Here is a 72089-nt window from a genome sequence, read left to right as displayed (position 1 = left end):
CTCTGTCCCCTCCAGGAGAATTATTAGCCACAGGCTCATTGCACCATAATGTGCTTAGAAGCGCCTCTGGGGGTCTTTTTTGCCTACTGTTATCAGGCAATTCTTCCTCCTGATGTACTCTTCAAGTTTATTTTAAAATATATTTGTATTTTTGTCCTGTGAGTCTGTATCCATGATTTTTATGTTTCTGCTGTTGTATGCATCTGAATTTCCCTGTGGAGTTAATAAAATTTATCTAATCTAATAAGCTATGTCTCACTATTATTTTTTAAGCCTGTTATGTACATGTGTACAAAGCTTAATAAATGATACAGACCACAGTGACATATTGAATACTGAACAACCTGCATGACTGCCTACATAAAGTTAACTGGAAATCCCCATATTTGTCATTATTCATGCATCTCTCCATCTAATGTAACACTTCCCTCCATTTGATTTTCAAAGCATTTCAGATCTCACACAACCAGGTGCTTTTTATAATTTATCTGAGTCAATTGTAGCTACTAATCAGTTTTCTACAATTCTAGTTTATTACTTTGTCTTTATTTACATACTGTATGTTTGACGATTAACAGTCACCCTCTGTATCACTGAGAGTGCCACATCACTCTTAAACTCTCTATGTTCACGGTGGATTTAGAAAGTATTAAGACCCCTTCACTATGTACACTTTATTGTGTTGTAGATCTAATTTTAAATGGATAAATTTGCAATTTAATCCAATCAATCTATACTCATATCTACAAAGTTAAAACATGCTTTCATAAAGGTTTGCAAATTTATTAAAAATCAAAAATTGAAGTCTCTCAATTATGTAAGTATTCAGACCCTTTGCCATAGCATTTGCTTTAATTATCCTGAAGATGTGTCTAGAACTTGATTGGAGTTCACCAGTGGCAAATCGAATTGATTGGACATCACTTAAAAAGGCACACACCTGTGTATTAAAGACCCCACAATTCACACTACATGTCAGGCCAAAAACCAAGCCATAAATTCCAAGAAGCTTTCTGCAGTCCTCCATAATAAAAGTGTGTTGAGGCATAGATCTGTGCAGGGGTATAAAGCTATTTCTAAAACTTTCTGTGTTCCCAGGAGCACAGTGGTCTCTATGGAAGAAATTTGGAATCACCAGAACTCTGCATAGAGTTGACAGTCTGGCCAAACTGATCAACCAGGCAGGAAGAACCTTGGTTATGGAGGTCACCAGGAACCCAACAGTCACTCTACCAAAGCTTCAGAAGTCATCGGCTGAGATGCGAGAAGGATGATCACCTCAGCAGCACTCTGTTAATCAGATGTTTATGGCAGATTGGCTAGAAGGGAACCTCTTTTGAGTAAAAGGCACATGACAGCCTGCTTGATGTTTGCTAAATTGCATTTTAAGCACTCTGAGAGCGGCCTGCTCTCTGATGAGACAAAAATGGAACTCTTTGGGCAGAATTCCAAGTACTAAGTCTAGAGAAGACCAGGCAGTATTCATCACCTGCTTAATGCCATTCCTAAATTGAATCATGGTTGTAGCAGCATCATGCTATGGCGGTGCTTCTCAGCAGTAAAGACAGGAGTACTGGTCAGAACTGAGAGAAGGATGAATGCAGCCAAATGCAGAGAGGCTTTCAATAAAACCTGCTCTAGAGGACACATACCCTAACACTCTGGTAACAGTTCACCTTCCAGCATAACAATCACCCAAAACATACAGCCAATACAACACTGGAACTGCTTTAGGACAAGTTTCTGAATGTCCTTGAGTGGCCTGAGGAAAGTCTAGACTTAAAACCCATAGAACATCTGTGGAGAGACCTGAAGATGGCAGTTTACAGACCTTCCCATCCAGACTAATAGAGCTTGAGTAGAATGGGATAAACTGCACAAATCCCAGAGCTTAAAGCTAGAAGAGATTTATCAAAGAAGACTTGAAGCAGTACAGTAATTTCTGCTACAGGGGCTTCTACAAAGTACTGAATTAAAGGTCTGAATACTTGTGTGAATGAAATATTTAATTTTTTATCTGTCTATGTATAAAATCCAACATCTGTCTGTCTGTCTGTATGCCTGTCCGCCTTAAACGAGAGAACTACTTAACGGAGTTAGATCAGGTTTTTTCTTTAATTTGCTTGAACATTCCGGTTGATTTTGTGACTTCTCTCATTGTGCTAAGTATTATAGTTCGGTTGCAGCACTGATTTATTTGCACAAATCCGAGAGACTGCAGGCAGAGGAGAGAGGGGGGCAGGACCTCAGCAGTAGGAAGTCAGGTTGGGCCATCCTTACTCATGCGCCAGCCTCCATTCGAGTTGCTCTACCTCTCGCCACGTGTTGGAGCGTACCTTGCCTCCGCTTAGTTAGCGATACCTGTTTGTTCAGCAGACATTATCATTTACAGATTGTTAAGGAGTAACGGTTGACATTTTTGAGAGAGAGAGTTCAGAGCTACGTGTGTTTTAGAAGGTACCTGCTTATTGGCAGAGATATCACAGCCACATGCTCTTCTCCCCACGTGGGGGAGACTTTTCCATCAGAGCTGAACATAATCATATATGGTGGCAATGTTTGACGATGAAGTGTACCTACCTTCTGCTTGGCCAGAGATACCTTGCCAACTTTTGACATTTTTGGCAAAGAGATTACAGCTGCATTCTCACCCCTGATAGCAAAACCACAAATATTGTATATGAAGAGGCCCTTGGATATGAAAGCTATCAATATAAATTCGTCTCAATTCAAATTATTACTTTTTTATTTTTTTAATTGATATTTAAAGTTTGTCCTGTTTCACTACTACCTGGGCAGAGTCCCAGGGGACAGCTAGTTTTTAATAAATTTGCAAACCTTTCTGAAAAGATGCCTTATGTTATTGGGTCTAAATTGACAGGCAAAAATGGCAAATGTATCAGTCATGAACTGGCTGAGTTCAAAAAGCACAGTGGCAAAAACACTTCTAGTGTTGCCCACTACAGGGGAAAAAGACTATCAACATACCCCGACTAGAATCCCAAAGGGCCAAGACAAATCTTGATAAAAATAAAAAATGTATATGTCCAAAAGCCTGTGCAGGCACAAAACTCTGAAGAGCACAAAGAGTTGCCTGAAAGGCAAGAGTAAGCACACAATACAATACAGTATACAAAAATCAAAGTCAAGAAACAACAGAGGTTCAAAAAATCAGTTACATAATTCCAATACACAAATCCAAAGATGAAGTCGAGAAACACAGCACAAGTTCAACATCCAGGAAATCAAAAGGAAATAGCAAAGACACAAATACTCACAAGAACTCTCCAACTCTTCAATGAACCACCAGGAACCATGGGATGCCCTCCCTTAAATAGGGTGGAGGGCTGTTCCTAGTGGTGATGAGCAGGTTACCCTGCCCCTTGTGGGACCACCGAAAAAGCACAACTAACTAAATGCAACATAACTAAAGCCCTTCCCCTTTTCTAACATACAATTAGAAAAATGTGCATAATACATGAAATAAATATTAATACAAATAAATTGTATAAAATAAGAAAAAGGAGTCTGAATACTGTCTGAATCCACTGTAATTATGGATGCTGGAATTATGGACCGGAGGCTAAGGTTTTGAACCTTAAACTAAAACACTGCTCACTTTGTTAGCCTATGTTTTGTAAAATATAACATTAATAAATGACAGGTTGTCCCACCCTGAAACTTTAAAATAGGATGAAGAGGTTTTATAAAGTGGATGGCTATACTGTAGAACTGTACATATGTTCTATAACTGTAAAGAACATTGGGATGGCATCCATTACAGAGAAATGCTCCGTAAAATAAAGATGGTTATTATAATTATTACATCCTGAACCAGATTAAGTTGGCTTGATAAATACATGATTGACTCTGGCCAGGTAGGCGTGTGCAATGTCTTGTCTCTCCGGCATGATGACCATCTCCCTCTGCTGTTGGAGGAGCTTTGTAAACTCCATGTTTCAGTAACCCCACTCTCTGAGGTGTGCAGACCTGGGACTGGCCAGATTGCTGTAGGTGGGTACAGCTTTTATTGGTTTGTTCACTCTGATGGCTGTCATACTCAGGGTGTAGCTGTTGCCGTGGCAGATCTGCTCTTCCCGATGGTGTCCAATGTCCCTCTTTTCAACGAGTGTATTATGGAACTCAGAATAAAGCACTCTCTGCGTGCATTGTCTGTTGTCTCAGTGTATGCTATGACTGCAGTGAATGATGACTTGGTGAGGGAGACATTTTATTCGCAGCTTCACTCAGTGGTTGATGGGTGTCAATGAGGTGACACTCATCCGGTCATGAGTCATTTCAATGCGACCACTGGCACTGACAGGGCTGACTATGAGGATTGTGTCAATCCCCATGGGTCTGGTCATATCCTCGTGGGCAGATGCTGGAGTGTCCTACAGAACTGCAGAGTGTACAGAAGTGCCCCATTTGTGAATTCTGACCAGAACTTGTTATTGCTACTCTGAAGATCCAACTTAAGTTCAGTAAGCTGCTCCCTACTAGGAGAATGAGGCCTGACCTGGCCAGACTCCAAGATAAGGCTGTTTCTAATGAGCATCCACACAGTTTATATGAGGAACCTGCAGATTTGGGTGCAACTGGTGATCCTAATATGATGTGGGAGAGCTTACATGACAAGACCCTGAAGGTTGCTGAGGGTTGTGTTTGTGTTGCCTGTGTTCCTAGAAGGAGGTGTTTCATCTAACAGGGCACCCTGAATATCATTGAGAGGAGTCACAGCGCATGGCTTGATAGCAAATCCCATCTGTACCAGGAACTGAGAAGGATGGCTGCGAAGGCTCTGAGGGCAGATAAGGAGGCATTTGTTAGAGGAATCTGTGAGAAAGTGATACACCATCTGTGGTCTAGAGGCCAATGTCCTGCTTACAGAGGAATTGAAGCATTACGCATGTCCGAATCTGTTCCTCAGAGAGTTGCAGTCAGGGCAGGTGATGGAATGGACCTTACGAATGATGCTGCAGTTGTGACTGGCTGGGCAGGCTGCTTTGAGCAGCTGTTTAAAGCTGATCCTCCAGCTAGGACATTGGACATCTCTGGGTCTATAGTTCTTGAGGCTGATCCTCCAATTAGCTGTGAACAACCCAGTCTCACTAAAATTACACAGGTGGTGAACCAGTTGAGAACTTCTCCAGGCTGGTGGTAAGACTGTCCTCCTTACATTGCAAGCAATCTTTGCTTCCATTTGGGAGATGGACATCATCCTCACTGACTGTAAAACAGGACTTGTCGTCCCTATCTGGAAAAGGAAGGATGATCACCTAGATTGTGGCAACAACAGAGGAACATTACTCTCAGTGCCAGGTAAGGTCCTTGATAGGGTCATCCTCAATAGGATCCGTGATCATTTGCTCACCTACCAGCGACCAGAACAGTCTGGTTTTACACCTTTGAAGTCTACCATCGACTGCATTCTGGCACTTAGGGTTCTCATGGTGCGCAAACATGAATATTGTCAGAGTTTCTTTGCAGCCTTTGGGGATTTTCGTAAAACATTTGGCTAAGTTGATTGAGCTGCTCTGTGGGACATCCTGAGACTTTGTGGGATCCCCCCAAAGTTGCTGGATATCATGGCCGGCCTGTACACTGGTATTGTGAGTGCTGTGCAGAGTGGAGGCAGAACCTCTGCATTTTTTCCCAGTTGATTCTGGGGTTCATCAGGGTTGTTTTCTTGCTCATACTCTGTTCAATGCTTGTATGGATGGGGTGTTAGGCAGGGTCATGGGGTCCAGTGGCTGTGGGGCATGTGTTGGTGGAGAAAGATTCACTGATCTTTACCTTACTGATGATGCTGTGATCTTCACTGAGTCAATGGAGGCTCTGATCGGAGCTCTCAAAAGACTTAGCAAGGAATTTGAGTATCTGGGCTTGCAAGTGTCCTGGATAAAAAAACAAGATCCAGGCCTTTAAAGACCTCTTGGGCACAGCCTTCGGCAGTATGTCTGTCTACAGAGAGAATGTCATCCTTATGGAGAGGTTTACTTACCTCGGCAGAAAAATTCATGTCTCTGGTGACTCTTCCTATTTAGACAGTAAAGTGATTGGGAGAGCACAGGTGGTCATGAAGTTGCTGGAAAGGGGCGTGTTGAACTCTCGATATCTTTGCAAAAGGACGAAGGTCCAAGTCTTTATAGTCCTGGTGCTTTCTGTTTTGCTATATGGTTGCGAGACATGGACGCTATCCAGTGACCTGAGATAAAGACTTAACTCCTTCAGTACTGTGTCTCTTCAAATGCTTTTCCAGTCATTTTCTGTACAATGTCTATGTTCTTTCTCCAGTTTTAACCCATTCTTTTTATTTACTAGTTTCAGATATATTTTTTCTTTGAATTGCTTCCTTTAAGGCCAATGTCCTGGAGTCATCTTTTCATTGATGCAGCTGACGCTGGTATTTGGCATATATTTAGTGAAGAAGCCAACTGAGGACCTGTAAGACTTATGCTTCTCAAACTTCAGACTCTGATGTCATTATCCTCTTATGCAGTTGTCCATCTGGACCTTCCCCTTTTTCCATTCTGATCAGATCCAATTTGCTATCTTCTCTCAGACAGTAATAGAAACCTTTGTATGAAACTTCAGTTTCTTTGCAATCTGTCACATTGAATAACCTTCATTCTGCAAAAAAATAGACTAACATGATTGTCAAGAAAGACGTTTTATTTTGGCAAATTTTGAACCCAGAACTGAACTTTAGAAATGCCACTGCCTGGCAACACAAGTGAACAGAATAACCTGTACCAGTGGTGCAAATGCAGTTACAAAGGTTTCTCTAATAACCAACTAGCATTAATACACAACTGATTAAGGATACGCTAAGGGAGTTTACCATTATGACACTGAAGGAGTATCAACTGAAAAAGGAGCCACATGAAATAAATGAAAAATCAGTCAATTCAAGCAATAATAGCCAGCACACTAGTAATGTCTTGGCTGTACTTTTAAATCAATGGAATCTTAAAAAATGTATTAATTTATATCAAAAACATGGACATTTCTAAGTGGGTAGTGTGGTCTATTTATAAAGTACCTCTCTATAAAAGGTACTATGTAAAAAATGGTTTAGATTTCATAGTGAGCCAGTGGTGGGATTTAAACATGGGACTTACTTCTTCAGTCTCCTGGCCCCTTGCCTTATCTTACAAGATGAACCAAGATCCACACACACACAAGTGCCCAGCTTTAAAGCAACAGAATGAGAAACAACAAGCATTTGATTTCCACAAAAGCAGTTCATCTTGGGTTCTCAAGATAACTTCCAGCAGGACCTCCGTCACCGCTCAAGAGTTTATTCAAATGATTGTCTGCCTTTAATACAATTTCTGTGGGATAAATGACTGGAAAAAGGGAAATAAACATCAAAGCTCTGTGCAAACAGTAGCTCGGTATTCAGTAACACATGTCCATTTTCTTTCCATTTAGATAGCTCTGTTCAAAGAGCAGTGTTATCATGCACCATTTCATCCTAGATGGTTCTGTTTGTCTCCTCTGCAGGGGATGCCTGATTCAGGGCCCAAAAGGAATTATCTTGCAGCAAATTACTCCCAACGCCACTTACTGAATACTAAGCATCCCTAGACACTGGAAACCTGGCAATCAGCAAAGATAAAATTGCAATTTATTTATTTGTTTTAGGAAAAATTAAAATGAAAAAAAAAAGTTCTTAGTGTTCAGTGCTGTCAAAGCAGAGGTGTGGGGAGGTGGGGGGGGATGGGGGGGCACAGATGATGTCGTCTGCCCGAGTGAAGTTTATTTTGATAACACACCGAGTGTCAAGATGAAACGGAGGGGTCATTTCTTTTCACCCGGAAAGTATTTAATGGCTCATCTCGTTTTCATGGCTAGTTGAACACTAATTTTCCTAATAGGTGTGTTATTGCTGGGGAGTGAGGCGGCAGGCGGATCAGTATGAACGATTTCTTTTATGGAGCTCGGAAGAAAAGTGTTTATTAATTTTTTGCAAAAAAAGAATCCAAAAGCTGAATTTTTATTTTTGATAAATGTGTCAAAATAGCCAACTACCTTGGGAAGGGGCAGTGGGGCTCATGTGGTAAACCTACACATGAGGTCCTCAGCACACTGTATACCATCCCCTTCCAGCCTCCTCAAATTGCTTTGTTCCGCATCGTTTCGTGTCCCTGTGTACTCATCAGTTGTTGCCTACTTATCTGGTCACTCTGCTCTGTAAATTGATTTTCTGCCGAACATTCTTATTTTCTTTGATAATTGCAGTGAATGTGACTTTTTTGTTCTGCTATAAACTTTAATGCTCATAATCCATAAGTCACATTGGATGAAGATATCTCATAAATAATAAGGTATTTAATGGTGCCAGCAATTGACACTGGCTTATCGGGAAAAAAAATCCATTAATGGCCCAAAAATAAGGATGGAAAACAAGAAAAAAAAGCAAACTGTAAATCATTTTATTATTGAATAAAGACGGCAAGATGCACACCTCAGTAAAGTCACTACATATATTTATAAAAGACATATGTGCTCATCTGTTAAGTTAGTGGTAGTAGTAATGGTAGTAGTAGTAGAAGTCTTGTCACATTTACAGAGAATGGTAAAATTCTTAATTGCATGTTGGTTGAACTCTATAATTCATTTATAAAATTTCAGGGTTGTCGGAGTCTATCAGGGCAGTAATGGATGAAAGGCAGGAACAAACCATGGATGAAGATCATGCTTAATTATAGAGGTCCAATGTACAGTTCACAAACAACCTAACATGAATGTGTCTGGGATTCAAGAGCAGGAAAGCTGAAAGAAAGCATACAACTCCTCAGAGACAATACCTGGACCAGCATACTAGAGCTACAAGGTAGGGGGAGCACTAACCACTGTGCCATCATCTTACCTATGTATTGTACCAGTCTTATCTATCTATCTATCTATCTATCTATCTATCTATCTATCTATCTATCTATCTATCTATCTATCTATCTATCTATCTATCTATCTATCTATCTATCTATCTATCTATCTATCTATCTATCTATTTTTATATTTTTGAGAAATCAAAGGGACAGTAGCTTCATTGAGATAGATAGATAGATAGATAGATAGATAGATAGATAGATAGATAGATAGATAGATAGATAGATAGATAGATAGATAGATAGATAGATAGATAGATAGATAGATATATGAATTCAACAAAAAGGCATCATGGTCAATGGGTTTGTGATTTCAACCACATTTGCTTCAAGCTGATAATGTCTTTCTTTCCCATTTTCTTGCTAGCATCATCTTAGCCACTGTTTCTTTTTAATCACCACCACGTCGGCATCCAACATAATGAGACAATCGATCTGCTAAGTATTTTTATACATGACCTCAAGCATTGCAGGATATTAATTGCTAAATGATCTCACCTAACTCTCGAACCTGGTTTCAATATCATTTTCATCCCTCATTCACTCAAGTGTTTCCATTATTTTGGCAGTTACCTGTAAATTCAGCTTTGTGCTGCTGCCCATAAAAGATGAACTCTGGCTTCCTTCAGTTCACACCAGGCCAACTAACTAACTAGCTAACACAGAATAAAATGAAACATCAGTTACAATTTAATATCTCTCTTGATTGTTTTTTTCTACATTTTTAATATTTAAATTTGTAAGAATGGCTAAAAAGTCACCTTTTCACCGTTGATGCTCTTCCTGTGCATCAAAGGACTTTGTCTAAAAAATTATAACTGCAATGCCAGCAATTTCAAAGAAAACAAGTGCAAAGCTTTATATTTATATATAATGTGCACACAAACTATGTATAATATAAAGCAAAATTTCTTTTTTCAATTTGGCTCCTCTCCGTGCACACCTACTTGAAAATGTCTAGATGCTGAATTTAGATGACTCCATTACAGGCAGGGCATGCTGGAAATGAGCTAATCTTCTTTAGCACCATTCTCATATAGGGTTTATTTTACTGTTTTTCTTTCAAAGCTTTTTATCATTCTTATGCTTCTTTTTACGCATTAAATTAGTGGACAGAAATTGAAAACTACAATTCTATAATTTTGTCCTTACATTTTCTGCCTGTAGGTTTATAATATGTGTATAGCGATTGTTGTGGTAAAGTCCAACACTGATTCATTGGTCACATGTTTTGAATCCAGCACTTGTAAACCAAAGAGACACGTATTCATCAATGACTAATTTTCCATTGCATGTTAAACACTGAGGTTGAGGTAGTTCCAACCACATATAATTTAAAGAAATTATATTATTTTGGGACAGTATAGCTATTAGCTGAACAAGTAAGCCTGATAGATAAAGGTCTTATATTTTTATTTAGAACATTAGAACATTCTAGAAGAGAACAAGTCATTCAACCCAACAAAACTCGCCAGTCCTATCCACTTATTTCTTCCAAAAAAACATCAAGTCGAGTTTTGAAAGTCCCTAAAGTCTTACTGTCTACCACACTACTTGGTAGCTTATTCCAAGTGTCTATCGTTCTTTGTGTAAAGAAAAACTTCCTAATGTTTGTGTGAAATTTACCTTTAACAAGTTTACACGTGTTCTTGATGAACTCATTTTAAAATAACAGTCTTGATCCACTGTACTGATTCCCTTCATAATTTTAAACACTTCAATCATGTCACCTCTTAATCTTCTTTTACTTAAACTGTATAGGTTCAGCTGTATAATATCTCCCTGTAAACTTGCATTTTTTATATTATTTTATTATTTGATAAGATTTTATTAAAGAACAGTGGCTCAATAGTTTGCGTGGCTGCCTCATAGCTCCGAAGCCTAAATTTCCTGATATATTCCAAAGATGTGCAGCTTAAAGTGATCAGTTGCTCTAAGCTGATCAAAACCTGTTGCGGTTTTCGGTGTGCCCTGCGATGGACTAGTTGCCTGCCCAGGTTTGGTTCTCAGGTTGGGCTTCATAGTTCTGTGACAGGCTCTTCCCTGCTGTTAAGCAGCTTCTTGACATGAATAAAGTAAATTTCGTGGAAGATGAACATCTAACCTAGGGTAGTCTACATGTATTTCTCAATGCTTTTATCACATTGTTAGGATGCATGTTCTACATGAGTCCATCACAAGATTCATTCACAGATACACCTACACTCACTTGCTCGCCAGTTTAAAGACTTCAGTTAACCTAACTGTCTTTCCAGTAGAAACAATGTGAAGATGGAGAATACACAAGCTGCAAACAATCACTGAGTTTGAATTTAAACCAAGGTTGTTAAAACACACTGCTGCACACATACTCTTTGTCTTAGAGGGAAGACAATATTATAGAGATGTGGTGGCAGCTGCTACTTTTTATTCAGGACACTATGAAGCAGCTCTCCTCCAGTCAGTCCTTTGGTTTCCATACTCCCCTTAAACACCATTGTGATGGACAGTGCAATGCGTTACAGACGGCTCCACTACCTAAATAATGGACACACCTACAAATCTTAAAGAAATGTCAGGATACCATCTTTGTTCCTAACTTTTTGTCCTCACTCTTCTTTCCTACCTCACCGTCCTAGGTTTCTTACCTTAATGCCATGATTAGGGTTCTCCTTTTTCTGTTTTTCTTTCTTTAGTTTTTTTGCACATGACTTCCCTTTAACACTACTTGACAGTAAGAGACAAACTGCTCTCCGAGTCTTCCCCTTTACAGACCACTTTAAATCACTCATCTACCTAAGTGTGCTTGCTCTTCATAAAACACAGCTAAAGCACACCCTTCACAGCTCTGCAAAGTTCAAGGAGAGGCAATCATCTTGTCACTATTGGGTTCAAATTGGCAAATGATGTTTCCAATCAGACAAAAACTTTAAAGAGGTTTTTGTGGGAAAAACAGAATATTTGTCAAGGTTGTTAGCAGGGGGCCAAAGCAAAGAAGCTTTATTTTGTTTTTCTTACGCACAGTTACAGACGCAAAACTGCATTTTAAAGCCACTCTTACTTTTCAAAACCTAGTTTTGTTAAACTTGACTTGCTTGTATGAATTGTTGTTTGAGTTTAATAAAATTAATAAAATGTTAAAAAAAAACAGCAAAACTGTTTAGCTGTTTTATTTCTCAGTCTCTTTTGAGGCCATTTTCTTTAATTAAATCAAAATTCACAAATAGGTTGACATCTGATGACCGGGATGATCGTGGTATATGGTTTACATTACAAGCATGCTCTTCGATGTATTCATTGATCATCCATGTCCTGTGGAATAAGTGCATTATCATTTTGTAAGGCTGAAAGGACACACATGACCACTAAGAATTATTTTATTTTTTACTGGTGTTTAACAATTCCTGTAAGGGAATCATTGAATGTGATGCCAGGAAAGCACATGTCACACCATATCAGAACCACCAGAACCCTTCACTATGAAGCCAGGAGTGTGATGAGATGAGTAGTCTTTAAATATTGTGAGAACTTAAACAAGGAGAGGCCCAGTGCGCCAGAAGTGAGGTCAAGAAAGCAGGCAGTGGTTGTAAACAAGCACAAATAATTATTGAAATGTCAAAACTTAAAGTCAACAGTGTGATTGAAAACATCTCATGATGCTACACGGATCATTGAGTAAACAACAGGTCTAACAGGACTGCCTAAGAAAGACATCAGTCGGTTGTAATTAGTGCAGAATGCTGCATCCAGAATCTTACCTAGGAAAAGAAGATTTGAGCACATCTCACCAGTTTTAGCGTTGTTACATTGGTTACCCGTGATATTTAGAATTGACTTTAACATACTACTAATGGTTTATAAAGCCTTAAATAATCTTGCTCCGAACTATATTTTGGAATGCATGTTCCCCTACACTCCAATTTGTTACCTTAAATCTTCTAATGGTGGTCTGCTTATAATTCCAAGAGCCAAGCTTAATAGAAGTGGTGAGGTGGCCTTTTGCTGTTGTGCATCTTAAATCTGGAATTCTTTACCAATAGAAATTCGCCAGGCTAATACTGTGGAACATTTTAGAAAACTGCCAAAAACCCATTTTTGATAGCTACATTTTAGTTGTACTTGAGTTTGACTATACATGGGCATAGAATGATCATATTATTCAGGGATTTGCAATCTTTACTAATCACTTCTTTTATCTTTTATCTCTTCGGTGGTGGTGTTTTGTGCCAACATCATATGATCAAGGCACCATGCGGCCACCTGTGATGATGGAATGAAGGCAAGTGCTCCAACTGTCCATGAGACCAATATCATTGAATTCTCTCAAATGAAGCCTGGAAACAAAGAGGACTGAATTAAGAACATTTATGTTAGGTAGAAAGCCCAGTGGGGGCTGGGTGGTCTTTTAGCCTTGGAACCCTTGCACATTTTGTTTTTTTTTCTCCATCTTAACTAGAGTTATTTTTGTTGTTGTTTTTGTTTTTTCTGTCCTCCCGACTATCTGACCTTATCACCAGAATCTTCTTTAGAGACTTACTTCATAACATTGCATAGAAGGAATTTACTCTTCTACTTGATATTTATCTGTTTTTTAAGATTGTTTAGATTTGTATTTTTTTCCTTTGTTACTTATTATTGCCTTATCTTATTTGTTTTTCTTGTCTTGTAACTTTCTCTTTGGCATCTTGTGAGAAATCAAGCAAAATGACACCTTTTATTGGCTAACTAAAAAGAGTACAATATGCAAACTTTTGAGGACCCTTCTTCAGGGAAGATGTAAACTGTAAAGCACTTTGAGCTATATTTTTTATATGAAAATGTGATATATAAGTAAATGTTGTTGTTGTTGTTTAGACCCTTTGAAAGCCTAAAGATGAAAATTCTGTCGTTTTACAGAAGATAAATTATAAAACCATGTTCTGGTGTTATGAGTCACCCAGTACCCATTACTGACTTCCAAGGAAATATCCCTCTTTACAGTATGGCTGGGTGTTTGAATGACAGTAGCTGATCTGGCATGGAAGGGAAAGATACTTTTTGAAAAGTTTTGAGAGGATTCAAGTAACAAAGAAAAGACTTTCAGAGAAAATCCGAAACAGGAGCTCCATGTAGCCATGAAAGCTTGCTTTGGTTTCATTGATGCTGAAGAGTGTGATGATAGGTAAAAGAAGGTGATTGAGATTGCTAACATCATAATTGCAAGTGTTCTTTTTGGAGAGAATATCACTTTAACCATGAAAAAACATTTTTTTCCTTCCCTGCACTTAACTAACTAGAGCTGCGGAGTAGCAAATAGGTTCATGGTATGTAATTCCCCTAATCTGTGTTAAGAAACAACCATTAAAGCATTGCATACACACTTAAAGCTTAAAACGGATGTGTTCAGGAAGACTTTTAATGTAAACTGACATTCTGCCCCTTTACGGGGGTCTGCTGGAGCCAATCCCAACCAACACAGGGTGCAAGGCAGGAAACAAACCCCAGGCAGGGCGCCAGCCCACGCACACATGGGACAATTTAGAATTGCCAATGCACCTAACTTGCATGTCTTTGGACTGTGGGAGGAAATCAGAGTAAACCCACCCAGGCACAGGGAGAACATGCAAACTCCACATAGGGAGGACCCGGGAAGCGAACCCGGGTCTCCTAACTGCGAGGCAGCAGTGCTACCCACTTTGTCACCATGCCATTTAATTAAACACCCCTTCTTAAATTGTTTACTTGAAGAAAAAAAAAAGAAGATGATAAAAAAGATAAAGGAGCTTGGACAGTACCGACCAGCAGAAAAGTGATTGAGGACAAATTTGCGCACAGAAATTTTCCCTGTTCTTGTTATGACAGAGTTGGCTAACTGGATGCAGTGTAAGCAATGCCCTTTTGGCTTTCTCTGTTTGCAGTTTCAAAGTGTCTAAACTGAAGCATTGTGAACAACGACGGGGCTACGAGACCTAAAACATCTTTCTAAAAATTGTAAGCAGCATGAAAGTAGCTGCAGTCATCTATACCAGTGTATTTTAACCAGTGTGCGGAGGCACAGTCATGCACCATGAGAGCTACCCAGGTATGCCGTGGAAATAAAAGTGTAACGCACTTGGGTCTGAACCTGAGAGGTGGTTGAGACTTGTCTGTGGAGGACATGTCTACCTGGCATAAAAAAAGTTCCGCAATCGCTATGTTACAGCACTTCAGACAAGCCTCCTAGCTGCTAGAGTCCATCTGCCCTGGGTGTTGCCTCACAGGGCTGGTAGATAGTGAACATACAAGTTGCCCCTGATGCAAAGAGGTAAAACAGCTTGGAGATGCCACCAAAGTGCTCACTAAGTGTCATGTCTGTGAACACTGATCTCAGAGCTGCTTTTTTACTGGTTTCTTCTTTAGTCCCGCCCCTTCGGAAAGTGGAGCAGGTGTATGAAATATAATATAGAGTTTGTAGTTAGTAAGATAGTGGTGTGGCTTGGGATGGTTTTGGTTACAAAAAGTTTGTCACTACGGAAAAAATGGTTGGGAAACATTGACCTCAACAATAGCATGAAGCAAATTTTTTTGCCAGGCTTACTGAAATGATTCAATTTAATCAGAAAGAAATTGAGATATTTTCTGGCCTGAAGGAATAGAGGACAACATTTATGCTCAAGGAAATACAGGAATCCTGATCGTAAAGGCAGAATGAGATTTAGGTTGGACTTGTCTTGTGGGTGTAGTACAAGACAGGTTATGGGGGTGAGTTATGTTTTACGATGTAGGGATCTGTGGATCTTGCAATGTGAATTTGTGTCTATGTTAGGTAAGCCTGACAGACTTGCACAGGACTGGGAAGACTGGCAGCAAGTCTAGAATAAAATTAGGGTAGATATGACTCTGTGGTTGTACTAAGTGATAAACTGGGATCCAAGACCTGAGAAAAATCAGAGGACTAGTGATTGTATGATGTGGATTTATGGAAAACAATGGAAATGGCTAAGGACTGGGCACTCTATTAGCAGAGGCAGAGTAACAGCTGGATTGGAATTAGGCTATGAATATGTTATAGGGCAGACAGAAGTTCACATTATTGGAAGATTACAGAGGTTGGGGATGTTATGGTATGGGCTTTGGCAGAATGGGGAGCTATGCAAGTTGACAGAGGATTTGGCAATTTAGAGACAGGTTTAGTGTAAAATTTGGGTGTCAGGTGCACCTGTTGCTTTCCACATCTATAGGGCAAGTTATAGGAAGAATAAGGGGACTGTGGATGTCACAACTGAAGTTTTGGAGCACAGTAGAAATAGGAAAACTGGCATCAGATTGGGCAGCATGGTGGAAAGGGTATAATATAATTTAGCCTGGATTTGTCCTATGGGTCTGGTACTAGACAGGTCAAGATGTGCATTGACACTATGCTGAGCACCACATGAGCATGTGGAATAACCAGATAGATAGATAGATATGAAAGGCATTATACAGTAGATAGGTTTGAAAGGCACTATATAATAGATAAATGCTGCTTCAGTTTGTCCCCACAAAAACTGCTCCCCTGCCAAATTTGTTTCACCAGCTGCCACTGGGAGGAGCTTTTAGGTTTGGTCTTAAAGTTTGGTAGCAGCTTCAAACAGTGGTGTATCAGGGCTAGGAGGAGGTTACTTCTGAAAGTGAATTTCTTGAATATTGATTGTGCTTAAAGTCTGAACCAATGTTGGATCAACAGCCAGGCCATGACCGTTGTAAATGCTAACTATTTACTTAATAATGAAAGGCACAGATTTAATCTTCCCTCCAGTTTCACATATGACATACCCTGTTTAGGTGGCAAGGAATATAAAAAAGCAGAACAGAACCTTCTCAAACTGATGTAAATCAAGTCAGGTTTGCCAGATCCTATTCCAGCATCATCAGATACAAAGCAGGTACTAGTCTTGGACAGGGCTCCAGTCGTATGGATCACTCACACAGACACTCTCTTAGCACACAGATAATTTGCTGTAAACATCTTTGGGAATACCAGAAGAAAACCTTAGTACTCGTATGCAGACAAAGAAGGAATGTGAAGTTTCTAAAACAGGCACAAGATTTAACCCCATGACTCTGAAGCAATGAAGTAGCTCTGTCAACCACTGTGCCACTCAGGAGAAAAAACAGAAAGACATAATCTCATGCCATAGGACATACTAGTTTAATGTAGAAAATGTATTTATTTATATGAAAAATAATTTTTGTGTCATATGTCACTTGTAGATGCCACATGGGCTGGACGGGCATCCCGGCCAGAAGAGGGGATGGTTTCTTACTAACAGAGAGATAGGCATCCCGGCCAGGGAGGAGAAAGGGATCAGACTCGGAAGGAAGGATGAAAAGTGATGGATGGAGAGCCCACTGAAAAGACAAGATGTTGCTGGGGTTTTTTTACTCCGCCAGCATGCTACATGGCAGCGGCCCTGGATATCAGTGCCAATATCCACTGATCCACTATCCAAGTGGCAATCCAGCAGGGCATGCTGGGAGATTTATTTGAACCCTGGACTCTTGGTGTGTTCGTGTTGGAGTTTGTGGCTCGCTGACACCCAGCTTTTCATCACACACTTAAATGATGTCATTACACAAATATTTATTTCCATTTTTCTAAATTATTTATTCTAAACTGCCTAGTTAAGAAGAACCACAAAGTGAAGCTATTTACAGCTCAAAGTGAAGGCTGCCTGAAGTTTATTGAGATATAAGTTGCACACTGAGAAATTGGTAAAATTACATAAGGTTGAAATAAACCTAAATCTGGGTTAATAGTAATTTTTAATATGCCATGGCTCAATATGTCTAAGGAATCAGTCATTTGGAGCCTAAGCCTCCTATGTAAGCTGATAGCCAAAGATTAGGAAATGTTAATGTGGGTGTAGTGCTGCTACTCCTGGGTGTTTAATGAAAAACAGGTTGTTCAAACTGATAGCAAGAATAAATTAGATAACATAAAAATACCTTAGTAGTACATGTAGTACCATGTTAGATTCAGACCTTTCCTCACAGTATCTTGCATAACAACTGTCAGGTCAGTGTAGGAGGCATCTCAGGACTTTAAATGGACCTCTCACTTTCTTAATGCAAAGACCAAGTATAAATGATATTTAAGTTTTTAGATGGCATAAAGTGACTTTTAAGACAGGTAGTATTCCACAGCACATGTTCCACACTAATGAGACTAGAAATTGCATAAAGATGAAATTCATTTTCCACCAAATATGGCACAAATGGTAAAAATGACATACCAAATTTCATCCACTAACCTCTGGGAGAGTTTTTTTAAAAGAGTTATTGCAAAAAGTCATTAGGCACTGCATACATCTTTATCCATGTGATATGCATGTAAATCTGAAAGCCTTCCTGTGAAGTTTCATTCCATTTCTGATCAATTTTCTTAGTCATCTGAGTCATAGTTGTGACTGAGCAAGAAGCAGAAATCAGGCATCTTACAACAGTGTCCATATTTAGCTCCCAAAACATCAACGATGGGCATTTGTAACACTTTTTAACCATATTCTCAGGAAGACCAGTTTCTTGAGGCATTCTGTGGGCCCAATGTTACCTATCACTTTATCAGAAATGTAAAGGAGACTCATCTGAGAAGATGGGCCTGCACTACTGTGTAAACCAGTTCTGTCATTTTTAGATATGTGTATGTTCCAAGGCATCAGAGGGAGACTTCATATTGTAAATCACAAATGTAAAATAATATCAGGTCTTTCTCGTGAAATTTAATGCTCATGCAGAATGGACTTTGACTCTGTAATATATAATTGCCACCTGACTTGTTCTTTAGAGGTTTCCAAAAACAGGATAAAGTTAAGGAAAAATAATTACAAATTGGGAAGACAATGCTACTGATGGCAGAAAGACAACAGTCAGACATTGCAAAGGTCAAACACAGATGGGCAAACTAAGGGGCAAGAACAAAACTTAGAATTACAAAACAGGTAAAAGTCAAAAATAAAACCTAAAAGTTGAGAATAAATTCCATGGGAAACTAGCTTTCCTAAATCAACAAGCCTTTAGTTTTCAAAAAACATCACACAGATTATAAAAATGTAGCTTGCATCTACAAAGATGGCATCCATGCCACCACATGCCAGATAAGATATCCCTAGCAACAATGCTTATCTCAGCAATCAAACTAGACAATGGTTCTTAGAGAGGATGCCACAAAGAAAAGATCAGCAAAAATACATAGGAAAAAAATGTTACCATTTTCTTTAATCCTAATGGAATAGATAGAAAAGAATTATTTATATTTTGCATTCTTGATTTGTTATCCATTCAGAAGGTATTGTGTTTGGAAGTTGATGAGGGATTGATTATTCATGCTTGCAGAGACACAATTAGAAACCTCTCCTGATAGACATTTGTGATAAAGACTCTGATAAGAATAAACAATGTGGAGTCTTTTGTGTTTTTATTTATTAACTTATTTTCCTCTTCAGGTAAGCTACTAAAAAGAATGTTTTTATAAAAGATTGTTAGATTGTAAGTTCCTGAAAGTTTATTTGGGCAAGTTTATTTTGTATATGTTATTATTATTTACTAATAGTTTAAGTGTGAAGCACTTGATTCAGTCAAAGCCGATTGTGCTAATGCTTATTTAAAGGTAAAGTTTAATGTTAACACTTTTTACATAAAAAATATGGCATTTGTATTTTGAACCAGCATTTTTGTGTTACAAGTTTAGTAGAGAAGGTTATTATGTATTAGATTACAGTTATTAATAATTTTATAAATAGCTGTTAAATAAATGCGCTAAATGATAAAATGCTTTGCTGTGTACAATAACTATCCATCCATCCATTTTCCAACCCGCTGAATCCGAACACAGGGTCACGGGGGTCCGCTGGAGCCAATCCCAGCCAACACAGGGCACAAGGCAGGAAACAATCCTGGGCAGGGTGCCAACCCACCGCAGGACACACACAAACACACCCACACACCAAGCACACACTAGGGCCAATTTAGAATCGCCAATCCACCTAACCTGCATGTCTTTGGAATGTGGGAGGAAACCGGAGCGCCCGGAGGAAACCCACGCAGACACGGGGAGAACATGCAAACTCCACGCAGGGAGGACCCGGGAATCGAACCCAGGTCCCCAGATCTCCCAACTGCGAGGCAGCAGCGCTACCCACTGCGCCACCGTGCCGCCCTGTACAATAACTAGATACTGCTAAACTGCTGTATTTTGCTAAAAGTTTTGTGTATTTTACATTGATCAGTGATAAAGAAGCTGATGGGAATGAATAGTGCTTTATTTATTTATTTATTTATTTATTTTCCTCATCAGGATTGTTACACTACCACTGACTTGTGTGCTTATCTTCCCTGACGTCTTTCTTGATGGTCCACTCCTGGATCTGTGTACTGTACACATGTCCCTCCAGCTACTAACTAGTGGCATAAACAGTATCCCTGTGATCTCTGTGATCTCTGTGCCATGGGTGAGCACAGACATTAAGATGCAAAATTTTAAAAAATGGAGGCTTTAAAAAGATTGAAAGTAATTGACAGGATTAAAGCACAAAGTAAGTGATTAGGCAAGATAACAAAATCAAAGAAATTAAATAGAGACTCAAAAATACAACATGTTTGCTTTATTTAATACAAAACTGAACAAAATAAAGTTGTTTAAAACAAAACAAAACTGAATTCTAAATACATAAGCAAAAGGAATTTAAATAAAAATAATAATGAAGTTGAGGTTTTGCTGGACTTTTACACAGTGTAATAAAATAAATTGGACTCAGGAAACAGCAAAAAGAGTTGGGAAAATTGCCCCATATAATGTCCATCGAACTGGATGAAAAATGAATGAAGTCAGATCAAAAACTAAAGCATTTGACAACATAGAGTATTAAAACGGCAATATTTATACACAGAATGTGAGTTGGCAGGAAATGACACCAAAACAGTAGGTCGGAGGTAATGTCATCGTGGCGGAACCGGAAGTGATGTCATCAATGGGTGCCAGAAGTGACGTCATCATGGTGGGACTGGAAGTGACGTCCTCTTTTGGAGCTGGAAACGGAATTGATGTGGAGTGGCCATTTTGGAGGTAAGTGTTGTTGAATTATTGTTTGTCTTCTTTGGATTTGTAAAAGAGAGAGAGGCATTAGTACTTGAAATCAACCCTTCATCTTGTGGCAGATTACTCATTTTAGGGTTTGTTGGCTGCCTCTTAAGAGCATGTGTGTGACAACAGTAAAATAAAAAATTATCTTCCTAGAGATTAGGTGCTCTTCATTCTTTAAAATCAGGCACATTCATCCTGGTGCCACCATGTTTTATAGTATATATGTAATGGTGTCCCCACACAACCATGCAATGATGTTACGTGCAGTGTAAGGTGTCAATACCAGCCATCTAAGGACACAAAATGGTATTGTTCATAAACAAAATGGTGGAAGGAAAAATAAAATAACAGTAAAATAAATTCCAAATGATAGAACATAGGACTTTATTAACTTGTTGGTGCGCTCCATACCCTCTGGGTGTTCTGGTTTTCTCCCAAAGCCCAAAGACATGCAGATTAGATGACACAGCAATGCTAAATTTACCCCTGATGTGTGTGTGTGTTTTCTCACTGTGATGGCCTGGTTCTCTGTCCAGAGATTTTTCCGGTGCTTTCTGAGATAGGCTCCTGCTTCCCCACAACTCTGATCTGGTCAGGCAGGTTTAGAAAATGGATTGATGTAGAGATGAACAAGTTGAAAATTAGTAAAACTATAAAGTATTTGCAACAAATATATTATATTTTATCTGGCCACTGACATGACTTGTAGTGCATAAATGTAAATTTTTGCTTTACATTTTTCAACCACTTATCTGACTCATCAATACAGCTAGCATTTCAACACACAACCTCCCAACTTGTCTGTAGTGCAGTCATTTTTTCAAATTGAGCAAATGAATTGGCTGGCATCCCAATCAGGACACCCTCGTAATGGATGTAGAGGCGCCCAAGTGGGAATGATGGATGTTCCCTTTTTCCGGTCAGGATGATATAATAATGAAAGGACAAAGTGCCCTGTTGCTCCCCAGTACATTGAGAGGCAACATCACTCTGTTAGGCCTTCTCTGCACACACCAACAAGGCAGCATGGGACTTGCAGGTGGCAGTCCTGATGGGCAGGCAGCCCTGCTGGGTACATTGGGTGCCACCAGAGGCAGCTACAGGGAGGAGACTCCCTGTTCTAAAACAGGTTGTCTATTGTGCTTCCTGGGCACAATATTTTGGCACTGGAAGTACTCCCAGGTCAGCATCAAAGAAGTAACTCTGCATCACCACAGCAAGTTGGAAACAGAAGAGAACGATGACCAAATATATCTGGGAAGAAGTGGAGGAAAAAAGCAGAGAAAAATAACATAATTGTAGACTGAAGAAACAGATTCTAAAGGTATTTCAGCAAATGAAAGGTTATTTGAACCAGGAACTTTTAGACTGTGCAGTTGAGCCTAGGGTTTGGGGGTCTGTGATGCCCCTCACTGGTCAAATGTTTTATCAACCAAATTTGGATTAATAATTTAATTTTCATGTAGACGAAGACCTAGACAACCTCCATAAATTATTCCATGACTATACCATCTCTACAGCTCATATATTGTGCAGAACCTTTATTTAACAAGGTACCTATAAGCCTCATGAAGGCCAATTTTTTATGGAAGTTAAAAAACTTGCATGGTTTTATAATTGCAATTTTCACCAATGTACATATAAATTCATAATGCATCATATGTAAGTCATTCAGTGATTTAAAAGTGCATCCTTCTTGCCTGAAGACCATCTTTGGCCTGTGATTTAGGGGCCAGTTTGTTGGATATAACCAATGTGCTGCAGCCATCAAGTTATGCATACAGTATGTTGAGTGTTTGTTAAATGTTCATTAGGATGATATAAAGGTAAGCACTCTATCCAAAGTGCGGCCTCACCTAACTAGGATAAGCCCTGGATGCAAGCATACATGCATTGTAACTGGATTTATGTATAACATCTGATCACCTGGCCATTCCAGTTGTCTAACAGAGCACAACCTACGGCGTCTCCCTCAGTGTAAGCTGGCTCTCTGGCACACATTTCTTTACTTTGCTTCTTGTGTGATCTTAAAAGAAAAAAAAAAACCTTGCTGGTACGCGCCAGCATTAGAGCCTACCAGGGATCACTGAAAACGGTCCAGCTTCACTAGGCACTTGTTTCAAAATACATTAAGGAACCTGTGCTGATTTGCTGTGGAAATCAAATTAAACATTCTTTGCTGTGATTAGATGGCTTATGGGGCCATTATGCACCGAGCAATTTGTCTCTGTTCAGGGGTCCTCCAGGGCAGTTGCTGTGCATTTTATCCCCAAATTAGAAGTCTCTCTCTAAGGCTGAAGCAGGTGCATGGCCGTCAGCCCGGGGATCAGAGAAAGAAAGAAAAAAAAAGCAAAGGCACAAAAGCCACTGCTTTTTATATCCATCTACATTCGAATTGTGGGGTTATGTCCAATTATTGTTGCAATTGTTTAAGAGTTTGTTAGAATAAAACTGAAAAGTTTTAATCACTAATCTTCTGTGAATGGGTTTGGATCCCCAACTACATACTTCTTAAATTAATTTCCTTCATGAATACTTTGTGAGTCCCTGCAGCTCTGGGAGTTGAGGTCCTGCTGGGCTCCACTCTTTGTCTCTGCTTTGCAACACCTGGCTTATTTTTCTTTTTTCACCCCGTTTTTTTTTTCTTTTTGGTTCAGGCAGCAATTCTTCTTTTCAAAAGGAGTTTAATGATATTATCCCCCAAACTAATCTAACAGATTACTCTAATTTCTAAAACATGGGGAGGGGGGATGTGGCAGCAGGAGACAGTCCTGACCAGGAGCAAATACATTTTTAAGAGATGGGGTGAGGGCCAAGAGGCAAGGTAAAATTCCACATCCTATAAGTGACTTGTTGTGGCAATGATGATGATGAGGAGGAGGAGCAGGAAGACCATTTTTATTGCTATTATTATTTCATTAAAACAGCCTGATGAGTTTCAATTGGAAAAAGTGGTAAGGAAATGTATAGATGGACGTGATAAAAATGTTCCTTTATATTAAAAGGCTTTACATTTTGTAGTGAAATCAAGTTAATTATAAGTCAGCATTTTTGCATTAAAATTTAATAACATACAGGATTTAATATTTGTGATCTGAAATGCAGATGTGACAGGTTAAAGGTGTCTTAAGCAATAACAAGAAGGTAAGATTTCCTTATATCATACAACTTACGGAAATATCTTTCTTTTTGAGGTAGCTAGAAACAACATTTTAGGAAAAGGAAAAATGAAATAAAAAACTGTTACTCCGTGAGGTCTTGGTTGGACCACACAGTAACTCAATAAGTTACACACTTCATATATTGTGCTTTTTTTTTGTTTTCAGTCTTTTTTCTGTGTCCAGCACTACTCTTGATAAGGTAGTATGGTGGCACAGTTGTCAGTTCCAGATTCAAGTTTTGGCTATATCAGATATGGAGTTTGCATCATGCTTTATACTTGAATCTTCTACTTCACTTCATCTCAAATCGTAATGCTGTGAAGACTTGATTGACTGTAACAGTGTAGATGTGAGCATGAAGTGTGTGCTGTGATAGACAGGTTTTCTGTCCATGGTTGGACCTGTCAAGTGCTCATTGTTGCAGAGATTGTCTAATCGTATTAAAAAATACGTTGGCTTGGAAAATGAAGTCATTCATTATTCCCAATATCATTCTAAGGTTCTTTGCAGTTGGTGACAATGGAGATTCTAATTTGCAATAATGTTTTTGTATCCTTGATCTATCCCAATGCAAGCAAATGAGACCACCCATAGTGACTTAGACTGTAACAAATTACTGATGAATAGTTAAATCAGTAGAAACAAATATCCAGAAGTCAAACAAAAAGGCTGCCACAAGAACAACATAACATAAGATATGTATACCAGTCTGAAACCTACTTAATTCACTTCTTGATTGCAAGAGATTGGAGCCTAATATTCCTACTGGCCCAGTTTAGAGTCAGCAATTAACCTAATACACACGTCTTTGGGATGTGGGAGAGAAATTTGGAGTACACGCAGAAAACCCTACATAGGTACGGGGAGAATAGGGATGATATGAATCTGAATTATGGATCTCTGAGACAGCAGCACTAACCACTCTGCTAAATTCATTAGATTAACAGGACTGGAAATCAATAATAAAAAAAGCAAGTTTGGGATCTTTAATAGATAAAAATTAGTAAATAAGGTTGAAAGAGAAACATTTACCCTAAAATTAGGACGAGAAGGTATGCAGTACAGGATGAAAAATGCTCTTCAATGAAGCAAACATGATAAAAACAAAGACTAAAAATGAATTCAAAACGAGAGAATGAAATGGTCATGAAAGAGACAATAAGACATGCAGTCACAAATTAGGTATTAAAAATCCTGTGGATAAGAAAATCAATCAGCAAATAATAAAAACATTTTAAATATACGTGATGAAAATTTAACTAAACCCTAAAGTTGTGGAAAATAAGGGTGAAACATTAATAAGATTATTGAAGGAAAAGAAAGTAATGGATAATCTGGCTATATTATAGTTTAATCACATCTGACCCAGACCTCCCTTGTGACTGAGCTCCCAAAATACAAGCCTCTAAAAGCAACTGAAACTCAATTTCCCTAAAATATCAGTTTATGTCACTTCACTCGTGTTAACCTTACTGGAATCCTGGCTGCCTGAAGTTGGCCTTCTCACCGTCTAAATTTCACAAAGTATTTCTGTCATTCTCTGTTTTTGCCATTTGTTTTCTCCACCTGTCTGTGCACAATACTCTCCCAGATCTAGCGTTTATACTCAAGCTAAAGACCTTCTTCTCCTCAAATGCATTCTAAAACTATCATGTTTATCTGTATCTACAGCATGATGGCAAATTTCCGGTTTTACCCTTGTCTGTAATACAGGGGCTCTTAAAACTCAATGTACAATTTAATGAAAAGTTTCTGTTTACATGTGTATGACTTATAACATTCTCAAACATACTTAATTCAACTCACTTTCATGAGTGGTCTGTTGTACTCATGACTGATTAATTGTATGTGAAGAATTTAAAATCAGAGATATACCGTGGTTGCAATACTTTCCCTTTGGTTTTTGTTCCTAGCCTTGGCTGAGTGCCAGACAGCATCCTGAACTTAGAAAGTCACAAACTCAGCAGCAGATAGGATGTCATTTAATGGACCTACAGTGCAATGCTTCATTAATGTTTGGTTGGTATTTTGCAATTAATTTTTTAAATTTAATCCTGTACAAATTTAACAGATTATTTCCATAGTTCTGTCACAAATCAGTTATAATAAGTACAATATCTCTCAAACTGCACATACACCCATATGATAATGTCACACACATGCAACACTTTTAAGGCTCTGTACAGGTTAAAAGTTCCATTCAAAGAGGTAACCTTTTCTCCTTTTTGCGTGTAGCTCTGAGAAGCAAACCCAGATGACTCCAGACCACCCTGGCCCTTCCGGGCCACTCGCTACATATTGGGCCCCCTTGAAGAGGAGAATGCTCCTTCTGAGGGACACCACTAGATGGAGCAAGAAAGATAAGAAATAAAGAATCCAAGAAAGCAAGTCAATTGTAGCCAATATTCCTGTGTTAATATTTTATTTTATTTTATTTTGCCATTATTAGTCCTTGATCCCATGTCCGAGTTATTGCTGACAGTGACAAATGCAGAACTCTTACATTGGCTTACAAAGCTTTTAATTCCAAAGTCCGTAATTATATGTCATCCTTGCTTTCCTCATACCGACCTCTCAGACATCTGAGATGGCATTTCCTGTGTATTTCAAAAATTCTTTATTAAGTTCTTGATGAAAATTCAGTTAGCTTTGTGTGTTCTTGCTCCTACTCTGTTCAATGCTTGTATGGACTGGGTGTTGGGCAAGGTTGTGGGGTCCATCGGCTGTGGGGCATCTGTTGGTAAAGAAAGATTCAATGATCTTGACTTTGTTGACAATGTTGTGATCTTCACGGAGTCAATGCGGTTCCTAATCGGGGCTCCAGAGAGACTGAGCATAGAGTCTGAATGTCTGGGCTTGTGAGTGTTGTGGATAAAAACAAAGATCCAGGCCTTTAATGACCTCTTGGGCACAACCATCAGAAGTATGTCTGTCTGCAGAGAGAGTGTCAGCCACATCGAGAGGTTTACTTACCTCAGCAGTGACATTCATGGTGACTGGTGACTCTTCATATGAAGTCATTAGATGGATTGGGGGAGCATGGGAGGGTCATGTGATCACTGGAAAGGGGTGTGTGGTGCTCCTGATATCTATGCAAAAGGATAAAGGTCCAAGTCTTTAGAGTCCTGGTGCTTCCTGTCTTGCTATATGGTTGCTAGACATGGACCCGAGTGACCTGAGATGAAGACTGGACTCCTTCGATACTGTGTCTCTTCAGAGAATCCTTGGGCACCACTGGTTTGACTTTGTGTCGAATGAACGGTAGCTCACGGAGTCCTGAATGACGCACATTACCTGCATTGTTGGGGAGCATCAGTTATGCCACTATGGCGATGTAGCATGATTCCCTGATGGTGATCCGACTAGCAGGATCCTCATTGTTGAGGACCTGAATGGCTGGACCAGGCCAAGGGGATGCCCACGTAGAACCTGGATGCAGCAGATAGATGGTTATTTCCAGAGGGTGGGACTGGGCCATGTGTCTGCCTGTGTGGTTGCCAACCGGGATCCCAAGCTGTTTCATGATATGGTGGGTGCGCCAACGCCTTTTATCACTGCATGGTCCCCAAACTGACCTGTAAGCAGGTCCTGTGGTGGACTTGCATTTTAAACTAGGCTTGGTTCCTGCCTTACACTTGCTGCTCTCAGGACATGCTCACACCCCCTATGATGTCAAATTGAATCAATTGAATTTGAAATTGTTATGTTGTTTTGAATTGTACTTGTGTTTGCTTTACCAAACAGTACAATAAATACTTTGAGAATCACCCACTGTTAAAGACACTGTATAAAATTAAAATTAATTAATTAATTATATGAAATAAAGAAAAGTAATAACCCATAAATTGATACCACTTATTTAATTCATATATTTAATTCATATACACTCACCAGCCCCTTTATTAGGTACACCTTGCTAGTACCTGGTTGGACCCCATTTTGTTTTCAGAACTGCCATAATTCTTCTTGGCACAGATTCAGCCAGGTGCTGGAAACATTCCTCAGGGATTCTGGTCCATATTGACACCATAGCATCACATACTGTATTTGCTGCAGATTTGTCGGCTGTACATACAGTACATGATGCAAATCTTCCACTCCTCCACAACTGGTGATTGTGGAGGCCACTTGTTCAGGAATCCAGTTTGAGATGATTTGCACTTTGTGACAAGGTGCATTATCCTGCTGGAAGTAGTCATCAAAAGATTGGTATACTGCAGTCATAAAGGGATGGACATGGTCAACAACAATACTCAAGTAGGCTGTAGCATTTAAACAAAGCTCTCTTGGTACTAAGGGGCCCTAAGTGTGCCAAAAAAACATTCTTCACCCCATTACACCACCACCACCACCAGCCTGAACTGTTGATACAAGGCAGGATGGATCCATGCTTTCATGTTATTCATACCAAATTCTCACCCTACTATCCTAATATTGCAAAAGATATCGAGACTAATCAAACCAGGCAACATTTTTCCAATCTTCTATTGTCCAGTTTTAGTGAGCCTGTGTGAATTGTAGCCTCAGTTGCTTGTTCATAGTTGAAAAGAAGTGACACCCAGTGAGATGTCCTGCTTCTGTAGCCCATTTACTTCAAGGTTCAACGTGTTGTTCATTCAGAGATGCTCTTCTGCATACTTCAGTTGTAATGAGTGGTTATTTGCATTACTGTTGCCTTTCTATCAGCTCAAACCATTCTGGCCATTGTCCTCTGACCTCTGGCATCAAAAAGGCACTTTCACCCAGAGAACTGCCATTCACTGGATATTTTCCCTTTTTTTGGACCATTCTCAGTAAATCATATAGATGGTTGTGTGTGATAACCCCAGTAGATCAGCAGCTTCTGAAATACTCAGACCAACCTGTTTGGCACCAGCAACCATACCATGTAGTTAGTCACTTAAATCACCTTTCATCCCCATTCTGATTCTTGACTTGAACTTCAGCAGGTCAACTTGATAATGTCTACATGCCTGAATGCATTGAGTAGCTGCCATGTGATTAGACATTTTGGTTAACAAGCAGTTGTACAGGTGCACCTAATAAAGTGGCCGGTGAGTGTACACGTTTTGCTCATCATATGTTGTTACTTTCTTTGTGCGTTGTTTCTTGCAGCTACCAAGATCATTGGCTTCCTTCATCTGATGAATGGCATAAAAACTCACAAAGAAATATGCATTATGTTTTGAGATGGCAGGCTGTCCTTCATCTACTTTATATAAAGTAAGCTTTATAAAGACTGAAAGAAAATGTAAAAAGTAATGTTCAGTAAATGACCATCCCATGTATGTACTTCTAGTTATTTGTATCTGATTTCGGCCATACAGAGACGTTTTAGATTTATTGCAAGGGCAGACCACAAAGTTCTGTTAATTCGCTCGTGCCTGATACTTTGATTTTAAATAATTTGTCTGTACATCCAGTCATATCCATTGTTACCCAGTCCTGGTTTTGGTTTATGGACCACCTTGATCTGTGCATTTTCATAATGTTGGATGAGGGGGAAGGTGTAGGAGCAGAGTCAGAACTAAAGCACAAAAACATTGAATACTGTCATCTTAGCAGAAAAATCCCAGAGGGTCAGTTAGGCAATTAAAATGCAGATTTTGTAAGTATTACAAGCTGAAAGTATTGTTTCATTTTAGCCTTTGTGAATATATACATTATGTATATTTGTTTTTTTAATTGTGTTTTCGCTTAGGCTGTGAGATGACTTTTTTATGCAGAAATCTCCAGGCTGTTTATGTATGTTCTCTATGTTATTAATCCCCACAGCTGGTCCAGGCGAATCAAAGCCTTCATCACTACGCCGATAAATCAGTTAGAGGGAATGCAATTATTTTAAATGAACCACCTGCAGGAGCAAAGGGTGAAAATTTGATAGCAGTAAATGAAGCATTCAGGTCCGCCCATTTCCCAGCCTCAAACAACACAAAAGCAATTTTCCCGATCATTTGACGATATTATGCTTGAAACATCTTATTCACGACACCACACCGACTATAAACCCCTCCATCTCCAACCTCCAAGTCTACTTGTAATGCATTCCGGAAGTCTCTTTGATGCCAACAGAGGAAGTCTCCTTTGTGTCATCCCTTGAATGTGGGCTTCATAGCGAAAGAGAAAATATCCTTTGTACCGTCTGAGCAGAAATGGTCTTGCTGACTTGACATGGTTCATTTCTTGTTGAATCAAGTGCACTGATTTGTGTTTAAGGATTATGTGACTAGATGAACTCCTGTGGATTCGTGCCCGTATTTTTTTCTTCTTCCTCACTTCAGCCCTCTGTTTCTGGGAGATCAGACATTGAGGGGAGAGACCTGTGAATGTTTTGCCACTTTACAGAGCATAGAAGGCAGGAGACCTTTATGATCTTAATACTGTGATTGGTATAGAAGACCACTTGCAATAGTTTTCAGAGCAAACTTGTCATTTATTTAAATATCTGATTTTTGTATCTGTAATAAACTGATTAAATAAATATGTTTTGTTTGTATAATAGAAACACTGGCAATTGTTCACAATCAAAATGGTAAGTCAGTGGTGGCAGTGGTGTCTATGACCATAAGGGTTACAAATCAGCAATTTAACTACTAAGCGCTCTTACTTTGAGACAACAGCTTGCATGTGAATCCCACCTCCAGGTCCTCACATTACATTCATATTGATCTGCCATAATTCTAAAATAGGTGTGTAACTTTCAAATGAAGGAGAGAAGAACATGTCAGACTTTTACTACTCTCATAGAGGATCCAGCTTGGATCAGCTAGCTTGACCTAATTTCTCTGGAATTAATAAAAAAGGGTGACAAGATGTTTGAGAACTCTGAAACATAGACAACTACACAAGCACAATAGATGTTGAATAAGACAAAGCAAACTACAGATCCCCGAAACTGCTTGTTATTGGAGACATTGCAATTACTGAAATAATTAACAGCTAGGTGACAATGCAGTTCCTTAGTCTTGGAGATAAGGTATATAGAAAATTCATACTAAATTTCAGTTTTAAGGCAAAGGGTCATTTACCTTACTGATTTTAATGTATGTATTATTTCCATAATCCAGTTTACTTTTGAATGAAACCAGAGCATAACAAGGCAACCGCAGGTACAGGGCAGGAAAGAGCTGAGGATGTATAGGGTTTATATAATGAAATGATTCTGCATATACAGTATTATATTCAATTGTACAGTTGACTGCATGTAAGTCTTCTGTATTTTTCATCTTGCAATACATTTATTTATTCAGACTTAAATAAATGCCATGAGTAGAAGACAGTTTTAATTATTTTGTATTGCTGAAGAGAATAGTTGAATCTTTTTCCAAGTAATAGATATAGTGCCAGTCAAGATTCCTTTCACAAACAAATTCATGTAATGAACTTTATGTCTGAATGGAAAATGTTGAAGCATGATCGTTATATGGTCTGAATTGCAAAGCGTGCCTCTTTAAAAGTTAATTTGTGGAATTTATTTCCTTGTGTATTTGAGCCAATTAGTTACATTGTGACCACGGAACATGGATATAAATAATCGTACTTGTATTTGGCATAAGACTGTTATATTTGGTTGCAGTAGTCTATAACTAGGCAAGGACAGCTCAACTTAGCAAAGACAAATTAAGGTCATTCAATCTAGAAATATCAATAGCTTTCTTCAAATGCAGTCAACATCATGCACTATGATGGAACTGGCTCTCATGAGGATGTCTACAGAAGGGCAGAACCTTTGCTACAGAGGATACATTAAGTAGAGTCACCAATCTCAAAAATCACCAATTGACTTCACCTCAGATTACAGCCCAAATCAATGCTTTACAGAGTTCATGCATCACACACATCATAACATCAACTATTCAGAGGAGACTGCATGAATCAGACCCTCATGGTAAAATTACTGTAAAGAAACCACTGCTGAAGAAGCCAAAGTAGAATAGGAAGATGAAGAGACTTGCTTGGACAAAGAAACACAGGCAATAGCGATCAGACCAGTGGATTACTGTTCTTTGGCCTGACAAGTCTAAGTTTGGATGTGATGTAGAGAAGATGAACAGTTGATTTCTGCATATGAGGTTTGATGGCGTAGGTGTGCTTTACTGTTGCCACTGTCGGAGATTTTTTTTTAGAATTCAAAGCACACTTAACCAGCATGGCTACCACAGCATTATGCAGTGACACAGCAGTGCATGTGATTCGCGCTTAGTTAGGCTGTCATTTGTTTTTCAACAGGACAATGACCCAGAGTACACATCCTCACTTTCTTAATAATGATCTATCAAAAATGAGATTGACAGAATGCTGTAGTAGAATATCTGGCCTCACAGTCACCGACCTAAAATCACTAGAGATGGTCTGGGAAGAGATGGACTTCAGACCAAGGAAAGTGCAGCCAACAATATTCCGCATATGTGAGATCCCTCAAGACTGTTGAGAAAGCATCTCAGGTGGCTACCTCATGAAGCTGGTTGAGAGAAGGCCAAGAGTGTGTCATCAAGGCAAGTAGTAAAATGTAGAATGATGCAGAATATTTTTGATTTGTTTAATACATTTAAAATTGCAGTTAGCAACTAGTCAAAGATCATTGAAAAGAAGTTACCAGAGACAACTGAAGTTAGCCAAGGTTATTTGATAAACGTGACGTTCTTTTCCAATTAACGCAGAGCTTATTCGAAAATAGCTAGTTTAATTGTAACAGGATGGATTTTCAAATTTGACTGATTTGTCATTAATTAAATATATATCTCTATCTACAGAATGTTTAAATTCTGTTTTAAATTGAAGATTGCATTATTAAATTATGCTCAAAGCTGTTGCATACTTCCTTCATCTCAGGACTTAAAATGCTTCAAAATGAAACATTAAGAACATAAAGAAGAATAACAATACCTTCCAACTCCTCATAACTCTATGATGTTAATTGAAATGGTTTTTGTAAATGGATAGATGGATAAATTTCAATGAAGAAAAAAAGCTTTATGTTTGATATAATTTTCATTATAGGTGGTTGTAATATTATACTGAATGCGTTTCTGCCTCATGTGCTGTCAGAGTCCTTAAGTCAAAATTTTGTTTGGCTTAAAAAAAAGACTTAGAAAGTAAGAATGACTCATGTTACTTCTTTACTGGTGTTCATATTTTTGTAGGGAATGCTTTTCGAATGTTAATTAAATGTAATTGATCAGGCATCCCTGAATACTTGAACATTACTTGAGTAGATTGCACCATGCCTCATGGGGCCTATTTAATCCCACCTTTCTCTGTGGCCCTCAACAATGCGTGGAAATCCCCACAGTACAGTACTCATACTAAGCTAAAGCCGTGCCAGAGCTTTCTTATTAACACTTCTATATGGATCTGAGTATTGGAGAATGGCAGAAGTTGATAACAACTAACCCGACCACATTCAACACAAAAAGCCTTTGAAGAATCCAATGCATTGTATTGGAAGAATCATCTCAATGAAGAGCTGCTTGCTCAGTATCGTCAAAAAAATGTGGCAACCGTCATGATAAGAAGGTGATGGAAGTAAATTGACCCAGTCAATGGAAGCAAAGGCGGATCTGTAACCAAAATGGCCTTGCATTGGACTCCAGAAGATAAACGCAAGAGAGTATGGCCCAGGATTATATGGTGCTGTACTGTGGATATAGAACTGAGAATCATGAACCAGTTTGAAGAATTTGGCCCAAGATAGACAACAGTAAAAACGCTTTGTTGCTGCCATACATGCCAAAGAGGTATAAGAAACAGTACTAGTAGTAGTCTCCCTGTGAGTCCAAAGTGCTAAAGGGCCTGGAAGAATTGTGAAGAATTTCACTTACAGTTTAGATGATGGTGAGTTGTCTCTTCTCATGAGCCTTCTGTTTTAAGGATGCACTATCCGATAAACAATAACAGTAATCAAATATAATATATGACCAAGCATTCTGTAAAACTAAAAAACCATAGAAATGAAGCAAAGATCGAATTATAAGCTGCTACGGTGAAGCTCATCCATTTCTTTCTGATCAGTTTTGATGAAGACTTGGAAAGCATTTCAGCAGATGTGCAACTCACATTTAAAAAAACAGAAATTTGGCCACTTTTAGTATAAATAAGGTGATCATTTTTATTTTTATTATCTTGAACTGTTAACAATATTAAAATACTGTAAATGAGAAATATTATTTATGCAAGAAAAAAGAAAACAAGCCAACTATCATTATTTTACATTTACAATGAAGACATATATTAAGTAAAGCGTCTTTATAACTCTGAAAGATTTCAATTATAAATACTCCTCCGAGACGTTACAAAATGATACACAGAGGCACAAAGTTGAATACTTTGGTGTAAAGATCACTAAAATTGTAATGCTATCACAGCGTTGTTTTTTTAGTACAATTTAGGAAGTATCATCCATTCCAATGAGGATACCACCTGAGTTTTCCAGTTTGTAAAATAAACCCACCGTCAGTAAAGGGAGCCAAAGTGAGGACACCATATAACTGTTTCTGTGCTTAAATTACCAAATTCACTGAGCAACAAGGTTTTCCTAGGAGTTTAAAAACAAAATCTCCATTTCAGTGACATGATAGGTCTCATGTAAAATACACCATAATGCAGTATGCTGTCAATAATTTCACAAATTACGTCCTGAACTTGGAAATGGATACATTACAATTATATATTATAGCATAAAACAAAACAACAGTTATTGAAAGTAACATGCCTGCCTCCCTATTTCATTTGAAGCTTTAAAGGTAATTTTGCATTTTTAATAACATTGGTTTTTGTCAAATTTCTTACTGATTAAAATTTAAGATGTTTTTTTTAGCCCCAAAAAAACCCTTTATAAGGCAGCTGAATTGAGATGATTCCCTTGTACTATAAATTGAATATAACTGTTTAAATTACTTTGGACAAGATTTGTGAAAATTAATAAGTAACTAATTTTATGTGTATCGAGTACAAATATACAGTTCATATTACAACAGCAGGTATAACAAGAATTCTGTATCACTTTCAGATACCCGCATTTTATTTACAATAGCCGCAATTACTTAACAGGTAGAAATAGATTTTAGTAGTTTTGTGACATGTGAATGCTTCAGCTCCCGCACTGAGAAGTATGAGACTGCAGATTGGCTGAGGTCTGAACACTACACGGCAACACTCCTGTGTTTTTAAGTCGTTACATACGCCTAGCTTGGTAGGGGTGGCCCGTAAGCATAAAAGTGTTTATTTTCTCCTTTTTTGATTAGCCAGCATATAATTTGGCTATTTATAGACAAAATTTCAGGTCAGAGTATAAGTAAGGATTTGAGTCCTCCATTTCCTGATAAACTACAGTATGCCCATGAGTCATTATTATTATTTCTCTTTCATTGTTACTTGTACTGCTGTGCATGAAAATGAACAAAGAAAATAGCAGATTTAGCATGTAGCATTTAAAAAGCACTCTTTGTATTATAGCCTTGAAAGAATTGTTATAATTAATACAAAATATAAATATACAAATGATACTGAGTGAAGTATATAAGTTCTGTCTACCCATCCATTATCCAACCCGCTATATCCTAACTACAGGGTCACAGGGGTCTGCTGGATCCAATCCCAGCCAACACAGACTACAAAGCAGGAAACAAACCCCAGCCCACCACACAACAAGCACACACTAGGGACAACTTAGGATCGCCAATGCACCTAACCTGCATGTCTTTGGACTGTGGCAGGAAACTGGAGCAAACCCACGCAGACACGGGGAGAACATGCAAACTCCACGCAGGGACAACCCAGGAAGCGAACTACCACTGCGCCACTGTGCTGCCCCTGTCTATCCATATATTTTATAAATCTGCTTATTCCAATAAATTGATACCTAGAACTGAACATTATGCCTTAAGCAGAAATAACCCTGGATATGCATGGTACACTCACACACACATCTACATTCACTCACAACAGGCTGAATCAGAGGCACCAGTCAGTCCAGCCTTCGTGTATTGGGAATGTAGGAGTATCTGGAGGAAACCTACAAAAGGAGAACATGCAAACTGTACAAAAAGAAGGAAAAAACAGGTCTCCTCAATCTGTGAGGCTCAGCACTAATCGCTATACACAGTTTATAACTCTTTTATTCTGCAGTTAATCACAAGGATCAAATTAAATAGGTGCAGAAAAAGGATTAAATAAAGAAAGAAATGCACAATCAGTGAGAATTTGCACAAAGATAAATACAAGAATTATTATTATTAACATTACAAATGGCACCAGTGCATTAGCGTCAGACTTTGCACCGACTCTGCTGGCTAAGGACCACCATGAGAAAATACTCTACTTGGTAATGAACATGCTGGTCTCTCTAAATCCCTCACATGCAAAAAAAAACTCAGATACCTAAAAAAATTATGCACAAATAAAAGCTATGTAAGTTGAATATTTATCAAATACTACTGAACATGCCCAAGTAAAGCTGAAAGAGTGGTTCAGTGGTTAGTGCCTCTGACAAACCATTCCAGAAAACTGGGTTCAAATTCTGACTCTGATTCATTTTTTCTTTCTATTCTCTATATTCTGATGGTGCCTGTGTGGGTTTTTTTTTTGATACTGCAATTTTCTCATTCATCACGAAAGACACGTACAGTATATTTAATTACTTGTCAAAATAATGATTTGATCATATGACATGCATATGAATGTGCCTTGTAGTCAACTGGTGCTCTGTCCATTGTTGGTTCCTGTCTTGTACCCTAATAATGATGAACCCCTAATTCTTTAAATTTGGTAAACAGAATATAAATGACAAAGGGTAAAAACCCTTAAAGTCATCCATTCATTCATTTTATTCATTAAGTTGCTTATCCCAATGATGACCACAGCCAATCCTAGCATCATATGGAGAAGAGCAGGATCCAGTATCAGACAGGGTACCAAAAACTCTAAAACAAATGTTTCAAATAAAGAAAAGAAATAAAAAATGGAAACATTGACCTGCTTTGATTGAGTATGTACATTGTAATCTGGTAATGTTACTGCATCTCCTATCATTGGGAAATTTATGCAAGCAAATGACTGTGACTGTAAAATCTTAAAATATTTTTTAAAAATGTTAATTGAGCTGCTGAATTTCAAAAATATGTGAAAATGATGTTCTGAAGATCTGCTTCCCAAAATTAGCTTGAGCTTTTGTTTCTTAAATCAGCCACAGAAGATGGTAGATACATCCTAAGAAAAAAGCATATACAGATTTCGAAGTGACAAGAAAAACGCAAAAAAAGGGAAATGCAGAAAGCAAAAACCTTGTAGAGCATCTGTCCTTGGAATGACGCTGTTTTGAGGTTTAACTTGCTCAGTGCCACCCACCTCTTGCCTTGTGTGTATTTTAACCTGACAGTATGGTTTGGGTGTTACAGGAAAAGCAAACACAAGATGGTTTTGCTTTGACATACAGTAAGTTATGTTTATCACTAGGCACAATTTTCTTTCTGGTTCAGAGTGCCCCCTTCTTTGGAACAGCTTTATCCTGGCAATCCAGCCTAGAGATGGGACAGGTGATGGTGGATCCTTTCCAAAAGGCTTATCCATGGCCTACCCCAGAAGCATCAGTTTAAGTGTCAAGTGGTGGCATATGCACAACATGCTCCTTAGCTTTAAGTCTCAGTGCTGCAATGCTGGAGGATTTCCGATCGCTGCTGGTAGCGTCTAACATCAAGGGAGGTGCTGATGAATCAAAGACCTGTCCTGGAGGTTTAAGTAGAAATGAAGCTGTCCCCATTAATGGGTTCACTGCAGAAAAAAACCTGTGCATTGGAAACAATGGAGAAAACAAGCATTAGAATGACTTCAAGCAAAAGAGCATCATGGTCTTCCAATCAAGTGTAACTCTCCGCAAACACCAATTTAAGACCAAGAATTCATATTCATGAATACATTTATATGGTATCTTTCATGGTGATGATCATGTCAGTACAATTTATTTAAATAATTAGTCAATCATTTCCAAATTTACTAATCTAGTTGTGGCTATCTGGCAGTCAGGGAGCTTCCCTGGCTGCAAGGTAGGAACCACACATGAACCAAATACCAGACTATGAGATGTGCAGGATGTCTGGAATGTGGAGAAACTCAGAGTACAAGAAAACATACAGACCCCAATATGGGATAGCAAGGTTGGGATTTCAACAGAGGACTCCAAAGCTATGAGGCAACAGCCCTAAATCACTCTGTCTGTCTACCCATTAAGAACACCGGTAGGTCCAACTGTCTCAAGATGGAGTCATGAGACTCAGGTAAAGATCTAAAACTACTACCTTGTGTTGTCTGCTCCAAATAACTACTGACAAGTCCACAGGGCCTGCATAACAAGGCACTAGATCATTTTTAGGAAGTTGTTTAAAATATTAAACATTTTGAAACATCAGCCCAGACAGCCATGCATATACTGTATGGTCTGATTGCAATGTGCATTTAAGTGTCTATTACCTTATAGACTGTTAAAAAATAGTAACAGAACACAGAAATAACAGAAATTAACAATTAGGCACACAAATGTTAAGCTGTTAAGGTTTAAGTGGGTTAGAGAAGGTAATTCTCTGTGCTGCGGAGAAGTGCAGCATACAGCAGATGACACTTCTTCATTCTCTCTCTTGGAGGACTAGGTCGACCTTTATATAGAGGCAAGCTACAGTATATCCTTATGGAGTATTTAAATTCATAAATAGTAACAAATGCTAGTTTTTGAGTATAGAGCACCTCAGTGGCCACTAGACGGAAAGGTGCTTCATAGACTTGTAACAGCTCTTTAACTAATACATATAAAAGATTAACTTAATAAAATAATAATAAAAACTACAGTAAAATATAAATACTCTGGCTCAGTCATGGCTGTAGCCTTAATAACTAAGCAATTACAGCATATATATACAGTATATATATGTCTTTTTTTGTAATATACAAGGAGCAACAAGGTGACACAGCTTTTACAGCTGTCACTTCACTACATTTTGACTTAATTTTATATTTTATTTCTGGGAAGGGTGCCTACAAATTGCATGTTCTCATTTTATTTGTGCAGATTTTTTCAGGGGGCTTTAGTTATTTTCCCCACTCCAAAGACATATTGTTATGGCGACTGGCAATCATAAATTCAGTATGCATTCATGAGGAATAACATAATGAACTTTATAGTACCCCTGTGGTAATGGAAGCCACTTCTTAGAAGAAGATGCATTCATTGTTTTAAATAAATCAGGTGACACATCTGTAGATTAATAAAATCAATACCTTACCCAAACTGATGTTTACAGGATAATAGGTAACTCTAAATTAGACTGGTTCAAGTGTGCATGAGCATGTGTTACAAAGGAATGACACCAGCTTTGTGCCTGTTGTTATTGGGATAGTCTCTAGCTGTCTGTGACACTCTACTAGATAAAACGTACTCTGCAAATTGGCAGATGATTACATAAAGCTTTCCATCAGGTTGTGCTAGTACCTTATTAACTCGAACATACTCTTCTTTAATCACAAACTGATTAAACCTACTTGACAACTGAAATGATGTCCTCAATGTTCATTATCATCGATGGTGCAGGTCACTTCTAGGATCCAAATTTAGTCACCTCTCTCTTAGACTGACTTTTCATTGTACCATCACACACACTACATTTACAGTATGATTGATTAATGCTACTGTTCACTTTTGAATCTCACTATATTTTTTTTTTTTGCTTTCCCTATCACAATGTACTTGGCTGATTTTATATCAGTTTGTGTTTTGGCTACAACTCTATACAGATGTGTGAATAATCTGCTAATCCTTCACACTTATGATCTGAAAATTACATTTTGCTGTAGTCAAGCCAATTCATGAAAAGACCAACTTCGAATGTAAGGTCCTTTTACATTGGCCTTGTAAAAGAGACTACCTAACAAGCATCAAGGAATTCAAATGGTAAATTGGTAAAATTAGCTGAACTGATTCTAGCTTCAATTTTGCATAGTGATTAACAATGGCTTTGACCATGCTCTTGATCATGGAGGTGAGACTAACATGAGAGATTTCACAGTCTGAACTCTGTGTTTTACTGACATTTGACTCTGGAAAGAATAGTATATTCTAGCAGAAGTAACTGCAGAATCAGAAGAGTTTTACTCTCTAAAACACTTCCTCAACCTAGAGAGTCGATTTCATGCTATTTATAAGCTCATTTTCTTCTAAAGTGATGTCATTAGGCAGCACTGCAGAGTGGCTATGGTGTCATTCTCGGTTTAAAAGGTGACTATGTGCACAACTTTCTGTTGCACAATTAACCTTCATAAAGAAATTAAAATGTTTAATAATGACATAAAAATTTTTAGAAAAGTAAATGAAGGATCTCACATGACAATAAATTGCATATCTGGAATGAGACCTGTAGACACACGAGAATGACAGGATGCTAAGGAGGGCATGATACTTTCACTAGAGACATTATTTATGACTTTGATGTTCTTGTTCGTTTCCTCCCACAGTCCAAAGACATGCAGGTTAGGTGGATTGGCGATCCTAAATTGGCCCTAGTGTGTGCTTGGTGTGTGTGTGTGTGTGTGTCCTGCGGTGGGTTGGCACCCTGCCCAGGATTGGTTCCTGCCTTGCACCCTGTGTTGGCTGGGATTGGCTCCAGCAGACCCCCGTGACCCTGTGTTCGGATTCAGCGGGTTGGAAAATGGATGTTCCTGTTCTTGAATACAATGTAAATAACCAAGTGACATTCTCCACTAGTTCTAGGCAGAACTTTAAAAACTTTACCAAAATGACATAAACCTTGAATGTCTACCATTTTCCTGATCAAGGTTGTGGGGAGCTGAACACTACCCAGACACCAATGGCAAAAGAAATTAACCAGCATTGGATGGGGACCAGTGCATCATAAACTACACAAGGCCATATGATCTTTCTTTTTCAAAATACACAGTGACTGGACACTGAATAATTTGGGCTAATCAAGACCAAACAAAGAGCTGCCCCTGCTATTTTTTTTAATGATTTGTGGAAATTAATAAAAATCCAAGCAAAAACAGGAAAAGAATAAAAATGCCTCAAAAATACACCATTAAGTAATTGCAGACACCACTTCTAATAATAACCTTTCAGGATATCAAAGAGAAAAGTATCAATTTAGACAATGTCTCTGTTAATCTCTGTTGAGAAGAGTAAAGGATAAATAGAAATGCCAACTCATTCAACCATGTGGCAGTCTCTTGCATGGGTAGACTTACACCCAGTCTTAGGTACTTTAGCAGAAAAGGATGCACCACCTGGAGTCAACCCATGTGTAAATTAAAAGAAATTAACTCCTAATCAATAATTAAGGTCAACTGTACTGTGAGTTTGTGATGCTCACTACTTTGGACCTCCTTCCATGAATAGTGTGTTTACTCAAGTCTTATATTTGTGTCTGTACATTAAAAGTTGGCGTACATTAAACAAATTTATTTCCGTGAGTCTTTGTATTTTTATTATATGCCAGAAGTCAATTGTCACACTGATCATTGACCATGTTAATCATGATTCCCACTGTTTGAGGTTTGAATGGTCTTTCAATATGCAAATGTCTATCTTGTACTCCAGTTTTGTCTTACTTTCAAAAGCCTTGCATGTTAGCAGAACTGTGAATTTTAAATCCCTACAGTATGAATGAGTGTGTCCCTCTACAGCTGCTTCCCTCTTGTATCCCATTCTGTCAGGACAGGACCTGGATTCTCGTAGCCCAATAAAAAGATTACATGTTTTCTTAAATTGTAAAATTCTCATTAAAAAGGTTCAGATTGCCATACACTTCTAAAAATACAGTAAATCATGTGAAATGAAAACATGATACACTAGCATTCACATTATATATTAAGCAGTGAGGATGACATATACATAGCACAGTGGGTAGTGATGTTGCTTGAGTGTTTACCCAGTGATCTGAGATCAAATACTGTACCCAGTTGTTGTCCATGTAGAATTTGTATTTCTCTTCGAGTCTGTGTAGGTTTTCTTCCAGATACTCTGACTTTCTGGTGCCCTGTTTCTTACTTGCACATAATGCTACCAGGATAGGCTCTGGCTTTATAAACTCTGAATTTCATTCAGTGGGTTTAAGGACATTATGCTATGGTGTTTTCTTCATATACTGCATATATACTGTATGTATGTGTGTATGTGTTTTTATATCTTTGAGTCCATTGTGTGTATGTGTAATAATATATTTTTTTAACTAGTGGAATATTTCAAGGAGTTTAATTCAGTTCAATTCAATTGGAAACTAACCAAAGTCAATTCTGTTCATAAAAAGGTGGGCTAAAATTGTTGAACCAAATGCATGTGCAGAGCCTCTCTTTTGCCACATTGTATTCACATGGCAACCATATAGTCTATTTTCCTTTATTTCACATAGAAGACAATTTTAGTCTATTCACGTTGTTGCTTTACGGTATAATAAATTGGGTTAACTATACAGGTGGTAACAAAATGCCATGATTAGGTCAACTTCTTGATTTTCTGTTTCTGAATTCATTCTGCCAATTTAGCATTATCCTGTTATGTGACAAATAGTAAAGTAGTATATTGATATTTATAATGAAGGGCTGCATCAGGACAATTCTGTAATATGAAAATGGATCTAAACTTTAGAAAAGAATATAAAGCCTTCAAGTGTGCTTTTAACCTTTGTTTCTGTTTTTTAATTTTGGGAACATCCTTTATTTAGGTTTTCAATTTAATGTTGTGGCATATGGATTCTTGAGTTTGTGCTTAGTTCTCCCTCCTTTTATGACTCAATAGTTTTTTTTTAAATTGAGTTTCTGCATTACATTCAGTTTTCAAGCCACAGGTCCAGATGCTAGAGACATGAACAAGCAGGTCTACCTAAGAGGTCTGTTCATTAAAATGAAATATCCCCAAGTTAAACCTTAACGCATAACCCATAATTGGTACATTAAGGACGCAGAATGACCTCATGTAAAGTAAAATTTTTACCAAATCTTGGGTTGGCTATTTTTAGGGAAAAAAACCCCACTGATTTAGAGATAATTAAGAATCCTCAAGTCTAAGCTTGGAAACAGGATAGTAAAAGTCTAAATAACCACAAGGTCATCATTACTTATGTAAGTTGTAATAAAGCCCAGCAGCTACTACCACTGGCGAGCTGAAGAACTGTGTTGCAGCATTCTTAAAAATGTGTATTTATAAGCCCATTCGTTTTATGCATGAAGGTGACAAATCCTTACTTTATACCGAAAAATGTACACAATGTAACCATTAGAAATCTCTTCATAAATAAAACAATAAGTTAGCAAAATATCTACATGAGATATATAAATGTAATGAATTATTATTATTATTATTATATGACAGTGCATTCATCCATCAGTTCATTTATTAAATTAAATGATTATGTGGGCTGAATCTCACCTCAGCACCATCAAGTACAAGGTCAGAGCCAGTGCTGAATAAGACACCAGTCCACAGTAGGGCACGCTTGTCCGCACTCAGTCAAGTGACTTTAGTAACAAAAACTGTGCTGGCTCCCAGTTTGCACCCGATATTGCTGGAACTGATTAGCACCATCACACACCCGTACCTACTATAAACTGAACTGAGTGGGTTCCCTAATCCAACATACTCATCTTTAGAAAGTGGGGGGATCCCATGCAACCAAACATGCAAACTCCATGCAGAAGACACCTCGTTGTAAACAGAACTAGGCTCACAGTGTCAGGCAAGATACAGTGAAATGTATTATGAATTTATTTATGCCATATAAGCACCTTTAAAATTAATAAAAATAGTTTTCATTTCTTCTGCTATTTTCACTTCACTTCAAAGGACTATTGTTTCATTCTGCTTTCATTGTCACGGTGTACTATAATATGCTGGTCCTCATGAAGAATTGTGACTGGACTACATGTCTGACTTACCAAGGACCACAATGGTCATGTAATGTGAGTTTACCTGTTGAAATGTGGCTGAATGAGGGAATGTCGAAAAAGAGAAGCCCAGGTTAGTGTGTTCAGGCCCAGATTGCCCAGCCCTGATGGGTTCAAAGCTGGAGACGAGTGAGGGATTCCCAAGGCAGGAAGTGCAGCAGATCTCCATGCTGGATCCAAACCTATGGTCTGGTTCAGTGGGATATCCAAATACAGACCCAGCGGAGCACCAAGAGACAGTCCAGGTATATTACTCAGCAAGCCAGCCTTCTCCCTCTTTCGCCACTTAGCCCTGCGGTTCTGAAACCAAACCTGAAAGAAAACAACAAGAGTGCTGCCATTATTTGATCAGTACTATTCTCATTGTTAAGATCAATTCAAAATTATTACCTTTATAAAATGCAGTGGATGTTGAACGGATTCATAATCATGCATTGCTTGATCAGTATTTATATTACCCACCAAGAAATACCAGCATGTTGTTTGTCTTAATTTATGTCACTTTCACCTTTACAGTATTTATGGACTGATAATGATTTTCGGAATTTTTTTTTTTTTTTATCTTTGACTTCTAAACCAAATATAATGAGTTTGCTACTTTGTATGAAAGGCACAAACTGTTTGAAACAAATCTTTAAAAATGCTGAATAGAAATGCTCAATGAGTATGCTTGTCCTTTATTTTTTGTTCTGTTACTTTTTTTTTAAATTGACTTTTTAAAAAAATTTATTGTAATATCTAGAGATATAGAAAATAGAAAATTTTTGATCTCGATATTGCCCATCAATAGCCAGAGAAATAGATCTGAAAGCTAGTCATTCATTTTAGCTTTTCTTTTTCTGTACTTTGGATGCTATATGTTTAATATAAATAATGTAAAGGGCCCGCTAACAGTTTGGTTCATAATGTTTAAGCTAACATTCATTTTTATTCATATATCTGTTTCCAACTCAGCTATCTACAGTATATTCAACAGATCACTTAACCTGCCAGTGCTCCATTGCATTTATGATTTGTAAGTCACTTTAGATAAAAGCATCAGCTAAATAAATAAATGTGAATGTAGAGCTTGCAAAACATTTACTTAGGTTCTTTCTTGAGTTATCATGGACATTATTTACAATTTGATATGCAATCTATCTTTTGTAGTATAATGTAGTATTCACTTGTACTGCAGTTCCATGAAAATGTAAAAAAGTTCTCTGAACACTACATTTACAGTTCTTATTTAGCAGTTACAACCTTTGAAAATATTCAAACTAATATAGGGGCATATAAAATAGGTAAACTAGAGTGCAAACAAGTTACACTGACGTAGATATAAAAGGTTTATGATAAATAATATATATTTATTATTATAACATTTAGAAAAGCTTAAAAACATACTTGTACTCTTGCCTCTGTTAAATCCAAGCGCATTGCGAGTTCTTCTCTGAAAAGAGAAAAGGAAGATACAAGTGCTTGTTTTAAGGGAAAACAATTGGCAAGAAATCATTTCAAAAGGTTTGATGATGCTGCGATATTAAAAAAGACGACCGACTTCATTACCGTAAAATTATCACGCCGTGCTTTGGTAGCCTATTATAATCGGAATCGTGCCATTCTTCAGCTCCTTCCAAGTCTGATGAAACAAGTGACCCAGGCGTGTAGGCACATTTTACTAACGCTAAACGTGTGTGTGCGTTCATTGCCGGGCTAAGAAGGTGAATGTATAATTTAAATTTAGATTTACGCGTCCTTAGGGTGACGTAGCTCATTCATCTACCCGGCTCAGGGCAGAAACAAACTCTGGACAGGATGCCAGGACATTGTAGGGCACACACAGCCACCGCATTCATACCTGAACCGTTCATCTCCTTTCATCCTAAAAGGTACGTATTTGGAACACGAGAGAAAAAAAAGCGGGGACTTGGAGCTGGCGTTTCTGGGTATTCGAGGCCAGTTCCGAAGCTTCCATGCCTGAATAATTACGGCTACTTAAAAAAATGAATTAACTGGGGAAGTACTGTGCGCAACTAAATGTAAAACAGACTGAAAGGCATGTATTTGTAGTTCTTCGATAGAAAAAGATACCTTAACAAGTAAGTAAAACTAACATAACGTATATCAAAAGTTAGGACACTTCAAAGGGTATTCTCTTCAGGACGTCCTGATGCCGTTTTCGTCACTAAAAGGTTGTTTGGAGCCGATGCCTTTCCTAATTGCATGAAACGTAAGGCAGAATCCGGCTTTGAATGTCTTAATCACGGGATGAGGAGTCAATAATGCATACAATTGTGTTTGTAATTGTAAACTCTTTAAACATACACAGCGTATAGTGAATCTGAGAAGCGTTGCAAATATTTTGACTCCCTGCGTCAGGATTGGCACCAGCTCCCCGCGACTGTGAGATGGATTAAACCGATTCAGAAAACAGATGGATATCAGTATTTTCAGTAAACGTAAACTAGTTCATTCATACACATTCAAAAATATTTTATAACATAATGGTGTTTTTCAAACAAATCAGTTGAAGCCTCCTTAAAATACTATACAGAATTGTGCTTAATACTTAATACTAATTCATAAACCAAAACTATTTAGGTACAAGTTTTAGCTCTCTGATATACGATCTTATTTCAGCATGATCTATATTTTGTGTTCAAATATCATATAATGCAGCAGATACATAATCTTTAATCTGAAGTATAATTCGAACAAAAGGCATTATGTAAGAACGTTCGTTACTCACGGGTCCCAGGGAATTCGACACCTACCAACACTGAACGGAGAAAAACCAAGTAAATACAGTGATTTCTGGGGAATAACCCACATGGAAAAATGCAGAAGCAGTATTATTTATACAGAATTACGACATATGTGAGTGAAAATCGGTGTTTAATAGTTTGCAAATTTAGATAGAATGATAATTATTGGATTAAGAAATGCGTGATTTATCAACTCTACAGATTATTTATTATGCAAGTGTCTGTGATGGACTGATGTGACTAATCCTAAAATCAGCATATAACTTTCTCTTTTAACTTTAAAACAAATTACCTGCACAATATCCTAAATTTTGTGCAATTTGAAAATGGTTTAATCGTTTTAAGCATTCTTCCCAAATGTTCTGAGGTAATAAGAGTGCAGTTTAGAAGCAATCCATATTTTCACTCCGATCGCACGGAACACACCGTTCCTGTACTTTGAAGGGGCTCTTTTCATAGATCCCACCTGAAGTATCTCATACCTGGAAAAGACATCCGGATAATGGGACTTCCTAAAAGCTCTCTCCAACTCTTCCAGTTGGAAGTTGGTGAAGGTGGTCCTGTAACGCCGCTGCTTTCTCTTCGGAGAGTTGCTGTCGGGATGCTCTGGGGAGAGACACTTGCTCCCTACACTCTCGCTGCCTGTTCTGTGCGGTTTGCCAGCGAACCGTTTCTCTTCTTCTAGATCCTTCTCCTTTGCTGACTGCATGCATTTCTCGTCTAGACAGTGGATCTGATGAGACTTTATGTAATTTGAGTATATAGATTCCATCTCCTGAATTAGACTTTCGGAACTTGAAGAGGACTGGCTACTGGCGATCGTTGGATGAGAGATTTCGGTCCCAAGGGCGGCCTCCTCTCTGACGGCATCTGTCACGTAGAAGACAGTAGGGTTGTCAGTCACCATATTCATCTCCAGTTTTTCATGTGCTTTCGGGTCACATAAATAAAAACAGATGACAGCAAAATAAAAGTTATTTAATGGCAAATACTTTTTTAGCAATGCAGCAAGTAACGAAAATTGCAAACCGCATACTAATTTCCTGCTTTCAATATAGTTCAAAACAAATGGTTGCAAAACGTTATCCAAGAGAGCGCTTTCCTCCCTCAAAATGTCGCATTATCCCAAAAAAGCGTAAACTCTCAGAAAAATCTATAATGCAAACTTAAAATTGTCTTCATTTGTCTCTTTAAATTTACAGAAAGAAGAAAAGTGTTTTTTTCTTCTTTGTACACTTAAACATGTTCATACATTTCATTATACCTAATACACTAGCACAGGAGACGCGTGTTTTTTTAATTATTAATTACTATGTCCCAAACAAAACCTTTTAGAATTGAACCTGTTTTCTTTTGTGCTTTTAAATATTTCATGGAAAGAAAATGAATCTCAGGAACGTATATAATTTAACATACTTTTGTTAACTATATTTATTGAGTCCCTCTTTGCCTTTTCATAATACCCTTGTTTTATAATATACAGTTTATTTCCGTTATTTTATTAAATGCATTTTAATTGGCAACTGCACTTCTAATGTACACCCATTTCCTAGCGTATATCCGAGAAATCCGTTATGCTCTCATTTTCATCTTTATTCCACACACCTGCTTCTTCAGCGTTGACCTCTTTGTCCAGCTCTTTCTCCGCTACTGACGGGTCTGGCTGCTTAGCCCCATCGCTGCCTCTGCCTAGGATGCTCTCAATAAAGTAAGAGGACAGCAGAGGGAAGCTTCGTGGTCCCTTCGCCTGGCCGCCGGGATCTCCTCTGTGCACGCTCTGCATGGCCCGCTCCCCTTTGCGATCCTCCGTCACTTTCAAGCCACCCGCGCACACCTATTTAGTAACTGCGAGTCAGTGGTGCGCGACTCGGTCCTGCAGATAACACGCAAAGGAAAATTCTATTGGTCCTCTCGTCGAGTGCTTGGAGGCTGATTAGCATTTGACTGCAAAGTGAGGACAGAAAACACAATGCCACTTAAACGCGGTCGGCCGGAATAACCTGTTGATGGATAGTTTAATAAGTCGGAAAAATCACACCGGAAATATCTATCTATCTATCTATCTATCTATCTATCTATCTATCTATCTATCTATCTATCTATCTATCTATCTATCTATTGATACACACATTTTATTGTTATATAGCGCCTTTTATATCTATCTATTTTTACATAGTGCCTCTCACTTCTCTTTTATAGGATCTATCTATCTATCTATCTATCTATCTATCTATCTATCTATCTATCTATCTATTGATACACTCTTTCACTATTTTATAGCGCCTTTTATATCTATCTATTTTTACACAGTGCATTTCACTTCTATTTTATAGGGTCTTTCATATCTATCTATCTATCTATCTATCTATCTATCTATCTATCTATCTATCTATCTATCTATCTATCTATCTATTGATACACTCTTTCACTATTTTATAGCGCCTTTTATATCTATCTATTTTTACACAGTGCATTTCACTTCTATTTTATAGGGTCTTTCATATCTATCTATCTATCTATCTATCTATCTATCTATCTATCTATCTATCTATCTATCTATCTATCTATCTATCTATCTATCTATCTATCTATCAATTGTAATTCACTATCTACTATATAGTACCTTTCCTATCTAAATATTGCTAAATACTGTCTATGAATTTTATTATACAATACCTTTCTTATCTATCTATCTATCTATCTATCTATCTATCTATCTATCTATCTATCTATCTATCTATCTATCTATCTATCTATCTATCTATTGATACACTCTTTCACTATTTTATAGCGCCTTTTATATCTATCTATTTTTACACAGTGCATTTCACTTCTATTTTATAGGGTCTTTCATATCTATCTATCTATCTATCTATCTATCTATCTATCAATTGTAATTCACTATCTACTATATAGTACCTTTCCTATCTAAATATTGCTAAATACTGTCTATGAATTTTATTATACAATACCTTTCTTATCTATCTATCTATCTATCTATCTATCTATCTATCTATCTATCTATCTATCTATCTATCTATCTGTGTATAATATCATGTAAGGGTGAACTGGCTTCCTGATATTTTAGTTCATATTCAGATAAAGTACAGTAATATAATAGATTGTGACTCAGAAGGCAAGTTCAGTCTACCAGTACAGTTTTACTTAATTTTAAAGCATAGTGTATTATCAGACTATGAGTCTTTTACGGGAATTCCTGCTGATTCCATTGCAAGAAAGTATTTACGAAGAAGGTTTTCAAGGAATAAGCGATCAAAATGTCCGTGAACAAAAGCTTCAGGCCAGAAATTCATAACTACTGTCCTTCCTTTGTTTGTCCATTGCTGACATTTCGACAATGTTTAGATCTCTTGCTTTCCCCCACTGGGTTTCATCAACGACGAATTATGAAATTACCTTATTAGTGCTGGGCTATTTAAACACAAAAGATTGAAAAGGTGAGCGCTCTCAAATGTTCTTGACATTTTAAAATCAGATTTTAAGAAGTGTCTCAACTTGAGATGCTACAGTAATTTGTGCCCTTTTTAGTAATGGCTTCATTTCTTTTGTAACTATATAATATAATACGAAATACACACACACACAGGTTATTTAAAAATTGTGCAGTAGAAAAAATAATTAAACCTAAATTAAAGAGGAAAAATCAGCTAATTAAATACATCCTTCCATTTTCTGAACCCGCTTAATCTTGCTTTATTGTCACTGGAACCCTGAAACTACCAAATGACATACTGAGTAAAACGCTCGCCTGTCCACTGAACGGTCAGTGAATAAATGGACTGCATTTCTATAAAATGTGGATTTTTTTTAAGACGGTTGCTTCAATTGGGTCTTATTTAAATAAAATTGTTTGGACTCTAGGCGGTGCAGAAATGTCATCTTCCAGTCATTCACAGATTCAATACGCGTCGTGTGCAGTGCAAACAAAGAAAAGTGTAGTTCATTTAAGCTTTAATCGATTGAGCACCAGTAAAAGGAAACGATTTCCAGGTGGCAATCAGCTGTGTTGAATCCCATTGTTTATATATATATATATATATATATATATATATATATATATATATATATATATATATATATATATATATAATTTACATATATATGTATTTTAAATGCAGTGAATAAGGAGAAGCTTTGCGCGCCTGCCTGTAACCAGCGTTTTATTTCTCTTTTCTTAAGACATCTGCAAATAATTGAAACTTCTGAATAAAAGCAACCCTTGCATTAGCACATAGTAGCTCTTGAGGAACGTCCTCTCCTTCATTAGCATGATCAAAGTGACTTTATTTTTTACGTAGTTTTCAGAAATATTTTGGAAAGATATCACTAAAATGCTCAGGGACTCATATAAAAGTTTTTACATTTTATTTATTTATCTAGAGAAATGTTTCCTGGGGTAAACACCATGCAAAACATATCGTGAACTATTGTGTTTTTAAGGCGGTTTAAGTAAAAGCAAATCTGAACTCTTTGGTTAACATCTGATAGAATACTATCGATGAAGCGCCCTCCCTTGAGAACTGTCTCGAGAGTTGCTGCTTATTTCACGGGGATGCATGCCCTCTAGTGGCTTTATCTGAACTTTTTCATGACCCCTTTTTGACTCAAATTTCTTTTAATTGTTTTGTTTTAGTTTAAATTAACTTGGGCAAAGGCGGTATGCAGACGATTAGAACGATAGGAACAACAAGGTCAAGGTCACAAAACTTAATGCATGCATATTAAATAACAGGAAAATGTTTCTAATGGATGAATCAGGTGTAATATAATTAAAATGTAACTAAAATGTACCTGGAACTTTGTCAGCAAAGCAGTTTGTAAGTGGGATCATTAGTCCATTTTTAAATTAGCTTGATAAAAATCTACATGGAGCTTGTGCATCCACACCACTGATTAACTGTGTAACACTGAGGACGTCACCTACTCTGTTCTCTTAAAAACACTGGTCCCTCAATGGCACTTAACTGGGCTGTGTGGTTCCTTGTAGAACCCCTGCTTGACAAAGAACCATTTCATTATGGGGAAGGGGTCTTTACAAATGAAATTGGCTCTTTGGGCTTTGCAAAGGATCTTAATATGCGGACAAAACAGAAACCTTTAATGCATAGCAGGAGCAGGATACTAACAGACAGAGAAAGAGTTCTTTAAAATAAGAGCCCACTGATATTTCACAAATCTGTTATTATCTATTCATGGTTATTTATGAAACTTGTAATTCAGTAACGTATTTAACATTTCAGATAAAATTGGTCACATTTCTTTTTTTTTTTTTTCAAATGAAGCATAGGCAGATGAAGTGACTTACTCATGGTCACACAGTTTCAGTAGTGGGAATTGAAGCCACAACCTCAGGGTTTTAATCTGAAACCTCAATAAGTATGCCACTGCCCACAGGGGCATGTTAAAGATCTAAATAAATAAAGGTTCTTCCTGGAACCTTGACATTAATGGTTCTTTTCAGAACCAAAAATGGTTCCTCTATGGCATCGCTCTGATTTTTAAGTGTGTTTGTGGTCCAGTTGGGAAAAAATACATCCTGATTTTTTATGTCATCTTCTAAAGGTCAGTCAAATAGCTGGTGATATTTAATTGATATGCAAGAAGAGTTTGGTACCCAGTGCAGATTTCAATGACCATGGAATTAATGCAGAATGTTCTAAAAAAAAGGGAATATATGTAAGATTTAACTACCAAGCATTGGTAAGTACTTCAGGTATGGGAGTATGATACACATCTACAATGTCAGTGTGTACTGTCCAAGGCCCATACATACCCACCATTTGAGAATCTGCCATAACAACATAACCACGTGAAGCATAACTAAGTTACTGGTAATTCTTTGTGCTGTCCAGAAAGCTGTGCTTTGATAACCATTGATGAAGTCACCATCAGGGTATGTGGCAAAGCTGTGCAATTAAAGCTCAGTTTTATGCCTGATATGTGCTCTTTGTATCTGGATGTCTGCTTCTTTGTATGTTTTACTTAGGGTGCTGCCTACAAATGGCATTACGCCATCTCCTGCAGTTCATTCATGCTCTCTGCACTTTGTGGACAGAAAGGGCACTAAGGCTGAATGAAAGCAAGTATTCTTCATTTTATAAACATTAGGTGTCTGTACCGAATGCTATTCCAAGGTGAATACAACATTTTATTGTATATGTCTGTTTTTTGCAAATAGGTGCAGGGATTGAAAAGCCAGGTCCACAAGATATCCTTAAGATATCTGCTGTGCCATCCATAATGAACACAATTGTAGTTGTGCACCACACATGTTCACATACAGTATATACAGTGGATTCAGAACCCTTCATGTTCTGCACACTTTGTTATGTTATACTTTTAACTTTAAATGGGTACATATGAGTTTTTTGGCCATTAATCTAAATGAAATTACCAAAAGTGACAAAGTGAAAATATTTTTTCAGAATGGTTGGCAAATTAATTAAAAATGAAAAACTGAAATCTCTCATTCATTTAAGTATTCAGTACTTAGTAGAAGATCCTTTGGCAGCAATTACAATTTCCAGTCTTCTTGTGCCTCTACAAGCGTTGCACACTTGTATTAGGGTAGTTTATCCCATTCTTCCTGGCAGATCCTATCAAGGTGTATTAGATTGGATGGGAAGCGTCTGTAAACTGCCATCTTCAGGACACTGCAGATGTTATACGATGGTTTAAGTCTAGGCTTCAGTTGAGACACTCAAAGACAGTCTGAAACTTCTCCCAAAGACACTCCAGTGTTGTCTTGACTGTATACATCTGGCCATTGTCATGCTGAAAGGTGAACCAGTTGCCCCAGTATGAGGCTGCACACAATATAGAACAGGTTTTCTTCAAGGACCTCTCTGTATTTGGCTTCATTCATCCTTCCTTAGTTCTGATTAGTCTACCTGGCACTGAGAAGCACCCTCATATCATGATGCTGCCACCACCATACTTCACCATAGGGATGATATTAGGGAGGTGATGAGCAGTGTTGGAGCTCTGTGAAAAGCAGTGCGACTTCAATGACTTTTCCCCTCAGTTTCCAGAGCATCAGCCCATTTACTTTCATAAATAACACCCTACAGATGATGGCACCCTAGGTGACTGCCTATGTCACCTAATGGATTGGCTGCATCTGACCCAAAGAGTTCAATTTTTGTCTCATTAGATCAGAGAATCTATTTCCTCATGCACTCATAGTCTTTAAATGCCATTTGGCAAACTCCAAGTAGGCCATCATGTGGCTTTTATTCAAGAGTAGCCTCTGAGATGGACATTCTTCCAACAGGATCTCCTATCTTAGCAGAAGACATCTGAAGTTCTTTTAGAGTGACCATTGTTTTTTTTGTAACCTCACTGACTAAGGCTCTTCTTGCCCAATTACTCAGTTTGGCTGGAAAGCCAAATTTAGGAAGAATGCTAGTGTTTCCAAACTTCTTTCATTTCACAATTGTTGAGGCCACTGTGCTGCTGGAAACACTCAGAGCTTTAGAAATGGTTATATGCCCTTGTCCTGATCAATTCCTCTGCCCAATTTGATTGCAGAGGTCTAGAGAGAGTCCATTGGACTTCGTGCTTTGGTTTTTGCCATGACATGCAGTATATAAATTGTGGGACCATATAAACAAAGGTATGCATGTACTTTTCCAAACAGTGTCCAATCAATTCAGTTTGCCAAAGGTGGTCTCCCGTCAAGGGCTAGACATATTTCAAGAACAATTAAAGCAAATGGGATGCACCTGACCACAATTTGGAGTGCCACCATAAAGGGTCAGAATCTTATAAATAAAGCTCAATTGTGTGTGTGTGTGTGTGTGTGTTCACCCTGCGATAAACAGGCACCCCATCCAGGGATTGTTCCTGCCTTGTGCCTTGAGATTGGGAAAGGTGCTGTATAAATATAATGTATTAGTATTAGTAGTAGTAGTATTGTGCCCTATGCTTTCTGGGATAGCTCTCCCACAATCCTGCCCTGGATAAGCAGGTTACAAAGATGAATGGATGAATGGATGGTGAACTGGCACTCTGTCCAAGGCAAGCAGGTTTGGAAAATGGATGGATGGTTGGTGATATTGAGCCACTAGATTATTACAATTCAAAATTCAACAGATGATTACTGTAAGGCAGATTCACTAGAACCTGAATATCACAATATCGATGATGGTGGTAGTGAGCCAGGAGTCAGTGGGGATGCGGGGGAGAGTGGTATGTGCTGGGTGTCCAGTTGGACAGTCCAGTTCCAGGCTGGACGTGAAGTTATGAACAATGTCTTCTTCACTTCTTGCTTACACTACAAGTCTGTGAAGGTTTTCATTGTGATTGCACTTTTGAATGATGCCATCAGTATTTTCTGCACTGCAAATTTATACAGTAACATTTCATATTTTGGTCATACTTTTGAATTAATACAGTACATGCAGTATGTTTTTGTTTGTGCTGGATGATAATGTGCATATATTAATTGCAGTTTTAAATGCAGAGTTACAGTAGATAGATAGATAGATAGATAGATAGATAGATAGATAGATAGATAGATAGATAGATAGATAGATAGATAGATAGCTAGATAGATAGATAGATAGATAGATAGATAGATAGATAGATAGATAGATAGATAGATAGATAGATAGATAGATAGATAGATAGATAGATAGATAGATAGATAGATACTTTATTAATCCCAAGGGGAAATTCACAGGCAGTAAGTTTTTGCACTGCAAAGGTTATACACTAAAAATGATTGTTTGATGCACACTGGTTAACGTTTAGTGATTTGATGTAAATTCTGAAATGTTACCCTCTGTACTCACATAAACATAAACCCTCTGTCTGCATTTGAGGACATTTTTTTTACTGCTTAGTTGTCACAGTTATCAAGTGCTATTAGTTACAAACAGAAGGAAGAACTCACAATTACTCAAAAAAGCAAAATTGCAAAATTGGGATCTCAGGAGGTTAAGAGAGACTGAGCAGATTTTGTGTTAACTGTTCAGTATTTACAGAAGCCCGTGGTGCCGGAACACAGCAGGACAATAAGGTAAGTAATTCAGTTGCGTTTGAATCTAAAAATATAATAAAGCATTAAGGCATAAATAAAGACAAATGGTACAAAAAGAATACTAGATAAAGTAGTTACATTGCCCTGAAACTGGCAAACATTTGCATTATAGAAGTAATCAAGGCAAAGGGCACATTTAAACAAGTAAAGAACATTTAATCAAATAAAGTGCACATGGTGGCATTTATGCTAGACAGCAAAAGCAAAAGTGAAAGCGAGATGTCAGCAGATGCAGTCACAAAGTGAACCAAATAAGAGAAAAAAGAACTAAAAAGGCAGGGAACTGGGCAAAGGCGTAAAAACCTATAAAGTTACTTCACTGTTGATAAAGTCACAAATCAGTTTGATCACAGGGCATGTGATTTATTATTAACATTTATGTGGATAGTTAGAGAAGGTTAACAGGTTTAAAAGTGCTACTTTATACATGTATTTACATTCTTAATTTTAAAGGGTTTAAACAGGTTCACCCAGGCTAATTTAAAAATGACACCACTGCAGTTCCAGTTTTATATAATGTTAAACTTTTGGAAAGCTTTCTTTTAAATACTCTATATCTGGGAGAGAAATTGGGGCATGGAGTAGGCTCCTTTTACAAAGATATTGTGTACAAAAACAACAACAATATTTATTTATATAACACATTTTCATACAAATGATGTAGCTCAAAGTGCTTTACAGGATGAAGAAAGAGATAAAAGACAAAATATAAAAATAAAATTAGGCAATACTAATTAACATAGAAAAAAATTAAGGTCCGACGGCCATGGAGGACAGAAAAAAAAACTGCAGACGGCTGGAGAAAAAAAAAACAAAATCTGCAGGGGTTCCAGGGTCATGAGACCACTCAGCCCCCTCTAGGCATTCTACCTAACATAAATGATCTCAACCAGTCCTCATGATTTTCAGGTTTCACATAGAAGAACTTTATGATGATGGTCATGTGGACTTCTGGCCTTCAATCCATCAATGGAGGGACATCACAGTTGTTTGATCAGGTGGTGGTGGCACAGATCAACACCACAGAAAACCAGAAAAAGAACAGAAGAGAAAGTAGGAGTTAGTTGGGATTTTGGAGCCACCATGAATGATAATGATAATTAAATGCATATACAGAATATCAGGATTAAACTAAAATGAAGCTATGAGAAAGCCATGTTAAAATAATGAGTTATTAGCAGTTTTTTAAAATGCTCCACTGCATTAGCCTGGCAAATTTCTATTGGAAAGCTATTCCAGATATTAGGTGCATAACAGGTGTACTTCAATCCAGACAGGTGGGTCACAGTCAGGGCCATCTTAACAGCATGATAGGCCCCTGGGCAAAGCAGTGCACTTGGGCCCCTACCTACACAACATACATAGTTTAGCATGGGGCCCCTATACTCGTGGGGCCCCTGGGCAACTGCGCAGTGTGCCCATGCGTTAAGACAGCCCTGGTCGCAGTGGGACATAAGGGAAGAGGAGCACATTGTCCAAGGGCACCAATTTTAATGATAGATTGTAAAGCTCTAAATTTACCTTTTCGTTTCAGTTGTTTGTTTTTGCATTTATTTTGTTGATATTTTATTCACTGCTTTGGCTATGAAAAGCACACTTGTTTTAGATGTGGCTGTGACCTTTCATCCTTTTTCTGTTCATGTCGTGTTATTAATCCAGACTGGGAGCCTATCCCTGCTAGCATAAGGCACATAGCAGGAACAAACCCTGGACAGGGTGCTAGCACACACACACATGCATGTCTTTGGACAGAGGGAGAGAACCGTAGCACCCGGAGGAAACTCACACAGACATTCACAGTTCTGAAGACTTAGGCCAACTGGTTGGCATTCTACAATATTATGTCAATGTGTGAAATTAGGCATTGTGTGGAATGCCAAATAAATCTATAGAATGCAGAAAATGGGATGTTAAAATATGAAACGATTAAAATTTCAAACATTTCCTAGGCATTCCATTCAATGCCAAAAGGCAAACCGGCAAGGTATAAAATACTTCTGCTAGTGACCAATGTTTCCTCTACTTATTTTCATAGGTACTCTGTATAATTATGCAATTTTGCAAAATGACAAAATTAAATATGTGCAATATCTATTTCTATCAGTAGTTAACATTAGTTTATCAGCTGAGTTCACAGGAAATAACTGCTCAAGGAATTTTGAACCAACTCTATGCCAGATCACAATTCACTTTATGTCCAAAGGACTTACTAACAGTTGAAGACGTTATTGATCACGAAATACCTCTTCGATCAGCTGCTATCGCTCAGTCCAGAGGAAGTGATAAAGGTTTCGTTAGGTATATGTGCAAGAATAAGTGTCAAAATATGAAGTGCTCTTGTGTGAAAAAGACTATTAAGTGCAATTCAAACTGCCACTCTAGTCTTCTTTGTTGCAACAAGTAGTGTTTTCAGTAAGAAAGTCCCGTACTTCATTTTGTTTTTCTTTTTTCATTTTCATATACACCTTTTCAATAAAGGCCGTTTCATAACTCACTTTTCATACTTTGCCTAAATAGTATTTGTCATTCTGTGTAATGCCTAAGTATTATATACAATGCCTAGGGAAAGTACATAGCATATTAAAGTAACACACATTCTATAGATTTCCTAGGCATTCTATACAATATCTGCTTCTCATACGTTGCCGCTAACAGATACATACCATTTGTTTATAGTAGATCATCAAGGTTTAAATCCTCCCATCCCTTGATTCCAAGGCTCCTGTTACCTCTGTTGTCTTTCCCATGGACAGGAAAACAGTTAGGAAGTAGAGCAGTGGCATCAAGTGCTACAGCAGGATACGGAGAAGAGAAACAGAAGAGAGAAGTGTTAGTAGTTGTTCATAATTCTTGTATTATTTATGTTTTGTATGAAACTAACTAACTAACTAACTAACTAACTAACTAACTAACTAACTAACTAACTAACTAACTAACTAACTAACTAATGAATTAATGAACTAACTAATTAACAGAGTGCTTTAATCAGTGTATACCAGACTGAAATATAGTCTTCAGCCTGAAGCAGCATTTGTTGCTTAGTATAAGCAAGTAAATTATTTCACAGTTTTGTACTCTGCATCTAAGAACTCAACTTCCCAGCGTTGTTTTATTAATTCTTGGTATATTTAGTAGATTGGTTTCTTAAGATTGTAATGCACACATTGGTACAATGATAAAGTTATGACAGCCAACTAGTGCCTAGGCCATTTAAAGCTTTATACAGTATGTAGGAAGAAGAATTTTAAAATCAACTCTACACTTAACTGAAAAGCCATTGTATTTACTCAAGAGCAGGAGGAATGCTCTCACACAGTGTGTTGCCTTCGAGGTACACAGGTAGGAGACCTCCCTGACTTGGATAGGTTTTTGATCAGAGCTGGGGTAAATCCAGTTATCATTGCCCATACTGGAACAAAACATAGTTGCAAAACACACTTATAGTGTTAGGTGCTATTGTAAGGAGCAGGACTAGCAAAGAGGGGCTTTCTGAAGTTCTGCTTGTGCCAATCCAGGCTAAAGGTAGAATAGAGGGGTATAGGATTAAGGGATATTGGGACACCTTTTGCAACCAAATTAACTTTTAGTACCAAGAAAAGTTACATTGAACTGCAGCAACACTGATGTAATGGAAAGTTTTATGTTGAGAACTGTTTAAACTGTTTAAACTAAGGAAGGGAATAGGGCAGCAGGGAGAATTGGACAGGCCAGGTTTAAGTACGGAAACAAAGAGTAATATTAATGAACAAAATAAAATGTACTTTTAAAATTACAAGTCTACAGGAATAGATATGATGTTATAAGAGCAGAATCCTGGCTTAACTCTCTGACATTGGAATGAGTATAATATGGACACTATGGACACTATAATATGGAAACAATGAAGAGTAGATGAAAAGTAGAATGGATGTCTTCTTTAAATTTAGAATGAGCTACATCTTAGCCAAGATATGTCAGTTTGACAACAAAAAAGCAGTAAAGATTAACATCTTAACAGTGGGAGTGCATTTTAGACCTTCAATGTGAAGAGTTAAGATGTAACTCTTTGATAACATCACACACTGGATAAATTCCTACAAATTAGAAGATAACGAATGTTGCCGTGTTATATAAAAAGGTCATATAGCTGACCTAGTAACCACAGGGCAGTAAACTAAACATACATCAATTAATAAACAAAAGACTGAGAAACACAATGAGCACACATATGTGTTAGTGAAGAGTAAAAAAAAAATGGTTTAGTGGGTGTCTTGGATGCATACCAGAGGGTGACTTTCCATGCTCATCTAAGGTATGTGGTACCACCCTGGAACAAGTTTGGGTGCTCTCATTAATGGTCATGTCTCCTTTTTTCCTTCACAATACTAAGAAACCACCACTCGAAGGCAATGAATTGTAAAAAACCCTACCTCTTTCTGTCCAGATGATATAAAGAGAGACATTCCTGGGAGGTGGTGTTATATTAGGTAGTGATGGGTGGAATGAATCCTCATGAATCACTGAAACATTTGAAGCAGCTGTGTCGGAAATCTTGTTGAGCGTTTGACACTCACCAGTCTACTGACATCTCCTGGTCATTTATATTAAAGATACACAAAATGACAAGAAAGTTCAAAGACATCTGTTAAATTTATTTTACGCTGCTACGGATTGACAATGACAAGAAGGGTTTGTCAGAGGTGTCTGATGTCTAAAAGAATAAAACTAATGCCGACAGGTGGAATGTACCATACAACAAACAATAAAACAAAATAAGATGCCTCGCTTATGGAGCCTCTGCTCTTTTAATAAATATTCCCTTTATACATTTTATTACTATTATTGCTTCTGTTGTTATTATTATTATTAACCCTCATCTTTTCTTGAAATCGCATTCAATAGACTGTCATTTGGGGTTCCACAGTCCAACTGTTGCAGGTGTAAAACAAAAAAAAAATGAAAATGAGCCTTGTCATTTGTCCTCATATGTTTTCTTTGTTCTGACTTATTTAAAACCGAGTAGAAAGAAAATAAAGGCATAACCCTCTGCTTTGCAATAAAATAAGTGAAAACATTTCAGAAGAAAGGTGAAAACCTTAAAATTAACAAATATTATTATTCCATTAAGTAATGAGCTATTTCAAGATACAGTATTTCAAGTTATTAATACTTTATACTGTGTAGCTCAAAATTAATGAGTTCATTATAATGAAAAGACACTGTCACACTCAAATTTGTCACCAAGGCTGATCTTGCTTTACTGTGGAACAACTGACAAGGTAGTTGCTTTTCATATTCTATGCATAGTGCAAACCTGGGTTCAAGATGGATTAATATAGTTACCTAAATTAAAAAAATAAATGGTGTTACATATTTATAAACTAAATTGTCAAATAATTTTGAGAGATACTGTGCAAGGACTGCATAAGTGATCACTGTTCTGGAATCATTGCCAGTTAGAATCATTATCAAAAATGCAGTAACTAATTTGCAGAAGGCAGCTCATGTGTTTACAATAATCCATCTTCTAGTCATTGCCAATTGAGGTCTATGAATCCTGCAATTGTAAAAAGGATCATAACAACCCCACTGTGCTTCACTCTGCTGGACCAAAAAAATGTCAGAGAGGGTGAGAGGTATGGTGCAGATGCAGTTACTGTTAGTTACAGGTATTCGGTGATCTGCACTCTGTAGTTGATCTCTTCTGTATATGTAAGGTGGATAAAAGCACATGCTGCATAATTAATTACAAGGCTCATTCAAACAGAAACACCACCATGGACATCAACAGTAGACACTGTAAATGCCTTTGTGGTACAAAGAGAAAGCTATTTCTGTGGAGGTCAGCATTAAAGATCCACTTGATTGCTTCGGCAGAAAAGGGCAGTGGGATAAACACCTCTGGACCTGCTTTTAAGAAATGCATCTGACTTTGCCAGCAACATCCCTTTTTGTGGACATATTCTTCAAGGTCAGGATAGGTGATTAGTAACAAAGATATCTTAGTCAAAGCACAGCATGATAATAAAACATTTACTTAAATAAAAATGATAGCTCTCCTGTCTGTACCATTCCTAACCAATCTTACAGTTATTTAAACTCTATCCCAGACACTAACACATTTACCATGTTCCCCCTGTCCCTTAAAAATTAATAGAACACATTCCACCTGATTTATTTAATAATTTAAATCCCTAAACCTGCACTCTACCTGTTGTTAATGTTGTTACACATAACAACAATTGAAATGGTCAGTAAAATATTTTGTTTTATTATACACATGAAACAAGTGGCATATTTACTTTTGATATGTCTTTATCAATAATATTAATAATAGCAGTGATAAAAATGATAAGAGGCAAAGGGGGTATTCATGAGAGTAGAGTATTATGGTGAAAGAGATGTTGTAACCCATATTACTACAGCACTTCTTTGCAACATTATGAAACATAAGAAACATAAGAAATTTGACAAATGAGAGGAGAACATTCAGTCAACCGAGCCTGTTCATTTACCTAATAGAGAAGCTGTTCCTTTATGCCATCTACTAGTCAGCATTTGAATGATATATATAATTTATAATTTTATTTCTTGACACTAAATAATCTTGGGCACAATTATTTTATGATCCACAAAGAGTAATTTTGCCTGACGATTCTGTTGAGTTCTTGAAATCCAGTGGTGCCATTCGTAGTTCACACAAAGCTCGATGAATGGGAATTAGAAATGCTGAGCTGACATGCACAGTGTAAATGACCCACCGCAGTGCGGCTTGAAGTACTTACCTGACATGCGCAGTGGAAATGAAGCATGGACCGTGGTGTTGCTAAAGCTGACATGCACGTTCGAACAAAGCTTTGTGAACCATCGACACCTTAAAGCCCACTGTGGGTAAATGGTTGCAAGGCTACCAAGCATTTGATACCCATCCCGCTAGGGATATTTTGTAATTTGTATTAACATTACACACTCAGTTGGTATATTTTAGTTACAGGCTAAAGCAACATTCCAGATAGTCGTGACCATTCGTGATTGATTTTGTGGCTGAGATGTGATTACCTTTGTCAGATATATAGTGTCAAAAAATAAAAGTACAAAAAATATGTTGAGATTCTCTGAGAATCTCATTAAACTTCATCATATTCAAGTTTTTGGAGGTACTAGTGTCTTACTGATTGTATATTTTAGAAAAAATGTAACATAAACTACTGTCCAGCATGCTTAAATTTGTGTTTTAATTTCTGAGTTGTATATAGCACTTCCCCTTTAGGACAAAATGATATAAACAGCTTCAGACAATCAACACCTTTCAAATGTTCCACATGACAACATCAACTTTCATTGCTAACCGCAACGACTGGCACTTAATTTACTTATTTTAAGTTGTCAGACTATTTACTGTAACAGAGGGTTAACTCAGTTTTTAACTCAATATGGAAATACACACATGTCCCTCTTAAATTATATACTGAAATACGTATAGTTACAGTGTCCATTTTGGGAAATTGTTATCTTTAGTTTCCCCCTGTTATTATGCATTATAATTTCTCAGTATTAAGTATTATTCACTACTCATGAGTCCCGCTTCATTGAGATTCTGTCTCATATGCTGTATACATGGAACAGACTTGTCATATTTTTTAAATGACTTGATTTCTGTGATATTGACAATTAAACATAAAATCAAAAATCAAGAAGGCTCTTTAAGGTTCTTTTTTGTAACATCATCTCATTTCAGAGTGTGTACTGTTAAAAATGCATTCTGTCCTAAATGGCAACTATTTTGGTATTTCCTAAAGGAAGATACTTCTCATTATTAATACATTTGACACTGTTTTATTGTAATTTAATCTGAATTATTTTTAAATACTTCACCCATGTTCATTCCCCTTGTAGATATGTAACACTTGGTAAGAATCCAATAAAGTAACAAAATGTAGAGCAGTTATGGTGCTTTTTGTTGATAACACAAATCATCATTTGTCTGAAATGCTATGGTTTGTATTTTTAAGTTTGGCAATGGAATGTTTCAGTATGCAGTAAAATTTATTCCACTATTGAAGGTGTACATTATCTGTATTGTCCATTTCATTTGGCTCCAGTGTAGTGCATATCAGTGTGGCTGATAGACTGAGGAGTGACACACAAGATATGACACACATAAGAAATAGGAAACAAGACACATCCTCACCATCCTCTTCTAATAAATATCTCATCTTGCACTTTTTTCATTATTGCCATTTTACTATTATTATTGAATAACATATGTAAAAAACATGTGCTTCTTGTTTTATGCGTATGGCAGGAAGGACGGGAAAACCTTGAATGAATCTCAGTGTTGATGAACGGTAAGTGGCAGCAGGTGCCTGCTGTGGGTAACTGTGATGATGCGGGTTCTGCTCAATGCTCCCATCTGGCTTCTGGGGAGCTCTCGAACCTGACACCATTGTTAATGTAACTGGATGATCTGGACAGTGAAGAAATCAACAACGAAGCAAGTGGATGGTGCAAAATGTGCAAAGTGCTTTTATTTAGAAACAAAACCAAAAACAGTGTCCAAATAAATAGTGCAGTGCATAAAGTTAAAAAAATAAATAATGCACTAAAAACAAGTGAAAATGTGGAGGTTAAAATCACATAAATAGATCCTTTTAAAATGAGGTTAAAACAATGGCTGGAAGCAGTTCTTTTAAAAAGAAAGCCTGGTGCATTCTTTCTACTGGTGACTACCCTGCTTCTCCCATCCAGGCTATGCACCAGGAGAGTCGCCCTACCTGCCCCTGACCTTCTCTTACTTCTGCTGGTCTGGTGGCCTCCTGATTCCTGGCTTCGTTCAGCCCTCTGCCAGACCAAGATTTGGCTGCCACCAACGGCCAGGGTGCTCATGCTGGGGTTCCACTCCAAATCTCCTACTCCCGCTGTTGGCGAGCCAACCTTCTCCTGGTCACTCCTGCTCCACAGCAGGAGCGACCACTACCTTCAGCCCCTGGGTGCCGGCTAAACATCCTGCTAGGACTCGCCTCTCCCAGCTGCCTGGAAACACCAGCGAGTCTGCTCTTGTTCACTCTGCACCGGTTACTTCGCTTCCAGTGTTTCTCTCCCTTATCCTCCATTGACTTTTTTGTCTGTCCTTTTATTTATTTTTTCTCACCTTCCGACTTCTCCAATATATTACGGGGACGTGGCTCAGGTGTGGTGATTAGTAGCTCCCAGCTTCAATTACGGATGCGGACGATTCCTCACCTGTGCACATAAGCAAGGAAACATCTGTCTCACACAGCGTCCAGGAACCGCTCCGGCCACACTACCATGCCCCCTCTTTAAGCAGCGAGTGCATTGATTATCTATTTAAAAACTAGCCTTTTCAATCTGAGCTGTGGACCCGCTTTACCACAGTAACATGACAGGTAAGGAACAGGGAAACATTAAATGTGTCAGTGACTAAGATTGTGTAACTTGAAGATGGGTTAAGAATATAGATACAATAAAAGTTCGGTCTTTCAATAATTCTTTTTAACTAAATGATTTATTCTGTTGTGCTGCAGTTTCATGACTTCTTATTTACCGATCCCTCCTCAGCCTTTGTCACAATGAGCTCACAATGAAGAGATATTGCTGGCAAAGTCGGACCCTTTTTTGAAAGTGTATGTACAGATGTGTTTATCCAGCTGCTTCTTCTTGAAAGTACTTGAGTGATCTTTATGTCAACCTCTGAATGAATCAGCAAGTTTCTTTACAGCTTTTTTGTCTGTGGAAAAGCAGCCTTGGCACAGACAGGCAGACACCAATGTTTCAAATACACACACGTTTATTTACAATTAACAAGTAAGTAAAGTCCCGCACACAACCCAGTGCCACTGCACCAATCACCCTCAGTATGGGCCTGTCCAATATCCAGCCTTCCTTCACCGCCTCCTCTCCTCTCCTCCGAGCTTTGTCCTCTTCCACCCGACTCCGGCTAATGACTGGAGGGAAGCGGCCTCTTTTGTGCCCACCCAGACGTGTTCCAGGTGCCTCCTGATGAGCTTCCTCCGGGTGTCCCTGGTAATACTTCCTCCAGCACTTCTGGGTGTGGAAGAAGTGCTGACATCCAGGGCTCCTCAGTCGTCTGGGCACCTGAGTCTCATACTAACTGCAGAAATGCTGTTGATGGCACTGGATCTGTTTGACAAGACAGTTGTAATTACTTATGCAGCACACACTTTTATTCACATTACATTTAGAAATCAGTACTACTGTCCTAAAGTGATGTATTATGGTATCAAGAGTGGTAACACGTATCACTAGGGGGACTCTATCTCTTCCCCTATGTTGTAGGGTTATCCTAGATGTTATAGTGTGGTTCCAGAAATGTAAAATGCAGATGTAGGATTGGTAGTGCCTTTTCAATTGTTGTCTGTGTTGTAGATATCTTCAAGGGGTAGATATCCATCCACTTTCAGTGAGCGTCAATGATCACTAAAAACATCTGTCCCAGGAACGGTCCTGCATAATTCACATGAATTTGTGACCATGGATGTTCAGGCCATTCCCATGGATGTAAAGGGGCATTCTGTTGTGCTTTCTTGTTTTTCTGACATTCATTGTATTTATTTATTTAAGATTGAGCTAAGCCTTTGTTCTTGGACATGCCTGGATCTGACTAATGAAATATTTTTAAAAGTACGGCCATCCCTGTGGATGGATGACTACTCTTTCTCCCAACAGAAAACATCCATCTCACACAATCAAGTCAGCCTTCGTGAGTAGTACGGTGGGAGTTGAGGATCTTTCACACAACGTCATCCTTGCAAGATGTATTCATGCACTTGTGCAAGAGTGATGTCCTGGGATGTCCATTTGTTTATTTTCATCATGTTTACTGGTGCACCATTACATTCAGCATTAGAACTTGGCTTTGTAATTCTTCCTTCTCAACCTTTTCTGAAACAGGAAGTCTGCTAAATGTACCTGCATTATTATGGTCGTAGTAATACAGCCTGATGATGAATTTGGGGTGAAACTATCTGAGGAAGTGGTTTCATCTCATTAAACAATGAAATTAGAGGTTTGTGGTGCATATAAATAGTAAATGTTCGATCACATAAGTATTTGTGGAACCTTTGAATTCCAAAAATAACAGCTAGACCTGAGAGTGTCTTTTCTCAGCAGGTGTTAGCATTTGGGACATAAATCCCAGCAGCTTTTCAGTTCCATCTTCCATCTTATGCGATAAGATGGCACCCAATCCATATAGTGAGGCATCACAGGATAACCAACTCTTTATCTGCAGGTAACGAACCAACACCTTTGTAGACTGCAGTAACTCCTTATATTTCTGAATATCTTTTTCTTGTCTTGAGGTCCACTTCCATTCCACATCCTTTCTAAGCAGTTTGTGTACTGGTGCCAGTAGTGTGGACAAATTTGAAAGGAAATGACTGTAATAACTGAGGAGTCCTAGGTAGGCCTTAAGCTCAGCAACATTGGTTTTTGAGAGAGCCTCCAAAATAACTTTTACTTTTGCCTTTAAAAGATGCAAACCCTTGGCATCCACTTAGTACCCTAAATAATTGACTTCCTCATCCTCCATTAATATACATTTTCTTCTTTTTAAGCATAAACCTGCTTATTTTAACCTGCTAAGCACTGCATCAACATTCTTTAGATGCTCCACTTCATTTGCTCCAGTTACCAGAACATCATCTAGACAGACTACAACCTTCGGTATGCCCTGCAACAACCCCTCTATCATCCTTTGGAAAATGGCTGGTGCAGAGGACACCCCAAAAGGTAGTCAGTTTTAAGTGAAAATTCCCTTGTGATTGTTTATTGTCAGATATTTTTTGGAACCTTCAAGCAGAACTATTTATTGATAGGCATGACTCATATCAATTCTGAAAACTGCTGACTCCCTGACAGTACAGCAAAAAAATCGTCCACTGTAGATTGTAATAAAGACAAGAACAAACTCATAAAAGTTTGGGGGTTTGGGCCCCGTATACTGTAACTCAAACAAGGTCAAATATTTCCACGAAATCATAAGACAAAAAAGGATGGGTAGACGGAAATTTAGAGAGCCGGACCGGAAATTAGGAACATGGAATTCTGGGAAGGCGTGGTGGTGGATGGGTAGTGGACGTCATCAGTGGGCGGAAGTGTTGTTCTCTTAATCCAGGAAGGATTATGGCGGCGGCGCTTCGTCTTTTCTATGGGAAGAGAGAGAGAGAGGTTAGTACCCCGCCATTGTCCCATGGCACGACTTGTCGCGATCCCCGTCGGGTCCTTAAGCTGCTCCCCATGCACTTGTGCGTGACAAGATATTGGGCATTGCTCTAGCAAAGAGACTCACAGTTCACAGTTAGTTTATAATCTCCTCAAAGTCTGATGGTGCCATCTACTTTCAAAATGGCTACAATTGATGCAGCCCCATCTGAATGTTGAACAGGAGTAATAATTCATTCTTTTAAAAGCCTGTTGATTTCATCTCCTAATTTGGAGTGCATAACAAAAGGAACTGATCTGGGCTGACACAATTTTGGACTGGCACCAGGCATCACATTTTTAGTAGCTTTGACTACTAAAATGAGACATCCTCATTCTATTACTTGTGGTAAAGTTACTTTCTCAACTGCCAGATGTTTTATTTCTCCCCATTTAAGTGTTATTTCTTCCAGTCAATTTCTTCCTAGCAGGCTGGATCTGAACCTTCCACTACAAAATGTGGTAGTAATTGTAGTTGCTCTTTGTATATCACTTTCACTTCAGCTACTCCCAGCACCTTAATGCCCAGTATACATTATCAATTTAAGAGACATGTTCTTTAATTCAGAAACTTCAGAAGTCTGTATGACCATCAGCATCAAGTGACTCCATGAAAAACCCGAACTACAAAAAGGACTATTTCATTTATGTTAGGTAGAATGCCCAGAGGGGACTGGGCGGTCTCGTGGCCTGGAACCCCTACAGGTTTTATTTTTTTCTCCAGCCTTCTGGAGTTTTTTTTTGTTTTTTCTGTCCACCCTGGCCATCAGACCTTACTCCTTTCTATGTTAACTAATGTTGTCTTATTTTAATTTCTTATTTTGTCTTTTATTTTTCTTCTCTTCATTATGTAAAGCACTTTGAGCTACTTTTTGTATGAAAATGTGCTATATAAATAAATGTTGTTGTTGTTCAGTGCCTTGTCAATTTTCTTTGAACTTTGATTTATTACAGCCTGAATCCAGTTCGAACATTGCTGCTTTTCCACTAACTTTAACGTCAACCGTTACCAGTTACACTTTGTATATGGAAAAGACTTGCTTTGCGCCTTCCTGAAGTTCCACTGCAGACACTATATTTTTGCTTGGCTGTCATTGTCAGTGCTTTCGTTTTATTGTGGCACGCCTTTGCGATGTGGCCCATCTTTCCACATACATCACACTTTTCCTGCTTATACAGCATCTCCACTTCGTGTTTCATATTACATCGATACTATTCTTTATTCAGAGATGCCATGTAGCCCTTGTGTTTATTTTTGGTGTGCTGTGCCACAGGTGCTCTGTCCCCTTACACTGTTGCAGACCATAGCGGTGGCTTTTAATTGTAAATCCTGTACATCTTTGTCAGTTGCTTCCATAAACTGTGCAATCTTCAGAGATTTACAAATGTTAAATCAGCCTCTGACAATCATTTATACCAAACACCAATCTCTCACGGACCCTTTGTGAGAGCGTATTATCATATTTGCAATCCTGTGCCAACTTCCAGAACTCTGCTACATATTTAGTTACAGTTTCACTTGGCCCTCTGGACTGTAAAGCAAATTTAAATCTTTGCACAATTGCACTTGATTTAGGATTAAAATTATGTGTTACCAGTGTCACTAGTTCTTCATAGGACTGGTTTCCTGCCTTCTCGGGGCATTTGTGCACCAACTGAGCTGATGAGAAGTGTTTTTTTCTATTGCCATCTTTTATTCTGTCTGCAATATCAAAATTCTGTAATACTTCACAGTACTCCTCCCATGTTTGTACATTTTGATCAAATATAGCAAGTGAGCCTATTGCCCATTACTTTCTTCTTTTTTTGATTTTCTTATTCTCAAAATGTGTCCTACCAGATACCACCATTCTTGGTAACAGGGGACTGTTCGACTGTAGACATTGGCTCTCTTATCTGTAAAGCTGAGGTTAACACGTTAAGGTTCTTCCTTGTCACCAAAATATATTGTATATTCAGCTAATTCCAAATAATGACATGAAGGCTGATTTGAAAGTAACAACTGCATTTCCAAGCAAGTTGAACAGTACAACAACATGCATTACGAATCCTATGTTTGCTTCTGAGAACAAGCATTATACATTTCCGAAACCAAACTATAACATCAGGGATAATCCCACAACCTAGGAGAAGAGATAAGAGTCCCCCTATTGAAACATATAAGTAGTAGTTCTCTTGATACCATAGTATATCACTTTTCTACAATTACAGATCAACTACAGATTTGGAAATCACTGAAAACTAACAACATTTATTGAGAAGTGTCTTGCGCATATACTGTCGTGACAATCACGGAAGCTCTATAAACTCCAACACTGACATGAGAGAGACTGGGTGGAGTATAAGCTGAATTGTTATAATACACATGCAGCCTTACACAAAATATGCTCGTCAAATGGACATGACTCTACACCAAGGAAAAATGTGCCCACGTGAATCTTTCATGATGCCACTAAAAAAAAGTTAACTTACATACAAGTATTACAGGATTTTAAAAAAATGCAAAAAGCAAAGCAAAAATAATGGCGGGTCCCATCTATGGAACCTGTTGGGTTCAAACACATGTTGGAATACTGCACAGCTGGAGGCACGCCATTGCTTTTAGTTTTGAGCTGAAACGAATCTTCAAATGACTGGATGACTAAATTGGCTTCTGGTTTTAGTGATATCAGTGATGTCATAACATTAGTGTGCCTCAAGATCATGTGAGGGGCACATTTGAAGCAAGCCTCAAAGTGGTCCTGTGAACTTCTGCGCTTTGAAAGCTTGACACATTGTGAACATTTTAGTATTGAGCGACCTATCACTAGCATTTGAACCCGAGTGCCTGTCTGTCCATAACTCCTTCAAAACTTGACTCTACCAGAAAATGCTCCTACAGTGTGATAACAGGTTAGTGTCTGTCTTCTGTTGCTTTTTTTGTTGTTGTAAATTAAACAGGGCTTGGCCAGTTGGCACCCCAACTATTTTGGAGCATGCTCTGCCTTTTCACTCTCCCCCTATACAAGGAAGGTCATATATCACTAGTATGCAGTGATGGAAAGTAACATGACATTTGCTTTTGTTACTGTACTTGCGTAGATTGTATAGGGAATTGTAAGTTTAAAATTGAGAAACATTTCTATTTTGTTACATTTTTAAATCAGGTCATTACTAAGTGCAATTGATTGCTTATGATCAAAAGGCAATGTTTAAAATGAACTATTAAGGTATAACTGCAAGCAAATATTTTTAGTGTTACAAGTGATCAGGATATTGGTGTGCAAAGTGTTTTAGTAAATGATTAAATCAGCGGTGGCTCTAGGGTAAAGCCCAGTAGGCACCTGCCTAAAGGTGCCATGTCTCATCCAAAGCACATTCTGGTTCAATGATTCAAGCTATCAAGTGCTCTGCACTGTTGAATTTAACTTTTGACAAAGTAATCACTATTTAAATACAACATGTTTGTATTGTGTGCACGATAAAGGTTAAGAGAGGTAAGAAACAAACACCACATATTAAAAAGTTGAATTCATTTATAGTGTACATCTCACGTGTTAGAAATGACTAGTTACTATGCAGTAAAAAGGACTCCCATAAAATTACATATTAACACCAAAAACTGTTCCACAATTAAGCATACAAATGGCTTTAAAAGGAATGAAAAATATGTAAATTTAGGCAATGTTTTAGCTGCCAGTATCAATCGTTTCAAAGTGCAAAGATATTTAATGCATCATTTTTGTATTGCCAGAATCAGTGATTCTCTACTAAAACACTTAATATTTGTAAAGATTATGAAAATATGCAAATATTGAGCCCATTTCTCTAAAACATTCCGATCTATCTCATTTATTTCTTCTCATATAATAAAATATGAAACTCTACCATTAAACCCTTTTCTATATTTTAATGAATGAGTCCACAAAACAAACAGGTTATAAAATGTTCATTGATGTTTTACATTTAAATGTAGTGGCTAGTAAGCCAAAATACTGGTCTCTAATTGAAACAGTTACCTAATGA

At 37.9% G+C, this 72089-nt stretch overlaps 1 protein-coding gene across 1 annotated transcript; it reads right to left on the bottom strand.

The window, feature by feature from the left end:
* Positions 1-37305: 37305 nt before the first annotated feature.
* On the bottom strand, positions 37306-47725 carry LOC114661509 (aristaless-related homeobox protein-like). The gene is made up of 4 exons (XM_028814647.2): positions 47281-47725; positions 45438-45483; positions 44077-44363; positions 37306-37897 (listed from the first exon to the last, which is right to left on the bottom strand). The coding sequence occupies exons 1-4, from the start codon at positions 47709-47711 to the stop codon at positions 37705-37707; spliced, it is 957 nt and encodes a 318-aa protein (XP_028670480.2). The 5' UTR covers positions 47712-47725; the 3' UTR covers positions 37306-37704.
* Between the last annotated feature and the right edge of the window lie 24364 nt (positions 47726-72089).

Source organism: Erpetoichthys calabaricus, chromosome 12 (genome assembly GCF_900747795.2).
Source record: "Erpetoichthys calabaricus chromosome 12, fErpCal1.3, whole genome shotgun sequence".
Lineage (NCBI taxonomy): Eukaryota > Metazoa > Chordata > Cladistia > Polypteriformes > Polypteridae > Erpetoichthys > Erpetoichthys calabaricus.
Note: the sequence above shows the minus strand (reverse complement) of the source record. Positions and strands in the feature narration are given on the sequence as shown.

What these genes read in the sequence shown, in the direction of transcription:
- LOC114661509 (XM_028814647.2), bottom strand. Translation starts at nt 47,711, where the DNA reads ATGAATATGGTGACTGACAACCCTACTGTCTTCTACGTGACAGATGCC. An exon ending in TAACAGAGGCAAGAGTACAA is followed by an intron (nt 44,364 to 45,437) that starts GTATGTTTTTAA and finishes GTTTTCTTTCAG; the next exon opens with GTTTGGTTTCAGAACCGCAG. An exon ending in ATTCAGCCACATTTCAACAG is followed by an intron (nt 37,898 to 44,076) that starts GTAAACTCACAT and finishes TCCAATGCACAG; the next exon opens with GTTTTTTTCTGCAGTGAACC.